The sequence below is a fragment of the Oryx dammah genome, unplaced genomic scaffold (assembly GCF_014754425.2).
Source record: "Oryx dammah isolate SB20612 unplaced genomic scaffold, SCBI_Odam_1.1 HiC_scaffold_26, whole genome shotgun sequence".
Lineage (NCBI taxonomy): Eukaryota > Metazoa > Chordata > Mammalia > Artiodactyla > Bovidae > Oryx > Oryx dammah.
In genome coordinates, this window is record NW_024070210.1 from 14,832,584 (window position 1) to 14,903,223 (window position 70,640).

Genomic DNA, 70,640 nt, shown 5'->3' on the forward strand with positions numbered 1-70,640 from the left:
ATTCCCTGTGGATCTCCCAATGGGTGTCCAGGCCCCCGCTTTCCCAGTGCCCTTGGAGTCTCTGCCCCAGGAATGGTGCTCAGCGTGGGGATCTATGTGTGGATAGTTCAGCCCAGATTCAGGGGCTCATGGTCCAGTCTGGGATGAGTGTACTATGCCTGACATTACATTTGTAAATTTGTATTTTTTTTTAAAGAGGGCCCCTGGTTTGTAAGCTCAGGCTCCGAGAACCTGCATCAGACGGTGAGGGGGCAGACTGAGGGTTCTGACCCGGGCCACTCCTGTGTTGCTGAAGCCAGCTGCATTGCTGCCTTTTTGCAGGCACCCAATAAGAATTCCCAGGTGGCTCAGTGGTGAAGAATCCACCTGCAATTCAGGAGACCTGGGTTTGATCCCTGGGTCGAAAAGATGCCCTGGAGAAGGAAACGGCAACCCACTCCAGTATTCTTGCCTGCGAAAATCCAAGGACAGGGGAGCCTGGCAGGCTACAGTTAATGGGATCTCAAAAGAGCTGGACCCGACTTAGAGACTAAACAACAGTAAGGATTTGATTTCCCTGAGCCAGTCTGGAATCCTATTTTCTTTTTCTGTTTTCCCCCAACCCTGCCTTAGAGCTGAGACCGCGGTCCCGAGTCGGAGGACTTGTGGGATTGGAGCGCCCTCTGCTGGCAAGATCGAGGTACAGCCGGGAGAGTGGTACACCCCCAGGAGCGGCTGCTTTGAAACCCTGCTGTTAGGATGCTGGCAGGCGGGTCTACGGGTTGGTACACAGGCAAGCCTTTCCTGTTGGGCGTGGACACATTCAAGTACACATACCATGCCCTGTAATTCAGATGTGTCTTTGCGTACACATCTTCCATTTCTGCTGCACCTGGGGTGACATCACCTGGGGTCTGCCGTAATGCAGTTAATGGAGTTAGCGTCAACTCCACAGGTTAAGCACTGGGTCCCCCCCACATATTACCCTCACTGTGCTTCCAGCCACAAGCGGGGTTCTCCAGGACCAGCACGTCTGACCAGCCAGAAACAAAGTAGTGTGTTCCCATGCCCCTTCAGGTCTCGTAATTCACTACCTTAAACCTCAGAACTCACTGTAAGTGCTGTTCTGTTGATGGCAGTTTCATTTATTTTATAAAGGTTACAACTCAGGAGCAGCCAGATGAAGAGGCCTGCAGGGCAAGACCTGGGGGAGAGGGTGTGGAGTTGGGGCACGTCACCTCCCAGGACGCTCCTCAGAACCCCAGTGTCCAGCGTTTTCATTGGGGTTTCATTACTTCTCACGGTGTAGGCGGGCCTGATTGAACACTGCCTAATGAGTGACTCACTCTCCAGCTCCCTGTCCTTCTACTGGCTGAACAGCCTGTCAGCTCACACCTGTGGTCTATCCAGGAAGCTATCTAGGTGGGGCCCACCCTGAGACCCCTCATTAGCATAACAAAGGCACTCCACTCACTCAGGAAATTCCAAGGGCTTTTTGAAGCACGTGCTAGGAACTAGGGAAAAGACCTGTCCTTTTCACATTATACCATAGCACATGGGTGCACGCACCAGGGCTAGTTTCATTCATCCCAGGCACATCCAGCCAGTCAGCTTCAGTTCAGTCGCTCAGTCCAGTCTGACTCTTTGCAACCCAATGAACTGCAGCACGCCAGGCCTCCCTGTCCATCACCAACTCCCAGAGTTTACTCAAAATCATGTCCATTGAGTCGGTGATGCCATCTGACCATCTCATACTCTGTCATCCCCTTCTCCTCCTGCCTTCCCAGCATCAGAATCTTTTTTTTAAGGAGTCAGTTTTTCTCATGAGGTCGCCAAAGTATTGGGGCTTCAGCTTCAGCATCGGTCCTTCCAATGAATATTCAGGACTGATTTCCTTTAGGATTGATTGGTTTGATCTCCTTGCCCTCCAAGGGACTCTCTAAGACAGACTCCCTAAGAGGTGGCAAAACAGCAGAGAGGTCTCCCAGGATCACAACACTGTCCCTCCTTAAAAGGTCCTGCTGAGCCCCAGAAGCCGCTCCCCCACCCGACCCCAACCGCCCTCGGTTTCTCTTCTTCTCCAGAATGTCTGCTTCCTGAAGGAGCACTGTTCCTTTCTTCTACTTCAAGGTCACCGTTTCCCTTTAGTTCAAGGTCAGTGTTTAGGACACAGGCTTGCCTTGCCAATCATTGTTTTCTTTTGTTTAAAAACGAAACCAAACAAAACCAATCCCAAGCCAGGTCCCCGCTTGGCAGGGCAGCCTCGTCCCCTGAGGACACTGCAGCTTGCCAGCACGGTCACACAGAGGCTGCAGCGGGCACCGCTGACCTGTGGGCGGCACTCAGAACCATCCCCTCCTCCCCACCGCAGCTCAGGGGCTCCATCCAACCGCACAGACACAGATGCCAGAGGGAGGTCTCTGTGGCCTAAGCTTCTTCGGCTGCCAGCTCCTGCATCGAGCCCAGAGTGCGCATGTCTGGTGTATGTCCAAGCTACAAGTCCCAACTGCCCCTCCCAGAGCCTGTAAGGTGGGACCCTCCCAGCCCAGGAAGGGACTTCAGATCTCAGGAACCAAGAAAAAGGCCAGATGTCCACCTCATCCCCTGTGTTGCCCACAGCACGCTCCTGGTCCCTGGCCCTTCCACCTCCCCTCAGTTCTTAAGACTCTGGACGTATTCCTTTGATTTCACTCAAGGGTTAAACCAAAGCCTGAGACTGGAATGCTTCCCATGGTCTTTCAAAGACCCAGTACTTGGGTGTTTCAAAGATGGCTGCTCGGTTTGGCCTCTAAGGTGCCTGCAGGACCTTCAGCTCCCTGCAGGACCTTCAGCTCCCTGCAAGACCTTCAGCTCCCTGCAGCCCTCCCTCGGAGGAGAGGAACTCTGCTGTGATGAAGGCATGCTTATATTAAGGACTTCCTGTGCCAGGCCTGGGGTTCAGCTTTTCACACGCAACTCTATGGGGGAGTGGGTACCATTATCATGCTATTAACAGATAAGGAGATGGAGACTCAGGGAGGTTGAGTGACCAGCTCAAGGTTACAGAGCTGACGTAGGTCTGAATCTCAGCCTTGCTTCTTACTAGAAGACTTCGGGTGAGATGCTCAACTTCTCCATGCCTGTATTCCCTCAGCTATAAAATGGGGATGACCACAGACCTCATTGCACAGGGTTCCTGAGAGGAGGCAAACAGCTAGTGCACATATGTCTGGAGAAAACCACAATTCAAAAGGATGCATGCACCCCAATGTCCATTGCAGGACTATTTCTAATAACAAAGACATGGAAGCGACCTAAATGTCCATCAACAGGGGAGTGGATATAGAAGATATGGTAAATATACACTGAAATATTACTCAACCATAAAAGTGGACAAAATAATGACATTTGCAATAACATGGATGGACCTAGAGATTGTCGTACTGAGAAAGTAAGTCAGACAAGAAAATATCATATGATATTGCTTATATGTGAAATCTTAAAAAAACTGAACAAATGAACTCATTTAAAAAACAAAGAGTAACAGATGCAGAAAACAAACTTACGGTTACCATGGGGGGGAAAAAGGAGGAAGAAAAGCTGGGAGTTTGGGACTGATATACATACAAAACTAGATAGATAGGTAGATAGATAGATAGATAACTAATAAGGACCTACAGTTTAGCACAGGAAACTCTACTCAGTACTCTGTAATGACCCATATGGGACAAGAATCTAAAAAAGAGTAGATATATGTATGTGTATAACTCATTCACTTTGCTGTACACTTGAAACTATCTCAGCAGTATAAATCAACCAAACTCCAATACAAATTAAAACAAAACAAAGAGTTAATGCACAAAGCCAAACTGAGTTGAGGAAACTGAAAAACATAAACTTAATGAAATGGGGGCACTGAATATGAAATAGAAAAAGTGATACAAACTGGATAAAAGTAAAAGATCCTCCATCTCTTTTTTGGTTGTTGTTCTTTCTCAAGCCTTTATCAAGCATGGTAGAAAGGCTTTTGTGTGCATGTATATATATAGTGTAAAGAGTCAGACACGACTGAGTGACTGAGCTGGACTGAACTGATATATATATAGTAGTGTATATAATATAAACATATATTTTAGAAAATATATTAATTTTTGCCAAGCTAAAAAAATTATGACATTTTGATTCTACTTGTTTGACTTAGTATGAATAGAATGCTCAATTGCTAATTTATATTCACTCAAAACTTTGATATAGTTCCATGTATTTTGGCATTTAGTATTACTGCTGAAAGTCTGGAAAGCTTATTATCTTAGTGATTAAAAAAAAAATTGTATGAGGCTTGAAACTTTTAATCCAGTTCTGAGAATATAAAGAAATACTATGTTGTACAAAAACAAGCCAAAACAAACAAAAAACCCAGGACATTAACCTGTGATGGGCTTCCCTGGTTGCTCAGATGGTAAAGAATCTGTCAGCAATGAGGGAGACCAGCGTTCAATCCCTGGGTTGGTAAGGTCCCTTGGAGAAGGAAATGGCAGCCCACTCCAGTATTCTTGCTTGGAGAATCCCATGGGCAGAGGAGCCTGGTAGGGTACAATCCATGGGGTCGCAAAGAGTTGGACACGACTGAGTGACTAACACACACACACACACACACACTTATTAACTAAAGCACAAATTTTGTTCAAACTTCATAAAATTTTATGCTGGTGTCCACTATTTGCTTTTTGAATATTATTCAAAATTCCACATTGTATTTAGTTGCACTGAGCAGCTTCAGCTGCATGCAACAAATTCTGGTAAATTCTCTTTTCATTTTTACAAATATTTTCTAATTTTCCTTGTTATGGTTTCTAAGATACACGCATCATTTAAAAATTGACATGCAATTTTCAAATACATGTTTTTTTAAATAGTATCTTTGATATTAATTTCTCATTTAGGTGTTTTTCTTCTCTGCAATCACCCTTGGTGGTTTTTCGGTCTTCTGACTTTCTCGAGGCTTTCAATGGATAAGTCAAAGATTTCTCTTGGTAAATGTCACATCGTACTTGAAAATATGTCTGTTATTTTCAAATATCTTTTGATATTGATTTCAAACATAATACCACAGTGATAACAGGCTGTATGATTGCAGTACCTTCAGACCATGAAGTTTTTGCACCTTGTTTCATGTCCCTGGATGTGTTCCAATGTCTCCTAGTTTATAGTCTATGGAAACTTGAATGGAATTTGTATCCTACTGTTGTGTGAAAATTGTATAAATCTTAATTATGTTGAATTGGTTCATGGTGCTTTTCAGGTCTACTATATCCTACTTTTCTATATTTTCATTCTATTAATTTTTGAGAGTTTGATATTGAAATTCCAACTAAAAATCTTAATTTATCTACTTAAAAAATAATTGTAATATATAGTGGAACTGCATGTAACTTTGTCCTGTATTTTCCAAGTCTCCAGTAAATGTATTATCATACTTTCATAATAAAAAAATAGCAAAGCTAAGTTATGCAGAGTACATCATGAGAAACCCTGGGCTGGAGGAAACACAAGCTGGAATCAAGATTTCCAGGAGAAATATCAATAACCTCAGATATGCAGATAACACCACCCTTATGGCAGAAAGTGAAGAAGAACTAAAGAGTCTCTTGATGAAAGTGAAAGAGGAGAGTGAAAAAGTTGGCTTAAAGCTCAACATTCAGCAAACGAAGATCATGGCATCCAGTCCCATCACTTCATGGCAAATAGATGGGGGAACAGTGGAAACAGTGGCTGACTTTATTTTCTTGGGCTCCAAAATCACTGCAGATGGTGACTGCAGCCATGAAATTAAAAGACGCTTACTCCTTGGAAGGAAAGTTATGACCAATCTAGACAGCATATTAAAAAGCAGAGACATTACTTTGTCAACAAAGGTCCGTCTAGTCAAGGCTATGGTTTTTCCAGTGGTCATGTATAGATGTGAGAGTTGGACTATAAAAAAGCTGAGGGCAGAAGAATTGATGTTTTTGAAGTGTGGTGTTGGAGAAGACTCTTGAGAGTCCCTGGACTGCAAGGAGATTTAACCAACCCATCCTAAAGGAGATCAGTCCTGGGTGTTCATTGGAAGGACTGATGTTGAGGCTGAAACTCCAATACTTTGGCCACCTGATGTGAAGAGCTGACTCATTGGAAAAGACCCTGATGCTGGGAAAGATTGAGGGCAGGAGGAGAAGGGGACAACAGAGGATAAGATGGTTGGATGGCATCACCGACTCAATCGACATGGGTTTGGGTGAACTCTGGGAGTTGGTGATGGACAGGGAGGCCTGGTGTGAGGTTCATGGGGTCACAAAGAGTCAGACATGACTGAGTGACTGAACTGAACTGAACCTGGTCATGGAAGAGGGGCATGCCCTGGGTCCCTGCACTTCAGCTAACCCCCTTTGTTGCCTGGCCATCTCTGACCAGCCAGCCTCTCTCACTCCTGCCTGGCCCCTCTCCTCTACACCTTGGTCCTCAGCTTCTGCTGGGGTCCTCCTGCCGGCAGCCTCCTGACATGGCAAGCTGCTAAAGCGCGAGTCAGTCCCTCGTCAGTGGGTGGGTTCCTTGCGTAGTGCTCCCTAAAGGGAGCAGGGCTCTTCTCAGGTCTTGCCCAGCTCCAAGGTGGGCTGGCTGGGGGTGGGGGCCTGAATGTTTCTGGAGCTTGTACCGAGCACCTGACTTTCTTCCTCACAACAAGGGTGCAAGACTTCCCTGTAGCTCAAATGGTAAAGAATCTGCCCACGATGCAGGAGACCAGGGTTCAATCCCTGGGTTGGGAAGTTCCTCTGGAGAAGGGAATGGCAATCCACTCCAGTATTCTTGCCTGGAGAATCCCATGGACAGAGAAGCCTGGCAGGCTATAGTCCGTGGGGTTGCAAAGAGTCGGACGTGACTGAGCGACTCTCTCACACACACACACACACACACACAAGGGTGCGTGGTCGATGTGAGTGACTTTGCTTCATCATGAGGACAGGTCCATCCAAGCATCAGGCTGCTGGACACTTTGGGGCTCTGACATCATGCCAGGCTCCTGGGGGCAGAAGTTTGGGAAGTCAGAGAAAGGGCAGAGCAAGGACCACAAAGCAAGCTGATTGAACAGGCCTTCGCTTTCACTTTTCACTTTCATGCATCGGAGAAGGCAATGGCAACCCACTCCAGTGTTCTTGCCTGGAGAATCCCAGGGACGAGGGAGCCTGGTGGGCTGCCGTCTATGGGGTCACACAGAGTCGGACACGACTGAAGCGACTTAGTAGTAGTAGCAGGTGGACTTTTGAAGCTGACCTGACACCTAGTGGCCATAAGCAGGAACTACGCCACATCTGGGCAGGTTCCAGAGTTGCTGCAGGCAGGGTTTCAGCTGGGCCTCTATGATGGGGGTGTGGGTCAAGGGGTGGGCTGGAGGGTCCCGGATGTCCATCATTCCTCCAAAACTACACACGCAGAAATAACTTTGATAAGAAAATGTGCTGCCTTTTCTCATTTAGGCGAAAGGTGAATAAAAACATTTTGAGAAAACATTGCTCTTTTCATTGATCCCTTGAGAGTCCCTTAGACTGCAAGGAGATCCAACCAGTCCAACCTAAAGGAAATCAGTCCTGAATGTTCACTGGAAGGACTGATCCTGAAGCTAAAGCTCCAGTACTTAGGCCACCTGATGCGAAGAACTGACTCATTGGAAAAGACTCTGATGCTGGGAAAGATTGAAGGTGAGAGGAGAAGGGGACGACAGAGGATGAGATGGTTGGATGGCATCACCGACTCGATGGACATGAGTTTGAGCAAACTCCGGGAGACAGTGAAGGACAGGGAAGCCTGGCAGGCTGCTGTCCATTGGGTTGCAAAGAGTTGGACATGACTGAGTGACCAAACAATGAATGAGCAACAGTCTACAGTCCGTAGCAAATTCTGATGTAATAGCCTCATAATCTTCAGGGTTCCGCCCAGACACCAGTAATTACTGGATGCTCAGTTATGAGCATGGACTTGATGGAGAATTTCAGGGGTTATAATAGTCTTAAAAGGCAAGCTCCCTGACTTCAAGAGGATCCGATTTATTTGGGGAGTCAAATATATTTATATACCCTGATGGGTGGGATAGATGTGAGTTTCAGCTCGCAAACTCCTTCTATTGCCTTATTTTCTTTTCATCATCCTAATTTTGACTCTTAGCCCATACAACAGTCTAATGAATAGAAATTCAACTTTAGGCTAAGACTCTGAATGAGGGAAGGGAGGGCAAAATAAGCTGTGGGGAGAGGGACAGAGATTTTCAGATCATGCTTTTACCTCACGTGCAGAAAGGGCTTAACATCATCTCCATTCTTGATGATGCCATTCCAGTACTTCCCTGGTGCTCCAAAGTGTTGGTCCCTGGGCACCCCCAAACTCTCCCAGCTTTCCCTCTCTTGCCCAAAACAATTGCCAAGTGCATGAGTTTTTTCATCTCACCCTCTTGTTTTTATTGAGCACCTACTATAAGCAGGCACTGTACAGGTGCAAAGGACAGTTCCTGCCCTTGTTTGTCCCAGAGGCAGCTGGCAGGCTTAATCAAAACCCCTGAAGGCACCCATTCCCCCCGCCGGCTCAACATATGCTGTTCTTGGCTACACCTGCTCTTCTTTTGCTAAGCTCCTCATGCCTCCCCAGTTTCCCAAGGAATTTTACAAAGAAATGCAGGATGGCAGATCCCTAGAACCGACGGGGGATCTTGGTTTCAGCTGTCCCACTTTTCAGGTGGAACCACGAGGCTCCAAGGTCAGGTGGCTAGGCCGTGCCAAGCTACACTGGATGCCAGCTTGCTCCGTCTCCCGCCTGGACTCCCTCCACGTGACACCCTGGCCTGTGCGTTCAGAGGCCCCGTCCTCACTTCCTGAGCACCTGCTGCCTCTGCCGCTTCCTCCCGAGTCTCAGCTATCCCCCCTAGACACAGTTTACAAGCACGGTGGGAACTGCTTGCGTGCGCTGACCTTTCCCCTACTGCTCTCATCCTGTCGCCCAGCAACCCCACCCGCTCCCAATCTGTCTCATGGCTCTTGATGAGGCCGCCAAGGACGGGCCCCCTAAAACCGGAGGGTGCTCCCAGGGGAAGGGCAGGCCACCAGCAGCCCGGAGACCCAAGCCAGACTTTATTGGCTGGCTCACAGCCCTGGCCTTGGGGTTTGTCCACCAAGGTTTCAGCCAGCTCTCCGCCTCCTCCCCTGCCACCAGCCGACGTGCCAGAAGTTCTCTGTCGCCGAGACGTCTTTCCAGACCAGACGTGTTGCTATGACCTCATCATTTTCAAGAAACTGGATTGAAAGGTAAGGGGATAACGGTGAGCACTGATACAGCCTCATGGCTGATTGCCGAGAGTGTTTAGACAGGCTCGAACCCCAGTAAGACCGCGTGTAAACCCATCTCTCGTCTTGGCAAAGCGATACCCGAGGTGAGGTTCAGCATCCGGACAGGGATGAAGGTGGGTTTACGTTGTTAGCTTTGGCAGCAGATTTAATTTTAGAATGTGGACGTGTTCATCCTGGGTCCGAGCCACCCAACCCACGTTAAACAAACAGGTGTGCAGACACGACATACGAAAGAAAGTTGGTGACTGTTAATTGTGGCAGCAAAACATTGGGAATAACCTAACAGTTGGTAAGAGTCTCTTTCTGCACTGTGATATACCATGCGGTGGTTGAAAAGGCTGAGATAGATCTAAAGATACTAACGTGGACAGTTCGCCAAACCATCCTGTAAGGCAGAGCAAGGCCAGAGGACTGTGACAACGCGGTCTGTGCATGTGTTAGACGCTCAGTCGTGTCTGACTCTGCGACCCCATGGACTGCAGCCCACCAGGCTCCCCTGTCCGTGGGATTCTCCCCGGAAGAATACTGGAGTGGGTTGCCATGTCCTTCCCCAGGGGATCTTCCTGACCCAGGGATTGAACCCGGGTCTCCTGCATTGCAGGTGGATTCTTTACCATCTGAGCCACCAGGGAGCCCTGGTATGCTTCTATTTATGATAAATAAGAAACTCTGTGTGTGTGTGTGTGTGTGTGTGAGGGTCAAATAACATATAGTAAAATACTGTGTCTACCACATGCCAGCTAGTGTTCTATGTGCTTCATAGGCTTTAACTCATTTAATCCTTGAAAGCTCCCAGGCCTATATACAGATGGGGAGACTGAGGCACCGGGAGGTTGGGTAAACTGCCCAGTTCCACAGGAGTGGAGCTGGGCTTGGAACTAAGGTGGCCCGGGCCCAGAGTCCATATTTTTAACACTTGGAGAACACACACACACACACACACACACACACACTTGATTGCAAGTATATGAGAAAAATTCCCAAAGCATGCACCTGGGCTTGCTCACAAGCGCACTCTGGCAGCGGGAGCATTGGGGGCAGGTGAGAGAGTGCCTTCATTTTCTCCCTATGGCACTTCTGTGGACTTAGACCTTTTACAAGTAGATATGATTTGTAACAAAAAATGATAATTTCAAGCAACAATAAAAAAGAAAGATGACTCTGTTCTTCAATCGGAACTAACAGAGCTGCGGTGTGTGTGACCGCAGGGGAATTCGAGGTGCCAGCTAGAGCTCCCCACTTGGGTCCCGAGGCCCCAGCTCCGCCTCTCGATGGCCACACGGCCTGATCTCCAGCCCTCTGCCTTGGGCTCCTCCCACCAGTCCCAAGGAACAGGAGGTGGCGGTTCAGAGAGGGCGGGTTGGGGTGGGGGGCTGTCGAGGTGGGGGGCACGCCTGAACCACCCTGCTGGGGCGATGCTTGCTGGATGATGGTGTCGCTCCTGACCGAGAGCATCACGTGCCAGCCCCTCATGTACATCATCTCCACTCGATTGTTCCGAAACTCTCTCGGGTGCTGTGGTTATCACCCCATTCAAAGACTTGGAGACTGAGAGCCCGGCGCACAGCCTCACCCTTACTATTAGAGCCGAATTACAGCAGTGGCAGCGGCTCCTCCAGGCATGAGGAACACGGACAGAGGCAGGGACAGAGGTCGTGGGGGAGGGCCGTGGGGCAGGGTCAGACAGGGGCCTCCTCCGGCAGTCTCCTTAGGGTTTCCTCCAGACACGCAGCTGCAGGGCCATGTGCAGACCAGCGCGTCCTGCAGCCTCAGCCCGGAGGCCTGGCACAGGGAAGCAGGTGCCCGGACCACGCAGACCTCGGTCCTAAGGCCGCAGCTGCCCCTTCCTGGCTGCGAGCCCTTGGCTCCATGCCTTCCTCCACTGAAGCTCCGTTTCATCCCTCAGAGTAGGGTGGGGGGCACACTAGTGTCCACTGGGTGCTGTGAGAATCCGGGCGCCTGTCTGCTGACTGGTGGAGTACTTGGTGCTTGGTAAGGGCTCATGGATGTTGGTCACTGTTATGACCATTGTCAAGGTCCTTGTTGGTCTCTTCAAGGAGATCTCACCTGCCTGGCTGCCTATGCTCCAGCAGAGTCGAATGACCCGCGGTTCCCCAGGGCACCTCTGTCCTCTCGTCTGTGTGTCTGACACCCCGTCCCCACCCCAGGGCCTCGCCCTCTGCTCCGTGTGTCCCCATCGCTCCAGCATGGCCCCTGGAGCCAGGGTACCTTAGACGGAACTGCGGGCCTTCCGGGGGCCAGAGGGGCAGCCCAGAGGGGTCTGGGCAGCGGGGCCAGGCTGACCTGAAGTCCACCATGTCTGTCTTCTCGCCCAGCTTCTTTATCAGCTCCCTGACTTGGTACCGGTTTATGGGGACCTTGTTCTGCTGAGGAGATGGACAGAACATGCAAGGTCAGTGGAGCTCTTGCTCCCCGCTCCCGATCTCCCCATCACACACACACACACACACACGCACACACACCACAGTGCTTCACTCACTCCCCTTGGGCCCACAGCTGGCAACTGAGAGATCTGAGGGAGCTGAACTCACACACCCTGCAGGGCGGGAAGAAGTGCCCCCCGACACCTGGGTGTCACTGCCCAGACCACCAAGCCTTTCTTTTCAATCTGGAAGGCCCTGGCGGGGAAGGAGGTGGGAGTCCAGGTGGAGTGGGCCGCGGTGACTTTGCAGCATGGGAAGTTGATCCTTACCTCCCTGGTACCGAGTCTAGCCAGCCCTGTTCACCACAGGCCCAGCTCCGAGGGTCCTATCCCCTCTCTGGACCCCCACAGAATCCTCTTCTTGCAGGGCCCATCCTTCCTAGGGGTATTCGGAAGCCAGACCTGTTCACGCTTGCATTTCAGGGGTTCCTCAGAACCTCCATCTTATCCTACACGTGCAGGTGTGGGATTTCGGCCAAGATGATACAGCCTAAGGTAAAATACTGGGGCACTGGGATGTGGTCTCTTATCCTACTCCTTTGTAAAATCTGCCCAGGAGCCAAATGCAATGGGGAGAAAGACCTTGAAGATGAAGAACGAGTATCTTTGGGCAGCATCTTGGGTCACCAGTGGCACCCAGCCATACAGTAGAGAATGACGTCAGGGGGTGATGGAGGGAGGCTTAGCTGTCCCTCTGGGTCTCGATAGAGGAGGTGGATCAGCTGGCTTCTCACAGCCAACGGGGAAGCTCTGTGAAATGCTTGTGTGTGTCTCTGTCTGTCACACACCGTGCACACACGCACACCCAGTGCCTGCGGCCACGAGGCATCCACCTACCTGTATCATGGCTTTCCGGAACTCGCCCACAGGCATCGTCATCTCTCCCCTAGGGTTCAGGCTCCTGAAGAAGTCCAGGACGGAGATTTTGTTTTGGTCTGCGTAGCTCTGGGAGAAGCAGGAGACACCAGGAGCCTTGTAACATCTGTACGAACCCCCACCCCTGTCCCCCGCCCCACCTCCAACCCCCACCTGCCCAGACCGAGGCCCGGCAGAACCGCACGTGATGCTTCCCATGTGTCTGTCCCACCCACACTGAGCAGGCTGTCCTGCCGGTGCACATCCCAAGGGTGGAAGGGTTGTTGCCGAGGCTGTTAAGCTCCCACAGCGTGGAGGGAATAGGGCGGTAATCATATACATGTACGTTATTTAGTTTCGAGGTCGCCCCTGCTAAGACTAGCGGAGACGGTGCTCTGTGGATGTGAGAGGGCTGTTGTCAGCTCAGAGACCCAGAGACCAAACCAGAACCATGTAATGGGATGGGCAGAACAGGCTCCTGGAATTCATAGGATTCTCATTATTTCATCCAAATATCCTCATATGGAGACGTACTGTGTTAGAGTATTTTTAAAATGATATGTCATTGTTTTCCATTCAAAGATAGTAGCTACCCACATTTTAAGGTAATTTTAGATAAATAGAAGAAAATGAAAAATCACCCATAGTCCAATCCCACCGCCCAGAGGTAACATCTTGATGTACATTTTTTTCATCTGCCTGCCTATCTATCTAACATCTTTCTACCGTACATACTGTTTAATAAAATGCACTGTATTAATATATTGTGAGCTCCTTTCCAGTATCATTAAATGTTCTTTTGGTTCCTTTTTAATATCTTCTGGTTTCTCTTTCCTTCTGACTCTCAAAAGCCCAAAGGCAGATGTGCCGACAGGTATTTCTGCAGACTCCCTTGCTCACAGAGGAATTCCTCGGGGATCACTCCCACGTCCCTGCTCTCCTCTCCCTGCACCTCCCTCTCTGCTGTACTCCGCTGACCCCCACCCCACCCCAGGGTGAATCCCGGACCCTCATCTCCAATTCCACATCCCCAGCAGCTGCTCGCTAGTCCATGCTGAACCCCACTGACACCTCAATCCAACACGTCTGAAGCGAGCCTGAGTCAGCTGGATTCTGTGATCCCTGCTACTGAGGGCTGCAGTAGCTACACCCACTCTAGTTCCTTCTTACCCACCTCTATAATGTGTTACAGAGGCTGGAAAACCAAAGACCGGCCTTCCCCAAGCCCCCTTGAGGCTACAGGTAGGAACGAGATGGTCTCACCAAGCCCTTTGGTGAGATGCATGTGTGACCTGAGTGCTTTGGCAGCTGGGGGGGGTGGCTTCCTAATTCCACAGGCAATTCCTGGTTGGGTGTCTTCTGGAATCTAAGCGTGGAGGCTTTTCTTCAGCCCTCTCATGTCTCTGGGGTCCCTTTCTGATAATCGATTCCTCTTTGCTTAACCTAGTGGAGTGGATTCTGTGGTCCGCAACTAAGAGCCTTGACTGGCGGATGGGCCTGTCACTTTGGGAGGTGCTTTTGGCAAGACCCAACATAGCTCCTGCCCTGGAGTTCAGTCTTGTGGTGAAAGGGTGAGGCAGAAGGCTGTGGCAGTGTGTGTCAAGGGCATTGACTCTTGACCAGGGAACCTGAGAAGGGCTGCCCGAGGAAGGGACACTCAAGTGCAGACCAAGGGAGTGTGGAGGAGAGGGTGAGACCCAGAGGGCAGGAGGAGCAGTGTTCCAGGCAGAGGGACCCAGAGCTGACTTTAAGGGATGCAAGAAGCAATGGGGAGAGATCCAGTGGGGCTGAAATGGTGGGCGGGGAGATGGGAGGGATGAAGTCAGAGTGGGAAGAGGGGGCAGGGGGCAGCTTCTTTTCCCCACTGGACTTCCCTATTGCTGGCAACATTACCATCATTCTTTTAGTCCATTGGGCTTGAAATTTGGAGTTATCTTCACCTCTCTCCTCTTCCCACAGGTCTTTCTTCTCCCAACACATACACACACACACACACATACACACAAGCACGCAGACACAACCACTCACCAAGTCCTGGAGATGCTCCGTAAGGGTATCTCCACTCCCATCGTCATTTTCACCCAAGTTACCGTTCTATATCTAGAATACTGCAAGCGCGTCCTCATTGATTTTCCCATTCTCATATTCATATTTACCTCCTTCAGTTCTTTTCTCTCCCTGTTGCCAAAAATACTCTCTCTCAGTCCTGCTGGATTCATATCACACCCTCTACTCAACAACTCTCCCTGGCTCCCTGCTCCCTGACTTCAAACCCAGCTCTGAGCCTACAGTCTGAGGACGGCCACGTCCAGCCCCAGCCTCCCTTTGCAGCCTTGGTTCCCAGGCTTCCCTGTGAGATCAGAGCCAGGTGGTTCTGTTCCCACCGCTCCAGACACACTGCAAGCGACTCCCTGTCTGCTCCCTTGCTGGTGGGAGTCCCCCTCCCTCCGCCCCTCCCTCTGGGGCTCACCTGCTCCCTTTCTGCGTGTCAGGGCCCTTGCCCCAACCCGCCTCTGCCAGGAAGCATCCTTTCCTGTTTGCCCAGTCCTGCAGTGACCTCTAGTTTGGATTGTACTGATACTTGCTACCTTGGTCGCTTGTTTATTATTTATCATCTGACATTTTCTATTGGAAATGACTGTGTCTATCCCATCTTCCCAGCCAGACTGCTGGGCCCCTGAGGGGAAGGCCTACAGCTTACATTGTATGTGTGGTTGGGTCTCTCCTCTGGGATTCCTTTTCTATATTGTTTTAAAACAAGGAGCAAGGGCACTTCGCACCAGATAACTCCATTCCCACTCTTCTTGCAAAACAAATTTCTCCTCTGTTCACCTGACATCGATTCACTCATAAAGATATAAAGATACTTGATACTGCTTTGCTTTCTAGAACTTTTCCTACAGTGAGAATTTTCATGCAAGAGCTCTCCTGTTTGGTTCTGAAATCAAGGCACAGAGGTCCAGTGGCACATGCCATGCGGAACTGCCTTTGCAGGGCACCCTCCCAGCTCCTGCTGCCCCAGGTGGTAACAGTCCGGCCCCCAGCAGCACCCCCCTTGCCTGCATGTCCAGGGCAGAGCCGGCAGTGAAAACCCCAGGCCTGGGCAGTCACTGCTCTGTGAGGTCATTGGACCAGAGGAGCTATAACATCCCTTCCAGCTCTAACACTCTGAGTTTTATTGCCCCTGTTACATCTTTTTCCTCCGACTGCCAGACACAATTTAAGACTGGAGCCAGGAGCAGGTGACCTCTAGATACAAAAGACTTACGGATTTCTCATTAGTTGAAGCTACCAAATACCCATGCTGAGCACAGGATGTCTTTGCATCCTTACCAGCTATTGGAAAGAGCCTCTGTGAATTGTGTGCTGGTCACACGCCAGGCATTGTTCTAAGTCCGTCATGTGGAGTATAGAATTTAACCTTCACAGCAGCCCTGCTGGGGTGGGTACTATTATTATGCCCATTTTACAGGTGAAGAGACTGAGGCACAGAGCACTATAGTGATTTGTCTCTGGTTGCAATGGAGGAGCCTAGCTGGCAGAAACCATCCTGTTCTACGCCCCTCCCACTTTAGCCAGTTTCAAGCACTTCCTTTCCTCTGGGAGTCAGGAAGCATTGCTGATGGATCTGAAAGCCAGAGGGCATATCCTGCAGCTGAGAAGTCCCTTGTCAGACAGGACCGCAGCTCTGGGGGAGGAGAAATTCTGGGAGCTGAGCGAAAGGTTAGCTCTCTCCAGGGGCCCCTGGGGGCTCTTAGAGGGAAGCAGGGCTCACCTGGATCAGTTTCACGGGGTTCGTCCATGTGAAGAGGGTTTTCTTGGCCGAGAGGGCTTGTACTGACTTGTATATCACGTCCAGCTGGGGGTGGATGGCGCACACACCATCCAGTATTTTCACGAACTGCTCGGACACCAGCACATTCTGCAGCAGGGAGAGAGGGGACCCGTCGGGTGGCGGGCGCTGCCGTCATGCCATCTCCCAGACCTGCGGGATCCCCCCAAGCAAAGCCGCGTGTTGTTTTTTCTGGCTCGTTCTGCAGTGTTGCCCCTAGACCGGGACGGCTCTCCTTCGCTAGAGCTGGTGGTTTGGCTTGTGAGCTTCCCACGTGATCTGGATCAGGTGTCCTAGCTGGGTGCTGGTGGCCTGTCACCTCCTGTCATCTCACTCTGCACTCAGAAGGTGAGCCTGGTGTCTGTGGGTGACAGATAGGCACAGCTGTGCGGTTACACGACTGGTCCCCAAAGGCCCCGAAAAGCCCATTTCTACCCCAGTGTTGGTCTTCAGAGCTGAAGCTACTGGAGTTACTCCGGGAGTTGGTGATGGACAGGGAGGCCTGGTGTGCTGCGATTCATGGGGTCGCAAAGAGTCGGACACGACTGAGCGACTGAACTGAACTGAACTGGTCATGGGTTGAATCATATCCTCCGCAAAAAAGATGCTGAAATCCTAAACCCCAGTACCTGTGAATATGACCTTATTGAGAAATAAGATCTTTGCAGATGATCAAGTTAAAAATGAGGTCACTAGGGTGGGCCCTAACCCCACATGACTGGTGTCCCTGTAAGAAGGGAACACTGGGATACAGAGACAGACGTGCGCACAGGGAGAGTGACATCTGAGGCTGAAGGCAGAGATCCAGGGTGAGGTTTCTACAAGCCAAGGAACAGCAAAGATTGCCTGCAAACTACCAGGAGCTAGAAGAGAAGCAGGGAGCAGATTCTTTCTCACAGTCCTCTGGAGGAACCGACCTGACCAACACCTTGACCTTGAACTTCTGGCCTCCAGGACAGTGAGACAAGACATTTCTATCACTTGAATCACTTGCTTCGTATACTTTGCCTTGGCATCCCTAGGTCATGAATACATTCTACCTACCTCCCAGAGTAGAACTAAACGAGTTGGCGCCTATAAAATGGCTTTGGGGCTTAAAAAAAAACAACAACACAGAGTATAAACTGGTCGACAAGTATAGGATATTGTTGGCAGCAGCTCCCACCTCTGGGATGATTCAGGACAGAGTACCCGCAGAGTGGAGTCACCTCCTCAAGCTTCCCGCCTCCCATCAAGTTTTTTTTTTTTTACACTCAAATACTTCTCTGATTAGAGTAGGCTGAGTCATGAAATGAAAACACAGATTTGGATGTGTTTTCATACTCAGATTCTAAAAATCCTGTGATTGTGGAAGCATTCTAAGGCCCAGAGCCATCCATCGACAAAGCTGACTGCAGACAGGTCTGTTCTGGGGTCCCCCACCTTTGATTCTGGTGTTCCTCATCTCTGCCCTCAGGCCCACTCTTGGGGGTGCAGGTCCCAGGTTCCCAAGATTGGGCAAATAATTTTATACCATGATGTTACTGACCGACTGGCTACTCCAATGGAAAGGACCCCTGGAGGAGGGCAGAATTGTATGCCAGAAGGAGTGTTTTTTTTTTTTCATCTCCTGGAGCACATAGGCCTTGAGGGCCAGAGCTGTTGGCATCTGGCGCGGTGGCCATGGTAACTGGCAGGCTCCCTGAGTGTGAGCGAACCATCAGATGACTTACAGAAATGTCAATATCCTCCATCCTGGATTTGGGGTTCCTCTTGATGGACAGGATAAGTAACACAGCGCCATCCATACTTATGGGGTTCAGGAAAAGCTGTGGGAGGAAGGGCAAGGCAGAAGGAGGCAGAGACGGGGGCAAAAAAGGCTGGTTCAGAGCACGGCTTCCATACATTCCTGTCAAACCACAGTCTATGTCTTCCAGATTTCTCTGTAAGCACCCATTTCCCTGTCTGTCTGTCATCCATCCACTTGTCCATCTCACTGCTCATCCATCCATCCATCCAACAAACATTGACTGGGGTCCTGCAACATGCCAGTCACTGGGTTAAACACAGACAAGCACGACAAGGATCTAAAATGAAAATATTTGGTCATTGTAGAAAAAATTTAAAAGCAGTAGCAAAAAATGTTAAAATCATCTATATTTCACTAACCAGAAAAAAAATCTTCGTGGCCATTTTGCTGAGGTAGCTTTTTAGTCTTTTAGAAGTCAGATTCTCTGAACTTTCCTTGGCTTCATTGGCCCCCAAGGCTGAGTCCTTGGGGGATGAGTCCGTCCTTCCTGTCTGAATCACACTCGGTGCCCATCCAGGCAGGCCAGCCTCTCAGCTTCCCCAGTCACTAGGCGGCCACCTGGATGGTCTGCCATCCCCAAGCTACTTCCACTGGTCAGAACCTGACTCCCTCTTGTCACCGCAACAGCTCTAGGGCGACTGCCCCCTCGGATGGCAGCTCGTCTTCACTGACTCCTAACTCCTGTTCTTCTTCACCAGCACTCCCATGTCTGTGGTCCCCCCGAGTCACCCACATATCTTGCGGGAGTTGGAACTGCAGTAGAAAGCCAGGCAGAGCTGACTTCCCTCTGCCTCTTGCTAGCTGACAAGTCACACAGCCTCAGTCTTCTCATCTGACAAGTGGGGCTACTGGAGCCCACTTGGTGGGGCTGGGCAAGGAATAAGGAGACAAATCACTTAAACAGAACCTGGCTCAAGGTAGGAGCCCCAGAAAGGGGACCTGTTAATATAAGGCCTCATTTCTCATCAATTGCCAACTTCCCAGGAGCTTCTCTGTTATAAATTAGCATCTATAAGCAAATTAATTTAAAATGAAATACATATTCATTCATTTACTTAATAAATATTCATTGGGCATCCCATGGACAGAGGAGCGTGGTGGGCTACAGTCCGTGGGATCACAAGAGTTGGACACGACTTAGTGAGTAAACCACCCAGGACTCTGCTAGGTACAGGGAATATAACAATGGCCAAACCCGAATACGTCTTTGTCCTCAGGAAGCTCTCATGCTAGTGGGTGACAGACAAGTCACTCAGAATGAGAATATAAAGAGGAACTCTGGGGAGTTCTGGGAGAAGGGGTAAACAGGATTTGAGGGTTCCCCGGGGGTCCCTAGGGAACTGGGGCTCCCACTGTGTTCCGAGGCAGACCAGCAACTGAGGCCAGTCTGGGGAGCACTGTGGGCTGAGGAAGTGGCGTGGGCAAGGTCCTGCAGGAAGGGAGATGAAAAAGCTCCTGCAGTCTCCCCTTGTGGTCCAGTGGTTAAGAAGTGAAAGTGAAAGTCGCTCAGGACTCTTAGCAACCCCATGGCCCATACAGTCCATGGAATTCTCCAGGCCAGACTACTGGAGTGGGTAGCCTTTCCCTTCTCCAGGGGATCTTCCCGACCCAGGGATCTAACCCAGGTCTCCCACACTGCAGGCGGTTTTTTTTACCAGCTGGGCCACCAGGGAAGCCCAAGAATACTGGAGTGGGTAGCCTATCCCTTCTCCAGGGGATCTTCCCTACCCAGGGATCGAACCAGGGTTTCCTGCATTGCGGGTGGATTCTTTACCAGCTGAGCTACCAGGGAAGCCCATGGTTAAGAAGCTGCCTGCCAAGGTAGGGGGTGCGGGTTTGATCCCTGGTCCGGGATGACCCCACATGTCATGGAGCTCCTAGACCCTTGCACCACAGCTACTGAAGCCCGTGTGCCTAGAGCCTGTGCTCTGCACCAACAGAAGCCACTGCAGTGAGAAGCCTGCGCACTGTAGTGGAGACCCAGGGCAGCCAAAAAAAAAAAAGACCCTGCGGCATTGGCTGGAGCATAGGAGTGGGGGGAGGGTAAACTTGAAGCACACTGGGGGAGAGAACCGGGTTTGAGCGAAGGAGGCCCTGGGGGATGTGGGGTTCAAGCTGGAGAAGAGTAGGTAGGGGTGGGGTTAGAAGCCAGATTTACACTCAAAAGGCACACTCTGGCTGCAGTGCGGAGAAAAACTGGAGGAGGGGATTCCCTGGCAGTCTAGCGGTTAGGACTTGGTGCTTTCACTCCCCGGGCCCGGGTTCAATCCCTGGTTGGGGAATTGAGATCCCGAAAGCCACTTGGTGAAGAAAAAAACCTGGAGGAGACCCAGATGGGAGAAAGGAAAACCAGTTAAGAGACAAACTGCTACCCTGTGCCAGGTGAGAGTGGAGGGTGTGACACTGAGTTTACAGAATAAAGCCAGCCAAGAATGTAGATTTTATTCTCCAGCAACATCCCAACCCACTCCTGCTCCCCCCCTCCCCCCCCAGATACACACGTGCATGCACACACAGAGACACAGGGACACAGACACAGACGCACACCTGCTGACGCACACACGCATGGGTGCGGACACACACAGATATGCAGTTACACACACATGGAGGCACACACATGTACACACAAGCTGTCCTGCCCCCAGCCCAGGTGAAGACTACCTTCAGAACTTTGAGGCTCTCATTCAGCTCCAGGGCTCTGCTGATTTTGGAGAGCCCGTCGTTGGTGATGTTGTTGCTGCTGAGGTCTAGGTAGGTCAGGTAGCTGTTGAGTCTGAGGACCTCCCCTAGGGCTGCAGCCCCCTCGTTCCCAAAGCTGTTCATGGAGAGGTCGAGTTTCTTCAGCGACACATTAGACTGCAGGGAGAAGGGAAAACAGCGCCAGCATCAAGGCTGCAGGCAACTCACCCAGCCAACGGGCCCCCATTGTTGACCCCGGCTGACTTCCAGACAGAGTACTCAGTGGTTCCCTGGAGAGAGATGGCCAGATCTTTCCAGATCCCTCCCAGCTGGGCTCAGGGTCTCAGAGCGCATTATCTTTGGGTGAAGGTCATCCCCTCCGCCCTGAGTTAAACTGCCCCTTTGAAGTTACCCCCAGAGGTGCGTAGGAGGCCCCAGTAGGGTGAGTTTCCCTGGGAGGGATTTGCACTAACGAAGGTCATGCGTTCAGGAGTTGTGGGAGGCAGACTGACTGTGAAGAGTGCCTGAGGAGGTCTCAGATCACCGTCCTCAATGGTGAAGGGGTTCAAGATGGTGGATGGAGGGCCTGGCCATCCTCACCCGGGCTCAACCCTGGCTCCGCTCCCGCAGGCTTACCCGGAGACCACTGCACAAGGCCACCACTCCCCGGATGTAGAGGTGGTTCCAGCTCAGATCCAGCGACTGGAGCCCTACATTGATGGCTGAGGGAGAGGAGGGCGTCATCTCAGCGTCCCCACCTCCCGGAGAACCCAGGCTCCGGCTTAGCCTGAGATCCATGAAATTGGGGGGGCTCAGTTCTCATGCAAAGCAGAACACTGGGGCAATAACTTGTCAGTTATCCATTTAAACACAAAATTACGAGGTGATTCCCAACGCCACAGCAACCTAGTAAGATACTCGTACATTGCAGGTGGCAAACACAGGATACACTCTGAACTGTCTGGTCACAGACATTTTCCTACTAAAATCTGTTTGCTCCATCTCACGGCACTATCACCCCTGAGACTCTTCCTAGGGAGACGTATAGTATGTGAGATGAGTGACACACTTGCTGATGTTTACCACGGCATCACTTACAAAAGTAAGGTTTGTGACTCACAGGGGAGGGGCAAAGCCTAACACAAACATCCACCTGGTGGAAAATTACACAGTCGTTAACACAGATAGAGACAGCATGGGAAACAGGGGTTGTTTACATAGCGAGGCTGTGCTGGGCATGGCGAGTTCTATCACGTGATATTTTCATGGAGACCTACGGGAACAGTGAGGGCCACAGAATGTCCATCCAGGAGAACTTTAGGGATACAGCCAGGTGGAAGTGGGGCGATATCAGGCTTGTCTAGAAGTTGGGTTTGGACCGAAATTGCAATTAAAAAAAAAACTTAAAGATGCTTTTGATCACAGGCTACATAGGGCTGGGAGAGCATTCTATTTAAACACATCGCCATTGTCATTTTTATCTGGGGAGGGCGGATGTGCTGGGGACACTATTGGGAAGAGACTCTAAAGTGCCTTCAGGCCCAGGAAAATGTGATTTTCTGTTTTATTTTTTTATGGACAGAGCGCTCTGTACTGATCATGTCTTTCCCTTGTGTCAACCACCAGGACAGACTTTCAGGAAAATGCACACCACCTTCTGTTGTATTGAGAACAAACTTTCCTCCTGCTTTCATTCTCTCCCTGCCTGTCTCCCTCAATCCCTTCCTACCCTTCTTTCCTCTTTTGTGCCATGTTCCCTACTTAAGTTATACCTTGCACTCCTGCTCCTCTTAAATGACCACAAAATTAAAAGTTTAATCCTGTTCTCACCACTTCCTAGCTATGTGACCTTAGACAGAAGGCAGAGATTCGCTCAGTCATGTCTGACTCTTTGTGACCCCACAGACTGTAGCCTGCCAGGCTCCTCTGTCCATGGGATTCTCCAGGCAAGAATACTGGAGTGAGTTGCCATGCCCTTCTCCAGGGGATCTTCCCGGTCTAGGGCTCAAACCTGGTTCTCCCACATTGAGGCAGATTCTTTGGCTTACTTGTCCTTCCCTTACTTCTGTTTTCTGATCTATAACATGGGAACATTAACCTTTACAAAGGTTTTTTTTTTTTTTTGTAAAGATTGATGTAAAGAGCCTAGCATGATGCCTGTCACATAGTAATCATCCAATATTTGGTGGCTTTAATACACAAAAATTTTTAAAAGCTGCATATATAGTATGGTGACAACCATATTAAAACAGAAGTTAGTTTGTCTCATTTTAAATTTGTTTTAAAATTTAATTTTAAAATGTTTGACAATTAGTTTTCAAAGGGAGACTCAAAATACCCAATAACTCATTTACACTTTGCTCTTCTGTCCTTTCAGTTCCAGCTGAAGATCTTGCCTCATTGCTTCACTGAGGCAACGGCAACCATGGGGTGAGAGAGCTTCACCCTCCTAAAGTGCTGTCTCCCAGCCCCACAGACCCCCACACCCACTCTTGGGCTCCCCCCTTTTCAGTGAATGATGGGTCCCTGCTGCTCTCAGGCCTCCCCCTCCATTTTTGTTATAGATACTATCGCCTCCTGTCTTTTCAAGGACTTCGCTCCTATAATTATCTCCTTCTCCATCATGGAGAAGGCAATGGCAGCCTGGAAAATCCCATGGACGGAGGAGCCTGGTGGGCTGCAGTCCATGAGGTTGCTAAGAGTCGGACACAACTGAGCGACTTCACTTTCACTTTTCACTTTCATGCATTGGAGAAGGAAATGGCAACCCACTCCAGTGGTCTTGCCTGGAGAATCCCGGGGATGGCGGAGCCTGGTGGGCTGCCGTCTATGGGGTCTCAGAGTCGGAGCAGCAGCAGCCTTCTCCACCATCAGTTTCTGTTTCTCTTCCTCCTGTCAGCATTTCCCACCCTTGCAAACCTTCCTGGACTCTACGTCACCCATCTCTGTTCCAGCCACATTCAGCAGAGCGCCTGGAGTTGCTTACGTGGCCATTTTCACTTCTTTGCGTCTCATCTTCAACTCAGCCCACTCCAGCTGGGTTTGCATACTCCCTCAGTAGTTATTTCCAGGCTGGCAAGTCCTGTGGTCACTTTTCCATCTTCTTACTTGACCTCTAAACAGTACTTCACCCAGCTGACCACCTCCCCCTTCTTGAAAATACTCCCCACCACGTGGCTCCTTGGTGCCTCACTTTCCCTGCTATTTGACCCATCACTCCCACTCCAGCTCCTCCTCCTCCTCTGTGACCCCTTAAAATGTTGGAGTGACCCTGGGGGCAGTAGGATGGCCCCCTACTCAACTCTGTCTGCACTCTTCGCCTGGACAACCTCATCTGGACACGTGGCCGTAGCTTTAAATACATCGCAAATATGGTTCCAGTTCTGACTTGTTCTGACCCACCTTCCTGACATCCGTGTCGGCATCGAATGGGCATTGAAAGCCCTTCCTGGCCAAAAGCAGACCCCTTGACTCCTAACTCCTGCCCCTCCATACTGGGACTCCCTGAGTTTCCCCCACTGAGTAAACACCACCTCCATCTCACGAGGAACTGAAACTAAAGAATCACGAATCTATCTTTATCTCTCCCTTTCCCTCCCTCTTCACACCAGCAAGTCCTTTTGGCTTTACTTCCGGAGCATATTCTGAATCCATTCCCTCCAGGAGCCTCCTGGCTGAGCTCACGCTGTGGTCCTGTCCTGGTCTAGAACACCACGCCTCCCTCCTCCCCTCTTGTCCTCCTCGGATGCAGGAGTCACGGAGCCGGTCTGAGCTTCCCAGCCGTCCCTCATCATTCCCACGCTCACATCCTTTGTGACACACCGTGTGTTGAATGAAACCCAGGCTCTGTGGGTGTCGTGGCTCTAACAGCCTGACGTGAGGGGCTGCCCACCACCTCAACGACCTCTCCTCCTTCCATTCTCCTCCCCTGTCCCCTGTGCCTCAGCCACACTGTCACAAGATCCTCAAACAGGCTTTCTTCCTGGAAAGCTATATAGCACGGCTGTTTCTACTTTTATATTCAGGTTTCAACAAACAGCCACCTTCCCTGGGCGGTTTCCTCTCCCCTCCCCGTCTAGATCAGCACTCTGTCCCCACTGCTAGGAGTCCTCTCTGGTTCTATTCATTTCCCCAGGAGTGAATGTTTAGTTTGTTTTTTTCCCTCCTTTTATAACACTTTTGTTATAACGAACCTCCTTGGACAGCTCTCTCTGTATGCACGAGACCTTCTCTGAGACACCTATAGAGGTGAACTGCACCATAGAATATATACATTTCCAATATATTACTGCTGCTGCTGCTAAGTCGCTTCAGTCGTGTCTGACTCTTTGCGACCCCATAGATGGCAGCCCACCAGGCTCCCCCATCCCCGGGATTCTCCAGCTAAGAACACTGGAGTGGGTTGCCATTTCCTTTTCCAATGCATGAAAGTGAAAAGTGAAAGTGAAGTGGCTCAGTCATGTCCAACTATTCGAGACCCCATGGACTGCAGCCCACCAGGCTCCTCCATCCATAGGATTTTCCAGGCAAGAGTACTGGAGTGGGGTGCCATCGCCTTCTTCGTAATATATATTACTAAATGTAGTCAAATTGTTCTCCAAAGTGCCTTTATCTAGCGGACTTGTGTCCCTAGAGGAGTGTCCCTATTTTTTTGTTCGTTTTCACTGCCATTGATATTCTCTGATGGGAAACTGTTACAGCTCTGCTAGATGACAAAGGAGATCTGTTTGCGGTTTTCTTTTGCGTGTTGTTAATTACTGAAGAGTGCGGACACTTGGTCGCTGTCCATTTGCTCTGGCCAGTTTTTTTTTTTTTTTCCCCTGGGAGTATCTATCACTGCCTAATTGAGCTAGAGGGCCTTTCGTCAGTATTCCGAACAGTAATCTTATATATTTTACAAATGTTCTACATTTCTACTCCCTAGCTAGTGCTTGCCTTCTATCACTGCCCCACAATTTCTTTTATCATCTGAAAGTTTTCAGCTTTACTGTTGTCAAATGTATGAATCGTTTTTGTTGCACTTTCTGCCCACTGGTTTGTTACAGTGTGTGCCCATTTCTGTTTAATAATCTTTAGCCTCCCTGAAGTCATCTCTCTGTATTACTTCTCATAGAAACTAGTTACTTCTATGTTATTCTAATCTAATCATTTTGAAGTTTTTTTACTTCCCACATTCAGATGTTTGCTCTGTTCAAAATGAATTTGGGGTATCGTTTACGTTGCTTTCTATAATCAGAACTTTCAGTAACATAAAGAAACAGGAGATGAGCTCTGACTAGCCATCCTACCCTCCGTCCCTCCCTTTTCCGGGCCTCTCCCTTCGCAGCGGGACTCACCTAGCATCTGCCCCAGGTACTCGCCTGCCTTATGACAGAATTGGTTGTGACTGAGATCCAGTGATTTAATTCTGTAATTGTTCTAGAGAAAGAAACAGGGCAGAGAGAGGTAATTTTTGTCTTCTCTGTCTTTGCAAATGCCTCACTTAGAACACTGTGATGGGGGCCTGTGTCTGCTGAAAATTAAGTAGGCTAGTGTTCTTAGATGGAGGACAGTTCATTTCCTGTAGAACTGTTGATGACTGCTAGGAGAATTTAGCACCATCCAAACAGTCCTACTACTTGCTGAGGCTTTTGATAGGACTGGTGTCTGAACACTCAGCAGCTCCCTACACCAGGTAAGTGGCCTCATTCCTTCCTGACGCTCAGAGCCACCCGTGTCCCCGCGGCATCGCTCACGGGGCTGGCTGCACCCGCATCCCTGGCTTCTTACCGACAAGGCTTGACAGAACAGCTCTGCAGATTCTTCCTTGAAGTTATTTCCTGCAGTGAAGGGGGGGCATTAACAACACTCTTCAGACTAAGGCTCCCTAACCCTCCATATCTAGTCCTGCCAGCTTCTTGCCTTTGGAACAACCGGGCATAGAAAAGGTGGCAAGTCCAGCAAGGACTGTGTAGCACGTGGAACTCTGCTCAGTGTTACGTGGCAGCCTGGATGGGCGGGGGGTTTGGGCAAATGCTTACAGCAGTGTTCGGGCACAGAGGAACACACAGGAAGAAAGACAGCTCATTCCCATCTCTTTGGTGCTCCTTCCCTTCTCTCTCTGCCATGACTGTGCAGGGAGTTTCAGGAGTTGGCACACCATGCCCTGTGCATCCACTGATAGCATCAACCCCTGGCCTTGTGCCTAAACTCTGTGATGTTCTAAAAAGGCTAATTCAAGTCTAAGCAGCAGAGTTGGGACTGGAGAGATGAATGAGTCACTTACCATGCGTGCAAAATCAGAGGCGCCAAAAATCTTGGTAATCGGTATGAATAACAGCTTAATAGTTTAAAATACAAATCAATGTGAAAACATCTATGATGAACCAGAGTTTAAATAAAAGCAGGATCTGACCCTGTACTTCATTCCAATCTGTCCCTGTGGGATTCTGTGGTTTATTTAAAGTGTTGATATTTTCTTCACCCATGGACTTATCTTTGTATTAATCTTGGCTTTTAAAAATGTTGCTTTAAGATGTTATTTACTTGGTTACTGAGTTTTTTGTTGCCCCTTAAGTTCTGTGGCTGAGGCGAGTGCCTTCCTTGTCTTATCCTAGCCCCGGCCCTGCTAAGGAATCCATTGATAAAACACTGGTGATTTGGGGGGAATAGATAACACAAATTCTTATCCCCAAATTTCTCCTTGAGAATTTAATAAACCATCTCTAGCACTCAAAAGCGCTTGGCACATAGCAGGTGCTCAGTGAATCCTGAATGAACGAATGAATGAAGCCACTGAAACACAAATACTTCCTTGGTTGTTTCTGGCACCAGTGCAATGAAATGAGATGAAAATCTAGTCAGTGTATAAACTTCTGTGATCTGTTACTCAAATTGTTGTCTTTATACTATTTGTTACCCGTCCTACACTGGCTGTAAGCAATCGGAAGATAGATGAAAAATACAGATTCTTAGCCTTTCCCCCTAAAGAAGTCTGACTTAGCAGCCTGGGATAGGGCTGGGAAGTTTGTATTTTTGCAAAGAACTTTCTGGATTAATGTTATATTAGAGGTCTTAGCCAATACAACCAAAAAAGTCTCCAGGAGCCATAAATATTGGAACAAAGAGACAAAAACTTCCATTGTTTGCAGACATTATCACCTACATAAATAATCCAAGAATATTAACAAAATGTCAGAACTAGTAAGATAATTCAATAAAATGATTGACAATAGGCTCAACGTACAAAAATTAATAGTTCTCATATATACCAGGAATAAAGTAATTAGAAAAAGTGGTAGAAGAAACATTCTGTTCTCATAAGAATGAAATGATAAAGACCTAGACATAAAACTAATATGAAATATGCATGACTAATAATGAAATAAAACTATAATAATTTATTGAAGAACATAATAAAAACCTGATGAAACCAAGTTCTTAAATGAAGCTATTCAATATTTTGAATATGTCCGTTCTTTCCTGAATTAACCTAGAATATTAAATATAACTCCAACCAACATCCCAATAAGTTTTTTTAATAGAACTTGACAAAGTGATTTTAAAATTCACCTGCAGGAGAAACTGTCCAGGAATAGCCAAGATTACTTTGAAAAAGGTCAAACTTTGTCCACTCAAATATTAAACGCATTATTGTTGTTGTTTAGTCGCTAAGTCATGTAGGACTCTTTTGCAGTCCCATGGACTGCAGCCTGCCAGGTTCTGTCAGTGGGATTTCCCAGGTTGGAATACTGGAGTGGCTTGCCTTTTCCTTCTCCAGGGTATGTTCTCAACCCAGGGATCAGAACCTCTGTCTCCTGCATTGCAGGTGGATTCTTGCACTGCAGAGCCACTGGGGAAGCTCAAAACACATTAAAATATCTAATATAAACATATAAGTATAAAACTAATATATTGAATATTACATACTTGATCTATTTTATAAATGTCAACTAATTATAACATATTATAATTTTAATATTTTAAACAAATACTAAAACGGTACAATGTTGACATAGAAATAGACAAATGAAGTGGGATAGAGACTCTAGAAAGGAATCTATATTTATATGGCAATTTAATATATGATGGACATCTCTGGTGGCTTAGATGGTAAAGAATCGTGGAGAAGGGAATAGCAGCCCACTCCAGTATTCTTGCCTGGAGAATCCCATGGTCACAGGAGCCTGGTGGGCTGCAGTCCATGGGGTCGCAAAGAGTCAGACATGACTGACTAACACACACTTTAATATATGTTGACATGCCATTCAAGTCAGTCAGTAAAGGATAAGTTATTCAATTAATGAAGCTGGGCACCTGGCTGTGAATTTTAGCCAGGTGAAAATAACATGTATGATTTCTACCTGGGGCCATGAACAAAAATAAATTCCAGATATACTGAAAGTCTATGTGGGAAAAATTACAAAAATATTTGAAGAAAATAAAAGAAAATACTTTAAAATCTGAAGTAGGAAACAGTTTTCAAGCAAGACTACAAAAATCAAAAGCGTACAAGACTGATGAGCTTGACAACAGTAAATACGCAAACTTTTATACCAGAAAGCGCCAGGCGTGAGCGCTAAGTGGCTTCAGTGGTGTCTGAGTCTTTGCTACCCCAGGGACTGCAGCCCACCAGGCTCCTCTGCCCATGGAGTTCTCCAGGCAAGAATACTGGAGGGGGTTGCCATTTCCTTCTCCAGGGGATCTTCCCCACTCTGGGACTGAACCTGGGTCTATTGCGTCTCCTGTATCGGCAGGCAGAGTCTTCACCACTAGTACCGCCTGGGAAGCCCTCACAGGCTCACCTGCTAGCTGAAGACTGAGGAGCGAGGAGGTGTTATTCTGGAGGAACTCAGAGAGGATTCTGGCCCCCTCCAAGCCGAGATCATTGTCGGAAACATTCTAAAAGGCAAGAGAACACTTCTGTGTGTAAAAATCCCACCAAAGGGCCCTGGTTAACAATGATGGGGGGCTGGGGGCTTACTTGAGGCCTGTCCTAAGGGCATAAGGTTAGGGTAGAGAGAGCAGGTGTCAGGTCAAAGGACTGGAAGGGTTAGGGAGATTAAAAGGAGGAGGAGGAGAAAGTGGTAGAGGAGGAGGAGAGGACCCCTGGTTTTTCTGATGTTTCAAGGTGAGGCCCTAGGCTGGTCTCAATTCTCTGAAGCTGACCTCAAAGACTCCCCCCACCCTCCCCAGTTTCGCCCTGGTATTTTAGATAAGCACATTGCACTTTTTTTTTTTTGGAAACCCAAGATAACTATTTGGAGGGTTTAGTATGAAACAATTGCAAACCAAAATTAAGAGTAAGCAATTATTGTAATTCCCTTCACTGGTTCCTGAAGCATGAATTACTGTGCTCAGAAGAAATTGGGGTATAAATGGACACAGTCCATTCAGGCTAGTGGGAGGGACTTTACATAACTTCACCATTATCTTGGTCATTTTTTCCCCTTCTTTTTTCGAGTTTTAAAACTGTAGTAAAATAGATGTAACACAACACTTGCCATCCTAACCATTTTGAAGGGTACAGCTCAGTGGGCTGAAGTACATTCACGCTGGTGTCCAGCCATCAACAATCATCTATCTCTGGATGCATGGTAGTTTATGAAATTATCTCGTGACTTGATTTTCTTTAAGAAAGTTCACGTTAAGGCAACTCTAAAGAAGTTTGTCCATTTAGGGACTTGTGAGGTCAGATGGAAATATGTTCTCAGGGCTTCCTATGCCCATGGGGAACGCAGAGTCCCTGGTCAGCCTCTTAGGTGTGGACCCTCCTCTGAGAAGTCACTTCTAGTGGGGAGGGGCCCCCAGATTGATAGCAGACAGCCTGGAGGCTGGGCTCGGGGAGGGCTCTCTGGCTTGTCTCGAGTGGGTTCTGAGGCCCTAAGTGTGGAGGTAAGAACAGGCAGGACAGGGCACAGCACCATCTCCTGCAGGTAGTAGTTTTCCTGCAGCATCTCCACCAGGCTCAGGATACCCTCCTTCATGATGCAGTTGTCCGCCAGCTCCAGTGTGAGGACAGTTGTGTTGGACTTCAGCCACCACAAGGGGAGGGAGAGAGAGAAAGATGGATGGTGATGGAGTCAGTTGCCTGCCTTTGCCCAGAACCCATCACCCCTCGTGAACGTCCTGGCTGTGTCAGAGCCAATGGAGGTGCAGGCTAGCAAGAGAATAAGCCAGGGGAACCGCCGTCCCCATGAGTTTTGTTTCCTGGTTGTTGCTTCGTCACTAAGTCATGTCTGACCCTTTGACCCCTGGCGGACCGCAGCCCACCAGGCTCCTCTGTCCCTGGGATTTCCCAGGCAAGAGTACTCGAGTGGGTTGCCATTTCCCTACTCCAGGGGATCTTCTCAACCCAGGGATCGAGCCCGTGTCTCCTGCACTGGCAGGTGGATTCTTCACCACTGACCCACCAGGGAAGTTTTGCTAGGACATGCTTCTTCTGGGCACCTCCCTCCCCAACAAGGGATTCCCAGGGGGCATTTAGAAGGGGGACAGGACAACAGAGTCCTGCAAAGGGGAAGGCGCAAGGGTGAGGGGAACAGAATTTAACCATTTAGCCTCGAGGAGAGAGACCTGTGACCTACTCCAGGATTAAGGAGAACGTGATGCTTTCCAGTTCAGTTCAGTCGCTCAGTCGTGTCCGACTCTTTGTGACCCCATGGACCATAGCATGCCAGGCCTCCCTGATACATTGAAGAACGGTATTTAAGCCTAACGCATCTCCTGTGCCATCTTGCTCAGAGGCCTCTCTTCTAGTTTAGGCTTAAGGTTTATCTGGACTCTCTGACAGGATGTTGCCTCAAGGCTATTTGGAGGGACCTGGGACTTAAATCCTTTCCTAATTAATTTTTATGGGAGTATAATTGCTTTACAATGTTGTGTTAGTTTGTGCTGTAGGGCAAACTGAATCAGCTATACCCCCTCTTTTTTGGAGTTCCTTCCCATGTAAGTCACTACTGAGCATTCAGCAGAGCTCCCTGCGCAATACAGTATGGCCTCATTAGTTATCTATTTTATACATGGTGTCAATAGTGTATATATTGCAATGCCAATCTCCCAATTCTTCCCCACGCCCATCACCTTTGGTACTGATACGTATTAGAACCTAAATCTTAAATAAATATCTACATCCAAGCTAGTCTGCATTCCCACAGAGAACAAGGCAAGTGGAAATGACTAGCATTGCAGCAAGAGGGACTGGGGTTAGCTCTAAACAGAACTTCCATCCTTCCCTTCCCCACCTCGTTCCCTGTGTAGAAAGGCAGACAGAACAGACTCGTCTTTGGATCTGAGCACTTTCGAAGTGCACAGAGCCGTGAGAGAAGTAGGATGTGGTAGGAGCTCTCGTCCCAAGCAAAGGGAGAGTGTCACAGAGTGAATTACAGCCATGCAGGGAGGTCCTCCGGGGCCTTCAGGAAGTGTCTTCTGGCCTCAGCTCTCTGCAGGGAGGGGGTGGTGGTGGCAAAGTTCAGCTGGGCTCAAAGGCAAGTGAGATGGCTCAGGGGGCCTCCCAGTCTAGGTGTCATTCAGCAGAAACTGAGACTGAAGGGCCACTTTCAGAGTCGTCCTGGGGGCCAGCACGGTTCGTGGTGTGGCGGGTGGGCCCGGTCCTTGGGGGCCAGCACAGCGCCTGGTGCGGCGGGTGGACCCGATCGCCAAGCCCATCCACGTTTATTTCACAAGGGCGAGTATCTATTTGTCACCCTCTGTGCCAGCTGCCGAGGAAACAGGGATAAACAGAAACCATCCCTCCTCTGCAGGGGGTCCACAGCCCATAAGTCCAGGGGCATGTAGATTGGCAGAGGAAGGATAGATCCCAAGAAGTATGAAAATGACCCTCCTATCAGGGCGCTCTTCATCTAAGCCAGGGGAGAGCACGACATGTGAGAAGTTCAACTGTACCGGAGATATCAGTAATAATTAAAAGTTCAGTCCATGGGAATGTCACAATGATTAATTGTCAAATGGGTGATACAGAGAATCAGAGAAGAAAAATGCCCCCTAAACAGAAACTGCTGTTCCTGAGAGTCAAGTGGCCCAAGTCCTGAGTGGATTTCATTATATTCCTTTTTTTTCCCCATGAAGCTCATGAGGTAATGGTGCATTCCCAACACTTCATTAATCAGTCTTTCAACGCTCCATAAATTTCAAGATGGCTTTGTTCTTTCTCTGCTCTTCCCTCCCTACCCTCCTCCTCCCCAGGGTCACGTTCAGTGACTTCTTAATGAGCATGCACTAAGTGCAAATGCTGTTATAGATTCAAAAATGAGTACTTAAAAAAAAAATCAAACTTTTTCTTTACTGTCCTAAGTGAACAAACAGCGTAATGCTGACATACACCTGTTACATTGTCTGTTTTCCTGAGATGGAGTCAGTTTTTCATACCATCAATTATAAATATGGAACACTATCTATTAAGTTCAAGGTCAAGTCCTTGTTCACTCATGCCAAGCTGAGCGAGAACATTATTCCTGTGGGAAAACAGGATTCACTCTGCAGTGTGATCTTGAAGAATTACACCTAATATTGGGAAAGGCAGACATGGAATGGAATGGCTCAGTAGTGAACTCATTTATCTCAAAGGTGAGATTCGGAATGGGGGCCCGGCTGATATTTCGTCTTGTGTTTTGCACTAGCATTCGGGCCCTAGCCCAGATCAGTTGCTTTTCCAGTGCCCACAGCCTTGTGCCTTTGCTTTCTGGATATGAAAGAGCACAGACTTTCAAGGTCCGGGTCTCTGGTAACCTCCTTCCTAGGAGCTAACGGGCATCCATGCCTATTGGGGAAATAGCTGATAGTGATGCAGAGTCTGGGATTCCAGGTGGCTCAGTGGTAAACAATCGGCCTGCCATGCAGGAAATGAAGGCTTGATCCCTGGATCGGGAAGATCCCCTGGAGAAGAAAGTGGCAACCCACTCCTGTATTCTTGCTGGGAAATCCCGTGGACAGAGAAGCCTGGCAGGATGAAGTCCATGGGGTCACAAATGAGTTGGAGATGACTAAGCAACTAAACAATAACATGCAGAACCTAGGGCAAGGTGGGCAAAGAGGTGGCAACTCAGTCCCACAGTAGGGCTCTCTGACTCTTGGGCCCAGCACCCTCTCAAGCCCCCACCTCTGCCAGGCTTCACGTGCCCCCACTGGCATGCTCACCACCAGGGCTATAGCAATAGCCTTGGTTCCCTTGGGGCCCAGCCCATGGTGGTTGAGGTTCACGTAGGACTCCTCCATGTTCCGGATGAAGTAGGAGACGGGCACTACACCCACCAGTTTGCAGGCCTCCAGGTACAGCTCCTTTTGTCCAGTGGTGAAAAATTTCTCGGTATCTACAAAAAAAAGATGCAAGAGGAAGAAGCGGAGTTTCTCTTCTTCCTTTGCCTTATTTTCCTGCTAACCCAGACCACATTCGATTCTGACTGGTGTCCTTTCTGCCTGAGGATCTGATCCTATGCGTGTATGTTCCTCCAACTGGAAGGTCAGCCCGTGGTGGGAGACTCTGACTCCAGAAAACCCCATGGGGACGTCTCTCTTTGGTGAGAGAGAAGGTCCCTGGCTTTAGACTCCAAACTACCTGGAAGAAATGATGTGCTTCACCCTCACCTTCCCAGGCCAACTGTGAAAGGGTGTGTAAGGGTGACCTTAAGGATGTGTGAGTCTGTCTGTGCCCACCTGGGGACACCTTTGAAAGGCCAGCCAGACAAAAAGCTGGTGGTTTGTTGACAGTTGAGGGAGTTTCCACTGCAGTTTTAGTTTCTTCTGTGACCCCATGGACTGTAGCCCACCAAGGTCCTCTGTCCATGGCATTTTCCAGGCAAGAACACTGGAGTGGGTTGCCATTTCCTCCTCCAGGGCATCGTCCCGACCCAGGGATCGAACCCAAATCTCTGTGTCTCCTGCGTCGGCAGGTGGATTCTTTACCACTAGTGCACCTGGGAAGCCTTTAGTTTCATTGCCACTGTTAAAATGTGAGCCACAAAGTTTTACAAAAGATTTAGAGAACTCCCAACTAGAAAAAGCCCAAGTAGGACGCAATGGGCTTCTGTATGTGCAAGAATGGAAAGACCCCCAAATCTATTGGAAACAAATACACTTGGGGGCTGGGGGCTCAGTTCCTTGGACTTTAGACCAGCTTGGCTAGTGGGCAGCGGGCGGCAGGCATCCCTGGATTCTGGATGCCCCACGACCAAAATAGCCTCATTGAACTAGCTCCACTGATCCAGGGCTTCCCAGGGCAAGCTGGGGTATAAGCCAGCATCTGTTTTCCCTTCACATCCCTGGGCCTTTGGCCAACCCACCCTAAACATTTCTAAGATGGACAACGAAAGCTTTGTTGGTGGAAGGACAACGTCTTTGCAAGCAAGTTGATTTTATAGGCACAGCTACAAATTGGTCTTCTTCTAAAGGTGATTGTAGACCAGGGGGTTTTTCGAGCTTCAGCACTATGGACATTTTGAATTGAATCATTCTCTTCTGTGAGGGACTGTTATGTGCAATGTAAAATATTTAGTACGATGCTTTTCTTCATACATTTCTTTTTGGCTATGCCATGCAACTTGCGGGACCTTTCCCAACCAGGGATCAAACCCTGGTCAGGGAGTGTGGAGTCTTAACCACTGGACTACCAGGGAAGTCCCTGAGCAAGATTCTTGGTCTCTACCCATGAGAGTCAAGTAGCATCTGCCCGTTCACCCCACCTCCAGTTTGCCAAATGGCCCTTGGGGTGCAAAATAGCCTGTTGTACAGGAAGAGCGGAAGTAACGTCCCTCTTCTCTCTCTTCTGTAGCCTCTCCACCAGCTTGTTATTCCTGCCCGGGCTCCTGTCTCAGGGGCCATCATGGGAGACTTCCTGCCTCATCCTCAGTATCTCAGTGCCAGCTGCTGCGGTGCTAGAAACTGGAGGAGCTGAGCCCTGAGCTTCTGTCCAACACAGAACTGTGGGGGGTTCAGTCCTTAGAGGTTCTGTTTGCCCAAGCAGGATAGGTAACCCCCAGCTTTGTCCTTGGAACTCACTCTCCTCTGTTGCAGTCTGCTGACCACTTCTAGCTGTATTCACTACAGTTATATTTTCGAGGCTGTTTGCAACAGTGTTATCACTTGCCGGCCATGGGTGTGGGGAGGGGGAAAGAGATAGAAGCTGGATACTGGGACGCAACGTCCATTGTTTCTATCTGACCCCCCTCTGACCTTGTAAAATTGGGTGTTGCAATCAGCGTCAGCAGCAACCTTGAAGTGGGAAAGAATTTAGAAAATGAACAACAGGATTCCCCCGGGGGGTGGCAGGAGGAGGTCTGTGTTGAGGGTGAGGTTGTAGGTTGACTATGAGGGAGAGGGGACTGCTCAGGGGAGCCACACAGCTGCATTCGGCAGAACAGCCTCCCTTGAGTGTCTGCAGCCACTGATCACAGTGCACCCCCCCCAGCTCCGGAACACAGGAGAAGGAGTTCAGTCTGGGGAGTCTGAGGCCAGCGCATCAGGCGGGGCCAGCATTGTTCTGGCTCTGCTTCCTGTGTCCTTTTTCCGCACCTCCTTCCTTGGGGGAACCAGGAGGGAGGAGAGGGTAGAGGTGATGTTTGCAATAACCCTCAGCCAGAGTCCCCTCCCCCTGCCCAGACACGCTTGGATTTGTTGAAGGAAAATGGGGTAACAAGAACTCTCCAGTGAGAAGAGGAAAGTCGCCAGCATGCCAGACGGGCCCCAAATCCTCCAGGGGCCCCTGGGATACGGCATACGGAGGGCGGATGGACCAGGTGGGGTGAACATGGGGTCAGCAGACGCTGGCGGACTTCTCGGCCACTCGCACAGTCTTTCTAAACCTCAGTTTCCTCCCCTGTAAAAGTCAGGTAAATAATGCCTACCTCCTGCAACTGGTACAAAGGTGATATAGAGGCCACTTGTGGAAACATTCAGAAAACCAGAAGCCCCTGCCCTTTTATTGGTCCAGCTTTCGACAAGCTGATGCAATGGGCATGGGGTAGTGGCGACCGCCACACCCAGGCTGGTCTTGAGGAGGATGAGGCATAAAGCCGAGCACAGCCACATTCCCTCCACAGCACGTCCCTCCAGGCAGAGCCTGGGTCGATGGCAGGGACTGATTTCTGCAGCTTCTGAGCAGGCAGGCAAGCCACTCCTCACCCCTCAAAGGCCTACACTCACCTTCGATCTCAAGATCTGTCTCTGAGCTCTCCTGGGCTGGTTTCTCTTTCTCAACAGCCACAGGGGCTTCAGCCTCACAGTATAGTGTTTCGTTACTGCTCTGCGGTGCAGACACACTGTCGCTGTCATCTGGAAGAAAAACTCAGCTCCTTAATTCTGGAAATGAAAGCCATCAATTGGCCTTTCCCATGGAGGCCAGCACTGGCATTCCTGCCCCTCTGTTTCGCTCATCGACTACCTGGGTCTTGGCTGCAGCCACTGACCCCAGCCTTATGTGGCTCAAGCGTGCCCTCAGCCCTGTTAGGGGGCCTTCACCCTATGAGCCCTCCCTTCGCTGACACCAAGCAGCCTCCTGTGCTAACTGCACATCATGTTTCCAGGAGGCTTGCCCCCGTCCCAGCCCCTGGGTTGGGCCAGCCTTGGACGCTGACTACTTGCTCCCTCTTTTCCTTCTTCATGGCTTGGGTGGGGTTCAGGGTCTGCTTTACTCGTTCAGAGAAAGGACATATACGAATGCGGAGGCTTCCTCGTTGGCAGGCACAGAGGGCAAGGGGCAGGGCAGGTGACTTGGGTCAAATGTAAAATAAAATGGAACAGAAGCAGTCTCAGGGAACCAGAGGGGTAACTTGATTCCTAAGGATTTGACCTAGCTTCTCTTCCTTCCAATCCAAATTTATGACCACGCAGAAGGAAGAGCTTGCAAATCTCCCTGGGGTTGAGGGGTTGAGACTAATTGCTATGATTAAATACATGAGTCCCGGGATTTCCTCACACCAGTCCCCTGCACTTGCTAAATGGAACTTTTCTGTCACTGGGCCTCTGATCTGGAACCAGCCCTGGGCTCCTTCCTACAAGCCACACACGAAGGTAGGGCTAGTCATGGCCATGTCAGCAGGATGCAAAGGTCTGGGGAAGCCAGGTTGCACCACCAGGTGGCCTGTCAGAACTCAACCAATCTACGCTTTTAGGTGGGCTGAGCATTCATGGCAGGGGTCGCAAGTTTTGACCACCCAGGTTCTAAGAGAGTGGGTTCCAAATGAGCTCAACAGAGATCTGTGTCTTTCTCAGCCCTTGTCCACAGACCCAATCTCCAACATTTATTTCCCAGTCTGTAAGTCAAGGTCTGTGCGACAAGGGGTAGAAATATTAATAGCAGTGGTCTGACACTTAGAAGACATACAGCAGCTTAGCCATCAAACATAGCCATCGAAAAGTGATGGTGTCTTAATTTCTTCATTACACAATGTTGGAATTCCATCCAACCAGTGGAATGTTGCTAACTGTTGAACTGGCTCCCCAGAAGAAAGAAAATCCTGATTTGTTGGCCAATGTAGTGATGTAAATATTCCCAACATGGCGGATTCCCAACTACCAACATGATATTAACCAGCTCACAGAATGAAAATTAAAGTCATCCAGAGTTGGTATGAGCTAGTTCTAGCCCAGCATTGCACGCAACTCTCTTACTCCCTGTTTGGCCAGCCCTGCACTCATCACACATTATCCCAAATCTATAGGATCCCAGGAGAAGAGGGAAGAGGGCTTCCGGGTCTGCACGGTCACTAGGCATTACACTTGAGGCAGCCAGAATGGCCTGAGTGGTGAGACATGGGACGCATTTTCACCTTTTGTCTCAGACTCAAGAGGTTCGTCATTGTCCATGGTTGCCAGGGCCCTCTCAGGGGCTGCTGCCAGCTTCTTGGCACCCTTCTTCTGCTTCCCTAAGAAGCTACTGGTCCATTCACCTCTGTCTCAAAATTTATGTACTCTGCCCTCACCCAGACAGATCTTAGGCAGGGAGCCTGTAGTTATCGTTCCATCCCAGCAAGCCCTGGGGAGAGTGGGGTTTGGTGGGATGTGTCTGGATTTGACCCCAACTCCGTCTGGGAGAGGGAGCTGCTTCCTAGGATCATCAGGGTATAGCTCTATTCCTGGGAGCCCTGTTGAAGGGATGCCCACGCACCTGCAACTTTATGACTTAGGACCCACTTTCATTTCATCTTCAGCATTCCATGACCTCATGCAGTCATTGTGATCCATGCGGGTAGACCCAGCAACAGCGAGCCTCCCACCCTCTTGGTGACCCTGGCAGTCATCTTTTCTCTTATGTCCACTGGGGCCAAGCCCAGGCTTGGTTGTGAGTGTGCAGGTGTTGGTGGGGGGGTGCCTCTCAGTGGAGTTCTATTTCCCTCTGAGTCAGGACCAAACCCAAGCCCCTTAAAAAGTTGACTGTGAAGAGCCACCGCCATGTTCTTCTCTCAAGGTGGTTGTGCTTCAGGTACGAAATATTTCAGTGATGGGTAAGGTCAGTTTTCTTCTTCCCAGTTCTTCTTGCTTTTTTCTTTCCCCCTTGGGAGAGTATCCTCAACCTTGGAGCAGAAGATCAAAAGCAAAGCACGACAAACATATGTTCTATCACTACAATTGGTTGCAGCCAAAGCACTGTTCAAACTGCTGGGCTGCCTAACTTGAAAGCATTCAACCATCATTCCCACGCCTGGCTGTTTTCACATGCCTTGGAGTTGAAGCCCACTTGCATTTTACTGTCAAGAGAATCTGGAGGCGTGTTTGTTCCTTCTTGATAAACTATCAGCACATCAACGGGCAGGTCAGTGACTGGAGGGCTTAGGGACATGAGAATCCCTCTTTGCCACTCAGAAGAATGATGAATATCTGGGGATGCATGTAGGGAAAACACAGTTAGAACCTTGAATCAAAAGAAATATGTAATCTGAGACATGACTCATTCCTCCAGGCATTCATTCTGAAAATTTATGGAGCATCTGTTACATATAAGGCACTAAGATAAGCACCACAATGAGGAGGGGAATGCAGACATGATTAAGACTTGGGTCTTCCAGTGCGTGTATAATACAAGATAGAAGTCGACAGGGCCACTCCTAGGTTGTGAGGGTCCTGGGCAAATACTTTTGGCAGAGCTTCTGTTCAAATAAACAATTTGAGTTATCCTAAATCAGCATGACAACATTTCTAGCAGTCCAATCTCCTGCGATTCTGTGAAAGAAACAAGGAACAGGCCAGAGGAGATGGTCACCTCCTAGGATAACTTGGTAGGCATGAGTCCTGAAGACCCTAGGCATATCTGGTCAACCCCCATACTGGTACAGAGGATAAGAAAGTGAGATATTTCTCTCTTAAAAGAGAAAAATGGTGACCAGAAAGTATTTAGATCCTGGTCTAAGTTGTGGGTGCTCTGCCTGAACGGTACCATGTGGTCTAAGGTACCACAGGTGAATTAGAAAATTTGGAGGAAAGCATCTCAAATAGCCACTGAACAGAGACACCGCTTACCTGGGTCTGAAGGTAGTACTGGCAATTTGCCAGTACTGGGGGGCATCATGCCCTCACAAAGAGTGATGCTGGAATGGAGTCAGAGGTCTACAAGTGGATTCAGGTGTTTTGCTTAATATATGTACACAGATAGATGGATATAAATATATGCATGTGTTATGCAGAGATTATTATACATACATATATTTTCTAACTTTACCCACTGAAAGGGACCAGAAGCAGAGACAATTTAGCGGTGATGAGCATGCCGGTGCCCAGATCTAGGTTTCTATTTTCCTTGGAAAGGTGGGTAATTTCTGTGGTGCCAGCAAAGAAGGAAGGGATCAAAAACAAAAATAAAAAAGAGAGGCATGTAGAAAGCGCACAGGAGCCAACCTGAATGAGCTCCCCATAGTCATAATTGGAATTTGAAGAGCAAAATAAATGACAGCATTGTGCTGTAACCCAAAGAATAAAATAAACATCTACAAGCCCATTTTATTCATGGGCTCTGAGCAAATAGAGGGTGGGGAAAAGGCAGTGGGTGAATCAAGTTGTCATTCAAAGCAGCTACATCATTTTGAATTCCCACAGGGAATATATGAGCATCAGTTGCTTCAAATTCTCACCAATACTTGATATTGCCAGTTTTGCTTGAGTGTCATTCTAATAAGTGCGTAGTGGTATTTCATGGTGGTTTTAATTTGCATTTCCTTAATGACTAATGATGTTGAGCATCCTTTCATATGTTTATTGGCCATTCCTATATCTTCTTGCTATTTGTTCAGATCTTTCGCCCATTTTAGATTGGACTGTTTATTTTCTCATTGAGTGCCGATGTGTTCTAGATATAAGTGCTTTGTCAGAAATGGGATTTGCAAATATTTTCTCTCCCAGTCTGTGGTTTAGTTTCTTACTCCTAACAGTGTCTTTCACAGAGTACAAATTTTAATTTTGATGAAGTCAAATCGTATCAAAATTATCAATTTTTTTCTTTTATGGATCATGCTTTCAGTGTCATATCTAAACTCTCTACCTAGCTCAAGGTCAAGTAGATTTTTTCCTGTTTCATGTTAGAAGTTCTATAGTTTTAGCTTTTACATTTAGGCCTATGATGCATTGATTTTTTTTATCATGATAAAATATACTAACATAAAATTTGCCATTTTAACCCTTTTAAGTGTATAATCCAGGGACATTAACTTTATTTACAATGTTTCATAACCATCACCACTATCCATTTCCAGAACTTTTTCTATGGTCCATTTTGAGTTAATCTTTAGATAAGGTGTGGAGTATGCAATATACCTATAAATGCACGTGGATGTTACATGTTCCAGCACTATTTGTTGAAAAGAGTGTGCTTTCTCCATTTATTGGAGAATTTTTTTTAACCACAAAACCCTTTTTATTTTGTATTGGCATATAGCCAATTAATAATGTAATTGTTTCAGATGGACAGCCAAGGGACTCAGTCATGCATATACATGTATCCATTCTCCCCCAAGCTCCCTTCCATCTAGGATTCCACATAACACTGAGCAGAGTTCCACGCGCTATACAGTAGGTCCTTTATCCATTTTAAATATAGCTGTGTGTACATCTCCACCCCAAACTATTCCTCCCCTCTATCCTTCCCAACCCTGGCAAGGATTTATTGTCTTTTCACCACTGTCAAAAATCAATTGACAAATCAAAACCACATAATCAGCATCTAACCAGAATGTACTTTAAGCCACTAGTTTGTGAGATAAGCCGCTATGGTGCTGGGAGGTGGGCCTAAGGCACTTAGTGGGTGGGCAGTAAACTGGCTCTACAGTCAGTCCACACAGTGTGGGGCAAAAGAGACAGTCTCTGGGGAGACGGAACTGTGATTTTGATAAAAAATGAGTCAATGAGAAAGCCACCCAGAGCAAGGTATGGCCAAATACTAAGGGAATGACTATTTTCTTCTTTATTGCCAATATTCATGTTACGATCTATTCGTTAGCGGGGATCATGGCAGAGGGACCCTTTACTATCCTATAACCATTTATACCGCCCTTATAAATGCTGGTATTGTTGTATGGTCCTCACATGTATTTCAATTTTTCACTCAGTTGGGTCCGACTCTTTGCGACCCCATGCACTATACAGTTCATGGAATTCTCCAGGCCAGAATACTGGAGTGGGTAGCCTTTCCCTTCTCCAGGGGATCTTCCTAACTCAGGGATCGAACCCAGGTCTCCCGCATTGCAGGTGGATTCTTTACCAGCTGAGCTATGAGGGAACTCCCCTTACATGTATAAACACATTCAAATTGTCTAACAGCTATTATGAGATGCTATTTTTATTCCCATTTTATAGATGAGGAAACAGCACAGAGAGGTTAAGTTACTGGCTCGAGGTCACACAGCTAGAGCTGGGATATAAGTGAATTCAGTCTGGCTGCTGCTTCTCTACACTGACCATTCATTGAACTGACCTCTTACCATTCCTTGAGCAAGACAAGGTTGTCCCCCACTCAAAGCAGCTGCTGTTCATGGTTCAGAGGAGGGTCTGTGCTCAGGTTATATATTCCAAGAGTTGGCAAATTAAAGTCTGAGGACCCAGTCTGGTCCATTGCTTGTTTTTGTAATAAAGTTCTGTTGAAGCACAGCTGTGATCACTCATTTAGGTATTTCTGTGCCTGTTTTCAAGCTACAATGCTGAAGTCAAGCAGTTGCTACAGAGATCTACGGCCGGCAAAACCAAAAACATTTTCTATCTGGTCCTTTAGGAAAAAGTTTGCTGTTGTGTTTGATGACCGTTAGCCTGGGGTAACTACTGAAGGTCCTAATATTCCGTAGGAAAGAATGGAGAGCCAAGGGTCAAGGATAGCAGGCAGAAATCATGTGAGGAGGCGGGAGGAGGAAGCAGAAGCACAGAAAGAAACAGAGCCTTCATTATTAGGTGTAATAATATCCAATTTTATGTAAGGGCTGGTTTTCTTTAAATGGCAACTGCAAATCAAATTGGATTTCAAGTATGTGGGAGACTCTGAAAGAAAGGCACTTTCAGAATTATTTTGTAAAGCAAATAAACCTTTGCAAAATACAGAGAAGTTCCCCATCACATGTCTGCTTCTGCAAGTTTGGGTTTTATTATGCTTAGTTTCCTTGGGAACCAGAGCTCTTCAGAAAGAAGGATTTCTCATTAATTAATTATTAATGAATGAATGTGTTGAATATCCTGGTACTGAATATCTGTCTGTCTTCTTTGGAGAAATGTCTGTTTAGGTCTTTTTCCCATTTTTTGATTGGGTTGTCTGTTTTTCTGGTATTGAGTTGTGTAAGCTGCTCGTATATTTTGGAAATTAATCCTTTGTCAGTGGTTTCATCTGCTATTATTTTCTTCCATGCTGAGGGTTGTCTTTTTACCTTGTTTATGGTCTCCTTTGCTGTGCAGTCTTTTTGTTCGTTTTTACCATGTTATAACTTTTTAAAAGTATTTATTTTTAATTGAAGGGTAATCGCTGGGCGATGGGGATAGAGTGGGGAACCGCGTGAAGTATACAGTATACTGAGAGATACTGATGAGTAAGCAAACAGTGACCGTATTGAACCCAGAGTAAGAGAGGATGTTTCAGAAACAAAGAAGGAGGGCTGTGATCCAGATGTGGGCAGGCATGTGTCTGTAGGTGGGTGGGTGTTAGAGACCTGGAAATGCTTTCTTGAGGAAGGAAGGTCTAGGCTGAAACTTGAAGGTCTGTTAGGCAGTAATTAGGTGAAGGCAGAGGGAAGGGTAGGCCCGGTAGAGATGGAGAGGTATATGTGGCTGAGAAAAAAGCATGTAAAAGTCTTGACAGCAAGTTACAGTCTCCAGCAAGGCTGGAGTGTGATTCTCCCTGCAGAGGAATTGTGGTGGGAAGGAAGAGCTGAGAGATGAGATGGGAGGTGAGTGGAGGGCAGTAATGAAGGGTCTTTAGTGCTATGCTATGGAGTTTGACTGTATTTTGAGGACAGTGAGGGTTTGCAAACAGTTTTTGCTTTTGGCTGTGCTGGGTAGCATGTGACATGTTAGTTCCCAGACCAGGGATTGAACTTGCACTCCCTGCACTGGAAGCACAGAGTCTTATCCACTGGATCACCAGAGAGATCCTTCAAAGAGGGTTTTTAAAAAAATTATTTATTTGCCTGCGTCGGGTCTTAGTTGCAGCCACGAGATGTTTGTTGCTGCACTCAGGATCTTTCACTGCAGCGCACAGACTCCCTAGTTGTGGCCTGAGCGCTCCAGAGGGTGCGGGTTCAGTAGTTGCAGCACGTGGACTTAGTAGCTCCATGGCAGGTGGGATCCTAGCTCCCCAACCAGAGATTGAACCCAAGTCCCCGGCATTGGAATCACGGAGTCTTTTTGTTTGTTTGACCATGTTGGACTTAAAAAAACTTCTTTATTTTTTAATTGAAGGATCATTGCTTTATAGAATTTTGTTGTTTTCTGTCAAACATCAAGATGAATCAGCCATAGGTATACATATGTCCCCTCCCTCTTGAACCTCCCTCCCATGGCCCTCCCCATCCCACTCCTCTAGGTTGATACAGAGACCCTGTTTAAGTTCCCTGAGACATACAGCAAATCCCCATTGGCTATCTATTTTACATATGGTAATATACAGGAGATCCAACCAGTTCATCCTAAAGGAGATCAGTCCTGAGTGTTCACTGGAAGGACTGATGCTGAAGCTGGAACTCCAATACTTTGGCCACCTGATGCGAAGAGCTGACTCATTGGAAAAGACCCTGATGCTGGGAGGGATTGGGGGCAGGACGAGAAGGGGACGACAGAGGATGAGATGGCTGGATGGCCTCACTGACTCGACGGACATGAGTTTGAGTGAACTCCGGGAGTTGGTGATGGACAGGGAGGCCTGGCGTGCTGTGATTCATGGGGTCGCAAAGAGTTGGACACGACTGAGTGACTTGACTTCACGTGTTGATGGGCAAGAGTTGGGGAAGGAAAGGAGAGGGATGAGCAGAAGGAACACAGTCTCTGAGGAAGCAAGAGTTGGCGGGGGGGGGCGGGGTGGGAGCCCAGGACGGTGGAGCGGTCAGCACTGTGCTAGGAGGGAAAGAGGGAAAGGTGGCGATTGATGCTGGCCGGCGTGTTGGTGCGGCAACCGGGAACAGAGTGTTCACTGAGTGGTTCTGTTTTTCCCCTCAAGTTGGTAGGGAGATGATTTTCAAAGCAGGAAGGGAAGCAACAGAACAGCAAGTCTGAAAAAAGTGGCCATTGTGGAAACAGGAGGGAGAGTGCTAGGGAAGAACATAGGATGGCTGCGGGAAGGTCACGGGCTAAAGTGAGGCTGCGGACCAGCGACCAACAGCTCCACTCTGTGCGGTTGGTAATTTTATTCCCTGGCACTCGGCAGCCTAGGTGTAAGAGCCAAGAAGGAGAATATGGTTTAACTTACCTAGGCAGGTGTTGTCAAAGAACAGAGGGTAAGACAGTGGATAGCAGGCAGAGAGTGACTTTTAAAATGGCTCATGGGTTCGATGGAGTTAAAGAACAGATGATGCGAGGGTGAAAGAGAGAGAGGCAGAAAGCCGTGAGGTGATCCACGAAAGTGGGGGGCGTGAATTTATGATTTCAGAGGTGGAGCAGTATCCAATGATGGTACATCAAGGGTGTTTGGAGCACAGTGGGAATGAGGTCACCAGGAGGTGGTGACAGTGAGCTTTTTGGATTTGGGGTGACTTATCCACATTGATGATAGGAGGACTTTGAGGTAGGGCAGACTGTGAGTCCAGGGCTAGAGTTTTTGGTGAAAGAGGAGAAGTGGGCCTGAGGTCAAGAAAAGACTGGGGTGAAGCTGGAGTAAACGTTGATGAGTGCTTAGTACATCTCTGATGAATATATCGAGTGCACAAATCAGGGAAAGAGTGAATGAATGAATGCATCAACTCAGACCGATCTGGCAAATTCTTCCAGAAGAATATTACTAGGAGTATACAGTTACTAGGGGCTTCTGTATCCTTGAACCATTCAGTGGGTGAGACAGATGTCTATCATTGCCCGCACTGTAATCACAGTTGGGAATGAATTGTGGTCCCTTGTTCCGAATATTTCTGACATGACGAGACTGCAAATGGTGTAGATGATACTTGTGATTTACCTTTGACTGGGGAGGCCTGAGGCTGCACTTTTCCCGATCAAGTCTCCTTGGATCTGCAGTTATGGTTGCTTAGCAATGCTATAGTTTGGAAGACCCTCATTTCTGCCCAGAATTATGGAAGATGACACTAACGTTAGCAGTAGCCATAGCTGTTTTTTGCCTAAGTTCAAAAAAATATATTTAATAATAAACACTGAGAACTTACCCTGTGTTGGGCAATGTGAGGAAACTGAGGCTCCACGAAGTTAGGTAATTCCTCAAACAGAGTCAGAGCCATGATCTGAATCAAGGTGGTTGCACTCCAAAGCTTATGATGCTTTCTAACACAGCTGACTATGGATCAGGAAACAAAAGAAGCCAGCCTCACTTAATTGGCTTCAGGAAAAGTCTTTGAAAGAACATAGCATCAGTTGGCCTGACACATTTTGCCCACATGTACATTGAACAGCCCAGCTGAGGGTAGGTACTTTAGCAGAGAACATGTCTTAGGATAACCTGGTGAGTGTTTAAGGGCCCCGTATCTGACCTGTTAAGTCAGAGCCCTGGGATAAGGGCTTTAGGAAGTTATATTTTAAAAATATTTGCAAGGGCTAAGGGAACCATAACTTAGTCTCCAGATATGGCTTCCCAGGTGGCTCAGTGGGAAAGAAACTGCCTGCAATGCAGGAGACCTGGGTTCTATCCGTGGGTCGGGAAGATCCCCTGGAGAAGAGAATGGCAACCCACTTCAGTATTCTTGCCTGGAGAATTCCATGGAGAGAGGAGCCTGGTGGGCTCTAGTCCATGGGGTGCAAAAAGTCGGACACGACTGAGCCACTAAATACACGCACACATACACAGAGTCTCCAGGTAAGTGCCTTGATTTAGGATCTGATTTGGAACTTCAACTTTAGGTAATCATTGGGACAAAATGGAAGGACATGCAAGGAAGGTTTATCTAAGCACATATTAAGGAAGTCAATCTGATCTGGGGGGCTCCTTAGGTAGTTATGTGCTAGTTCCTAAGAGGCTTCCCAATCTTCAGATTACCCCAGAGGCCTCTGCTTCATCTCTGGAGAAGGTAAGATAGGATTGCATGAAGGCACACACCGCCTCTAGAGCTAAGGGGCCAGGGTGGGAAGGCCACTGTACTGACTCCTCCTTCCTCCTTCCAGCCTTGCAGTGTTATGATGTACCCAGCTGGTCCTGGATCTGGTGACTCTCCAGAGGGCTTCCCGGAACAACCAAGGCACCAGTCCCAAATCGGAAATCGCTCGGCTCAGACACTGGGTACTGAAACTGGGGGTACTGAACGGTCGCTGCTCCTTTGCAGTGTGGTCGGGCAGGAGATGGAGAGTGGAAAAGGGGAAGACGGGATTAAAGAGGTCTGGGTAGCCCAGAGCTGGTGGAAGAACTGGCCTTCTTTTAGTGACATATATTTTATTCTGCCAACAAGGTTTATCTAGCCCCTACTATGTGCCTCGCATTGTCACAGACATCCGGAGGAAAATGAACCAACCAACCAGACTTGGTCTGGTTGCCTTTGTGGAGGGTTCCCACCTCCCTTTTTGGCTCCCTTACCAGTGGGACACCCCCTTTTCTTCCAAATTACGGGGGAAAGGGCCCGTTTGGAACAGGATGAGGCAGGAGACAAAATCGTATGTGCTGAAGCAAGGAATGGACTTGATGTGTGACCTAAATCTAAGCTGGGGAACAGAGTTAAGAAAAGGAGAAAAATGAAGAAGAGTTTTCTGTCTCCAATGTAAGCTGAGAAAGGCAAGATCACAGAAGTCATGCTGGGTGAGACCTTAAAGAGACAAAGTCTAGCCCCTCATTTTACAGACGTGGTAACCGATGGAAGGAATGGTTAGGTGGCGCACCCAAGGTGGACACCCAGTCAGGCGGCAGAAGTGGGAATAAAACCGTGGACTAGTAATAACACGACGGGGCCTGCAAGGAGGGGTTTAATGTTAAATGCCGGGCACCTGGTGCCGCCGCCGCTGCCGGGAGCCGGGCCCTGCAGGCTCCGCTCGGTTGCCTCCGCTCGGAACTGTCTCCCAATCTTGGCCCTGCGTGCCCAATAAAGTTGTTGTTGAAGCGCAGCGGAGTCAAGTGAGCAAGGCCGGGGAGGCGGGCGGAGCCGGGGAGGCGGGGCGCGGAGCCGGAGAGGCGGGGCGGGCCCGAGAGCGGGGCGGAGCCGGGGGCGGGGCTAGCGAAGGGAGACCGGCTCGCCGTGACGGAGAGAAGGGGCGGCGGGCGCGGGCGGCCGGCCATGATCGCGTCGTGTCTGTGTTACCTGCTGCTGCCGGCCGCGCGCCTTTTCCGCGCCCTTTCAGGTACCGGCCCCGCGTCCTGAAGGGCGGGTGCCAAGCCTCCGGGCCTGCCTTGGCGGGGCCCCCGCGGGGTCTTGGGCGGCGTGCGTTGCGCGGCCGGCCTCACGACCGGTTTATCTTGGACTCTGCGAGGCCCAGGCCTGGTCGGCGACCCTCGTGGGCGGCACCCCCCACCCACCTCCTCACGCCGGTGGCCTGGAGGCGTCGGGCCACAGTTACAACGTGGAGGCGGCTGGGGGAGGGGCGGGAGCACCCCTCTCCCCCACTTTCTGGCCCCGCGGGCGCGGAGAGGCTCCGGGGCCGGCTGAGTCACTTCTCGGGGGGTCAGGGAGGGTTGGCCCCCTTGGGGGCCGAGGCGAGTGCCCAAATTCTCCGTGGACAGGGGCCCTTCGGCCTTTAAGGGTCTGTGGACTGAAGACCTGGACTTGCTTTGTCTTCCCCTGGGTCGACTCCACAGTCGCCTTTCCCAGCTGTCTCTCTGCGGAGTCTTTGGTTGAAAAACAGCAGAATCCAGAGACACGTTGAAACCTCATCTTTGAAGCAATTTGCGCATAGACATGTCGTGGGTGGAGGCAGTGCTCAGCGGCGGCTTGGAGAAGAGTTACTGTTTAACTTTGCCGGGGTTTGCCCGGGCACCCCATTCCTGGCCTTTGACTTTTCCGAGGTTCTTAAGAGACCATCCGTTCCTCTCGGAGATCGCACAGCACTCCTGGACTTCTCTCTGGCATTTTAGGGGACAGGACAGACTAAGAAGGAGTTTTAGAATAGAATAATTTCTATTTCTTAGAAATAGGTCCAGCTGTGTGCATTCTATGCTTTTCCTTTTTGGAATTTTACATTTTGTGTGTGTAATATCTGTTACTTCATATTTCATATAAAACACTTAAAGTATGTACATGTATGTTTGTATCTGCCCACTAGAATGCAAGCTCCAGGAAGGCAGGGCTGTCTGTTCTGCTCACTGTATCTACTGCTAACATACTACCCAGACTATAGTAGGCACTCAATTCAGGAATCTGAGAATGTCTTGTGTATACATACTCTTTAGAATGAGGAACTCCACAGAAGCCATTGCTTTCAGAGAACCATCGCATATTCCTCTAACCATGTTGCTGCTATTTCTTGAGCTTTGTTAGTGTTCATAATGGCAGCCTTAGTGACCTATACTTAGTGACCTCTAGTCCAGAGGTTTCTTGACCAATAGCCAGAGTTTTGGCTGCCCTCCCACCCATAGGTGTGGGCCTCCCCCCATCCATAGGTACACACCTATTAACGTAGTCCTATTTGTGTATTTGGTTTCTACAGATTTTCTATCTTTAATAAAAATTCTGCTGAAAAACACAAACCACCACCAATCAAAACCTGCTAAATTTGAAAACTAGTAACCTCACACATATAAATCAAAGAACGTCTGCCATTTGGTATAAATAGAGGATGTTTCAAAGGGCAGTGAATTAGCGAGTCCCTGAGACTAAAACCAGCAACCCAGCACATAGGTTTAAAGCAGAATTTCCCACTCTTAGTACTATTGACATTTGATAGTTCCTTGTGGAGCTGTCTCTCATTGTAGGATGCTCACAATCTCTTTATCCTATAACCACTAGATGCCAGTAGCGTCCCCACAGTTGGGACGACCACTGTTCCTCCAGACAATGTGGAAATGTTCTTTGAGGGCAGAATCACCCCTGGTTGAAAACCACTTTGAGGTTTGAGGGACCTATGTCTTTCAACATTTGAGCCATTTGACATTTGACAGCCAACAGGCAAAAGAAAGTAGGTGGGAAAAACTCTAAAATTAGAGGCCCCCCAAATCCAAGCACAGTACTGTGGTGCAGACAAAACGTCCCCCAACCAACACACACTAAGTCATTTGTTTATATCATCCAAGTGCAGGAGACCCAGGTTCAATCCCTGGGTCAGGAAGATCCCCTGGAGGAGGGTGTGGCAACCCACTCCAGTATTCTTGCCTGGAGAATCCCATGGACAGAGGAGCCTGGCGGGCTACAGTCCATAGGGTCGCAAAGAGTCGGACATGACTGAAGCGACTGAGCATGCACGCACATGAGACTTGTATCAGAAGTTGAGAGAGGAGTGTGAGTTGAATGATGCCATCATCTTATAACGTGGTATTTTGGCTTTCTTTTTAGATGCTTTCTTCACATGTCGAAAAAATGTCTTCCTGGCGAAGAGCTCGTCCTCCCAGGTAGAAGGCGACTTTGCCATGGCCCCTCGGGGCCCCGACCAGGAGGAGTGTGAGGGCCTGCTGCAGCAGTGGCGGGAAGAAGGGTCGAGCCAGGTGCTGTCAACTGTGAACGATGGTCCCCTTGTAGATAAGGGACTCGCTGAGAGCAGCCTGGCTCTCCTGATGGATAATCCCGGAGAACAGGATGCTGCTCCTGAGGACAAGTGGTCCAGCAGGCAGCTGAGTGACCTGCGGGCAGCGGAGAACCTGGAGGAACCTTTCCCCGAGGTGCTAGGAGAGGAGGAGCTGCTGCCAGAGGTTGAGGGCCCAATGTGGGCAGCAGTGCCCATGCAACCCGGGCCCCAGTACACAGACTGTGCCGTCCTCCCCGTGGGTGCGCTGGCCACAGAGCAGTGGGATGAGGACCCCGCGATGGTGGCCTGGAGCATCGCACCGGAGCCTGTGCCCCAGGAAGAGGCTCCCGTCTGGCACTTTGAGGGTCTAGGGCAGCTGCAGCCTCCCCCAGTGGAAATCCCATATCACGGTGAGTCTTGACAGCTGGTTGAGCGAGCTGGGGCAGCGGTCGTCTTGGAGGTAGGCAAAGCTGTTGCTAAAGAGAAGGCCCTTTTGTGTGGAGCTCTGCTGCCACATTCTGGTTTTCTGAGACTTGCAGCGGCAAATCCAGAGGGGCCTTAGAGGTCATTTCATCCAGCCCTGTGGCCTTTTGAGATGAAGTCATCAAGGCTCGGAGAGGTGGCAGGACATGCCAAAAGTCACATAGCTAGGTAGTGGTAGGACTGAAAGCAGACCCTAGCTCTCATTCTCTGTGTTACTGATTGTCTGGAGGAACCTGGGGTAAGGGTGGAGAGCTCTCAGGGACTCCGCTTTCTCTGCCCCAAACAGGATAACTCCATTTTTATCTGTGTTACGTATTGGGCTTCCGTTAAAATCTGGAGAATGAGGGCTGTGCCTCACATAGATTTGCAGTCCACTCTACAGCTAGCTCCCTGCTCTAGGGGATATAGGGGACACTACATTTTCTGGTTCTGTAGGCCCTTCTAGGTGTAGAGGTCAGAAAACAGCCAAGGCTGAGATTACTCTAGAAATGTCTTTAATCTCAGATGACTGTTAGTGCATTCATCTGAGTGATTCCCCGGAGACCCATGACTTTATCAAAAGTGAGGAATTGCTGGCCATGTTTAGTGAACTTGAGTGTACTAAGTACCAGGTACTATGCCAGGTACTAGGGATACAGTGGTGAACAGGCCACTGGCTTTGTGGCACTTACTCTCTGGTCTAAGGCTGTCCTTAGAGTGTAGTTCAGATCACCACAGAAAGGGATGGATGACAGGGAAAATGAGAAAGGGAACTTTGTCACAGTATTGCTGGGCCAGGAGTAGAGACGGTGGGCCCTGTGGATAGCAGGGACTCAACCACGGACCTCTTCTTCCCAACCCCTTTGCAGAAATCTTGTGGCGAGAATGGGAGGATTTCTCCACTCAGCCAGATGTTCAGGGCCTGGAGGCAGGGGATGGCCCTCAGTTCCAGTTCACTCTGATGTCCTATAATATCCTGGCCCAGGACCTGATGCAGCAGAGCTCCGAGCTCTATTTGCATTGCCACCCAGACATCCTCAACTGGAACTATCGCTTTGCGAATCTCATGCAGGAATTCCAGCACTGGGACCCGGATGTAAGCGAAGGCGGGCAGGGAGGGTGGCATGGATGGGGGTGTGCCATCTTGCATTTGCTCCGGACACTGGCTGTTTCCCTCTGCCCTTAGAAAAATGAGTTCAGTGCCTCTCCATAGGTACACCCTCGCTAGCACCTTTAGGCAGGGAAAAAGACTTGAGGGATTCAAGGAGCAGGAAAATCGAGCTTCACTCGGGGCCTGTTCTTTGCTGGAGTGGCAATTGGGGAAGAGTCAGCCCCCAGAGGAAGTGTCAGTGTGGCCCAGCCTGAGACCTACAGCAGCTTCCCACGTGGCTTCAGCGTCCGCTCCTGGGGTGGGAGTCGCACTGCGGTGCCCTCTGTTACCCTGGAGTGACTGGTCTCTGTGTCGTTTCCCCAGATCTTGTGTCTCCAGGAAGTCCAGGAAGATCATTACTGGGAGCAGCTGGAGCCCTCTCTGAGGATGATGGGTAATGCCGCTCCCTGGCACGTGTGCCAGTCTTTTTTCCTCCCACCCTGTCTGCCCTCTATTGAACACCCCATCTCTTCCTTCATCTCAGTAAACCCTCTCACCTGTGAGCTAGCTCCCTCCTGTGGAGTAAGAAGAAAAACAAGAGTCCTGAAGTTTTAAAGTGGTTCTGACATACATTGCCATTTATTTACATCTATTTACCAACTCTCTGAGGCTGAAATTATTACACCCATTTTATAGGGAGGAGACTGAGGTTCAGAAAATTTGAGTGACTAGCTCAAAGGTCACAAAGCTATAAATAAAAAAGCTCATAGCTTGTGGAGCCTGGACTCCAACTTGTCTTACCCCGGAGTCCATGCTTTTCCTGTCAGACCCTTCTGTCCCTCCTTCCCCTTCTAGCTGCACAGCCATCTGGTTACCGCTGTAAGGGAACCTCTGCAGAACCCAGGGATGTGTCAGGGCACGGACTCCCCATGTTGAGCAGCGGGAGCAGTGCACTGGGCACACACACCTGGGCTGCTGGCATCGGCTGGAGGAATGCAGGGTTCAAGGACTCTGACCCATCTCCTTGGCGGGGTGTTCCTTGCAGGCTTTACCTGTTTCTACAAGAGGAGGACTGGGTGTAAGACAGATGGCTGTGCTGTCTGCTACAAGCCCACGAGATTCCGTCTGCTCTGTGCCAGCCCCGTGGAATACTTTCGGCCTGGCTTGGAGCTTCTCAATCGGGACAACGTGGGCTTAGTGTTGCTGCTGCAGCCACTGATCCCAGAAGGCCTGGGGCAAGTCTCGGTGGCCCCCTTATGTGTGGCAAATACCCACGTCCTGTACAACCCACGGCGGGGCGACGTCAAGCTGGCCCAGATGGCCATTCTCCTGGCTGAAGTGGACAAGGTGGCCAGGCTGTCAGATGGCAGCCACTGCCCCATCGTCCTGTGTGGGGACCTGAACTCCGTCCCTGACTCACCTCTCTACAACTTCATTAGGGACGGAGAGCTCCAGTACCATGGGATGCCAGCCTGGAAGGTGAGATGGGAGCAGCCACTGCGGGCTAGGTTTAGAGGGGGATTGGGGTGCGGCATGCAGGGCTGCTTCTGTGGCAGGGACCCAAGGGACTCCCCTGCTGCCTCCCTCCTGCTTTCTCGTGTCCGGTTGATAGCTCTGGTACCCATACCTGGAAGTTGGGAGTTCCTGAGTGCCTTTGGTATACTGGAATCCTTTCGGGTTTATCATTAATTTATGTTTAGTTTACAAGGACATAAGTAAATGCACAGATGTACACAAGTACATCTCTATAAGGATTCAAGCATTATTACATGACTCAAAGGGGAGATGTGAGAAATGGAGGTAATAAAGTGGGCTTAAGACCAAAGCCCGCTCTATTACCTGCATTTCCCACGTCTCCCCTTAGAGTCTCATAATAACTGTTCAGGGTTTGGTGGTGGTCTTCCAGGTCATTTTCTGTACAGTTGCAGTGCTACCTAAAACTGCTGTGGTGATGTAACTGTCATAGTCTCTATTTATTAATCACTTACTCTGCCAGATGCTATTTTAAGCACTTTACCTACGTTAACTCATTAGTTTCCACAAGTTCTATCATTGCTTCTATTTTATAAGTGAGAAACCTAAGGCATAGAGAAAGTTAGGTCATTTACTCTCTATAGTTTGTGCAGGTCCTTAGTGGTGGAGCCAGGATTTGTAATCAGGTGGTCTGGCCCCAGGGCTCTTGCCCTCCAGTACTGTGCTGAGACTGCTTCTAATGGCTGATATCTAATCTTTTGTATGTGTTTATAAACATGACATATTACTGTATATTTCATTTTCTAGCTTTTTTTTTTTTTACTCAACAATGTACAATGTACTATCTCATTCCTATTGACTGCTGAATCTTTATAACATAGCTGTATTACAGTTTTATTGTGGTTCATTTAGCCCTGCTGAGGAGCATTCAGCTTGTGCTGATTTCTTTATATGTCACTTAATCTCCTTGTTTCTTTCTTTTGCTCCTGCTGATCCAATTTGTTCCTTAACTTTTGGCAAGGCGCAGTGGAGAAAGGACGTAAGATGACTGAATTGTTGTCGAGCCCTTTGGGCTTTTATTTTAATGAGGTTACTTAAGTGCCAGCGATGTCCTGGTTGCCACATGCAAAGAGGAAGGCATTATCCTGCCAGGAGGCTGCTGTTGTTACCAAGGGGCTCAGGGAATGAGAAGTAGACTTGGGAATGGCCTCCCACATGGCAGCTGCCGTTAAGCAGAGTGATTCAGAGCACTCATTTGGAAGCCAGACAGTCCTGCATTCAGATCCCTGCTCTGCCACCTTGGCCAAGTTACTTCCCTTCCGTGAGCCCAGTTGGCCTCATCATACCCTGGGGAATAGGATGAGACCTACTTCTGAGGGTCTTCTTTGGTGGATTCATTAAAATAATGCACACAAAGTGTTTTCCAGTTCCTGCTTCAAAGGGAGCAGTCAGTAATTGGTAGTGGTTATTGTTGTCAAGATTCTTAGTTATCTGTGGTATTATTATCCCATTCAATAGGAGAGGATATTGAACCCAAGAGGTGTTAACTGAGTTGCCCAAAGTGACGCAGCTAGTAAATGGCCATTCAGTTGAAGGTGTTTCCTTCTGATGGCATACTGAAAGTGTTTGTCCTTTGCGGGCAGAGAGATTATCTCCCCAGCACATGGCTAGTGTCTTGGACCTAGTTGGCATTCAAATATTTGTTGTTTGTAAATGAAATAAAGGGGATTTTGCTACACGCGTTGGAGATGTGCAGATGACTGATGCTGCCGAATGTTTCCCCTACTACGTTCTGCCCGCTCCCAGGCTGCTCATGGGCTTTGACCAAGGATGGTGGCGTAGATACGGTAAAGTGCTTTGGTGCATTTCCCATTTGGTTTGACCCTGTGATTTCCCAGTAATGGGCTTTAGATGCTAGACTTCGATCCAGAAGATCCAAAGATCCAAATAAGCCTTTTCCTGTGGCAAATTAAAGTCCTTGAAAGTGGATTCTCCCTGGCAGAGTAGTGTAGATTTTTCCAAGGTGAAATTTAGGGGACCCTGTGTTCACATGGTTCTTTTCTCTTTGTTTCACAGACCTTATTCTCTTTCCCCTTATCCCTGTCTCATGGACATTTCAGTGTTTCTAATTAAAAAAAAAAAAGTTTTAACTAGTTCCTTATGTTTAACTTTACCCTGAGGGACGTGTTTTGTATGTAGTGTGACTGTGTGTGTATGTTTGCCCGTATGTCCCCAAACACGGGCTTCTTTCTTTCTCCGTCTCGGATTCCTCATTGCCGTCTGCTCTTTGCTCGTAGGTATCTGGACAGGAAGACTTCTCCCATCAGCTTTATCAGAGGAAGCTGCAGGCCCCACTGTGGCCCAGCTCCCTGGGTATCACTGACTGCTGTCAGTATGTCACCTCCTGTCATCCCAAGAGCTCAGGTGAGCACGTGCCATCGTCTCGGTTGGTGTCCCTCCCTGCCCATTTTGGAGGAAAGCTGGCACCTCATTGCCAAGAGAAAGCATAATTCCCTCAGTTCTCTGAGCACATTTATACGTTTCGTCGTCCTCCTCGTGGTCCCCCAGTGAAATGGACAACTGTCCATCATAGCCTTTGGAAAATCTCCTCGTCTTCAGGGCCAGACTTGCTCTGTTTCCTTGCACTGGAAGCTTCTTGGGATTGAGAAGTCCCAGCACGTGGCTCCTCTTCCTTCCTTTCACTGTATGGCTTTCCCTGGTTTACAGAGAGACGCCAGTATAGCCGAGACTTCCTGCTGCGTTTCCGCTTCTGCAGCATCGCCTGCCGGCGACCTGTGGGACTAGTTCTTCTGGAAGGAGTGACAGACGCTAAGCCAGGTAACGGGAGCTCAGCTTGTTCCCTGACTTGTCCAACTAAGTCAGCTTGGTCTTCTTTCCTCTTCACTTCTAATGTTTGTCAGTTATGTGGATTTTTAGTCTTTTATAGGTGTAATTCTTAGATATCAGCTTCTGGTAAAAAATACACTTAAGGGGAAGGTCAGTGAGGTTCACTGGCCATGTGCAGTGTATTGAGAACATGGACTAGGAATCAAGAGACTTGGGTTCTAACCAGCTTTGAGACTTTGAGTATGCCAGAAGCTTTGTAAGCTAAAGTTGCTAATACATACTTAGCATGTGTACGGAGAAGGCAATGGCACCCCACTCCAGTACTCTTGCCTGGAAAATCCCATGGATGGAGGAGCCTGGAAGGCTGCAGTCCATGGGGTCGCTGAGGGTCGGACACAACTGAGCGACTTCACTTTCACTTTTCACTTTCATGCATTGGAGAAGGAAATGGCAACCCACTCCAGTGTTCTTGCCTGGAGAATCCCAGGGACGGGGGAGCCTGGTGGGCTGCGGTCCATGGGATCGCACAGAGTCGGACACGACTGAAGTGACTCAGCAGCAGCAGCAGCAGCAGCAGCAGCAGCAGCAGCATGTGTACGGCATATATAAGAGAGAAAACAGACGTGAAAATCGTAAGGTGACAGTACTCCTGGTTTTAGTAAAAAGTTACTCCTACTGAGAACTTTCACATGGTACATAGCAGAATACATGCAGAGAGACTCGTCTGTGGGGCCGTGTGTGAATCTCAAGAAGGACCGGCAGGGTGCATTTCCTCATGGTGAGGCACGAACCTTGAGGCACAAAATCAGAATCTCTTGTTTCATCAACAAGAATAGGATGGCACAGGTTGTGAAATGAAATTGCCTGAACCCTTTTTGTCCAGAGAGGCACTGGAGGAAAGACTGATCAAGGAATCAAGCCATCTTTGTATGAAGCAGTCTGTTTAAGTGGCAGGGTGGAGATGAAATGCTTACGGAGCTACACATTTTTTTTTGGCTGGGAGACGTAAAGGTTAAAAGGACTCACACAACCCTGTGTCATAAGGAAAATGCCCATTACTTGGAATGCAGATCCAGAGGATGAAATTTAAGCTGCTGAGCTCAGGAAAGAAGTGGAATAAAAAGTGAAAAAAATCACTTAAAATGAAGCCAAAATTAGATGCAGCACAAGAGAGAAGAGGCATTGCTGAAAACAAGACGCAGAGGCCAGGAGAAATAGAAAGTGCCAGAGAGAATATGACAGGAGTGGAAGTTACGGAGATTGAATATGTACATACTTGGCGTTTACAAAGAAGAAAGCCAATATCATGGTACAAAAGGAATATTTAAAGGTAGGATATAAGGAAGATTTTCCCAAGATGAAGAGATCTGAATCTTTGGATTGAGAAGGATATACGACATCTCAGGGAAAACTGAGGAGAATCAACAGTAAGACCTCCAAATGAAGTTAACAGAAGTCAAAGATGAAAGCATCTTTTGGACAAAAAGAGTGGGATACCTTTTTTTTTTTTTTTTAAATCGGGCTACCTTTAAAGGTAAAAATAATTAGGTAGGCTTCAGATTTCTTAAAGTTAACATTCAACTCTAGAACACTGGAGAGTAAAGTTTCCGGGGAAGAAGATATGTCTCAAGAGTTTTATACTCAACCCAAACTCTTTCTTGAAGAAAATGCTAGAAGAATAACTTAAGATGACCAAGCAGTGACTGAAAAAACTGTAGTATTAACAAAAGGACTGGTGGTAAGCAATGAATTCATTGTTTTCTTGAAGGAATTTAACTTGCATTGGCATTTTACACAAAGAAGGGAGCATTTCAATGGCTTGGGTTTTTTTTTTTAATTGCAAAGCTAATGTATTATTACAGCAGTGGTGATAGCAATAATAACTGTGTGCAGAGCGACTGGCGTGTGCCAGGAACTGGGGTAAGTGCTTGTGTCAGTTGGACTCAGGCAGGGAAGCTGTGGATGAGTGTTTTAAGAATTCAGAATCCTCAAGTTAAACTGTAGTATGATCCCACATAGGTAATTCCATGTTAAGAATAGATTGTTTTTAAAAAATCAGTACTGTACTTGAAACATAAAATAAACATTTTGATTTAATAACAAGAAAAGAACTTTAAATACATACTGACAATCACTTTGTAAGTAGAATCATTATGTAGGGGGAAAATATCCAGTTCACTAACAGTGCCCAATAATAGCAGTATTTTCAAAATTGAGATTAAATTTGAGTAAACACACCCATCCTCCACAAACCGTGAACGTGCCTTTCTGTTTGTTCAGTACCCCCATCCAGGGCTGAACAGGCTCCTGAGTCTAAAAAGCTACCATCACTTTTAGGAGACCATGAGTAGAAAGATGAGTTCAGTACCAGGAGATCGTTGTGTGTCGTCTTTTTTTCTGGAGGACTTGTTTAGATGTGCTATCAAATAATATTTCCAATCTGGCGCCAGAGTCATCCAGCCCGGCTGTGCACAGTAAAACTTGCCAACTTGACTGTGATACTGACTTTAATGGGAAGCATCTCAGTTGCAAGAGGAGCTCAGTGGTAGGCAGTGACGGTCTGACTTTCCCACAAGTTGACATTGCATGGTGCTAGTGTGTTCTACATAACACGTATGAAAAAAAAGAAAGAAACATTGTGATTCTCACGCTCCCTCATTCTCTCTTTTTGAGGGAATACTTCATAAGATGGGAATCTAAATTTTAAGTCCCCCTCTTATAAATATTTTAAATTATTAGTGGTTTCTTCTTTCCAGTATGGTTCTTAAAGACACCGAAAGGGGTTACTATGTTTTCTTTTTCATGAGCACTTGCATATTTCCATTTATTTACAGAGCTTTGGGTCTTTTAACATGCAAGAATAAAGCGTAAGCCTAGTTAAAGGCATTCTAGGAAAAAAACCAGTTGCTAATAGATGACTTTTGTAAGACAGTGGATTAACTACTGTTTACTGGAGAAGGCAATGGCAACTCACTCTAGTATTCTTGTCTGGAAAATCCCATGAACAGAGGAGGCTGGGAGGGTGCAGTCCATGAGGTCGCTAAGAGTCGGACATGACTGAGCGACTTCACTTTCACTTTTCACTTTCATGCATTGGAGAAGGAAATGGCAACCCACTCAATGTTCTCACCTGGAGAATCCCAGGGACGGGGGAGCCTGGTGGGCTGCCATCTATGGGGTCGCATAGAGTTGGACACGACTGAAGTGACTTAGCAGCAGCAACTACTATTTACAAACTGGCCAGATGGCCACAGAGCAAAGGCTATCTGATCAGGTTTTGAACCAGGAAAATTCAGAATCCAGCTTTTGGACTGGCTTATTTCTGCACAACTTACTATCCTTTTCGCAGGTATTTGCAGACCTTACTTTCTCTGCTGCTACCAGTGCTGAATGGTCCAGGAAGCTGTCTTAATTCAGATGGGGGCAGTTGGGGCCGGTGTGCTCATGAGGCCTGGTAGGGCAGGCAGAGGTCTGGGTCCCATGTAACTGCCAGAGCGGTGCTGTGTGTACACAGAGCTGCAGGGGGAGAACTTGCTCCTGAGAGAACCAGTTTTCCTTTCTCTTTGGTTTTCTTTTCATGTGCTAACAAAAACAAAAACACTTGAATTTTTTTTTTTTTCTTCTGTTTTTTGTTCTCACACTTGTATGAGGTTTTGGTAAGAGTAGAGGTCTAGTTTGGAAATTAATTTAGTCCATTGTCTTGCAGGCTCCAGTATTGCTAATGAGAAGTCTGCTTCTATTTTGATTCTTGATCCTTTCTTTGTATGTCATGTATTTTGCCTCCCTGAGACTCTGGTCATTGTCTCTAATCCCTTGGTTTCTGAAATTTCATGATGGTTTGCTGGTAATTTCTTCAATAATTTTCTACTTTCTGCTTCCTTTTTTTGGATTTCCTTTTAATTGGATATGGGCTTCCCTTGTGGCTCAGCTGGTAAAGAATCCGCCTGCAATGTGGGAGACCTGGGTTCGATCCCTGGGTTGGGAGGATCCCCTGGAGAAGGGAAAGGCTACCACTCCAGTATTCTGGCCTGGAGAAGTTCATGGACTATGTAGTCCATGGGTTCGCAAAGAGTTGGACACAACTGAGCAACTTTCACTTAATTGGATATGGTTGTTGTTTAGTCGCTAAGTTGTATCCAACTCTTTGCAACCCCATGGACTGCAGGATGCCAGGCTTTCCTGTCCTTTGTTATCTCCCAGAGTTTGCTCAAACTCATGTCCATTGAGTGAGTGATGTTATCTAACCATCTCATCCTCTGTTGGCCTCTTCTCCTCCTGCCCTCAGTCTTTTACAGCGTTAGGCTCTTTTCCAATGAGTCTACTCTTTGCATCAGGTGGCCAAAGTGTTGGAGCTTCAGCTTCAGCATCAGTCCTTCCAATGAATATTCAGGGTTGATTTCCTTTAGGCTTGACTGGTTTGATCTCCTTGCAGTCCAAAGGACTCTCAAGAGTCTTTTCCAGCACCACAATTCAAAAGCATAAATTCTTCAGTGCTCAGCCTTCTTTATGGTCCAACTTCACATCCATACATGACTACTGGAAAAACCATAACCTTGACCATAGGGACCTTTGTTGGTAAAGTGATGTCTCTGCTTTTTAATACAGTGTCTAGGTTTGTCATAGCTTTCCTTCCAAAGAGCAAGTGTCTTTTAAATCTCATTACTGCACTTAATGTCCACAGTGATTTTGGAGCCTAAGAAAATAAAATCTGTCACTGCTCCCATTTTTCCCTCTTGTATTTGTCATGAAACAGATGCCATGATTTTAGTTTTTTGAATGTTGAGTTTTAAATCAGTTTTTCACTCTCCTTTACCCTCATCAAGAGGCTCTTTAGTTCCTCTTTACTTTCTGCCGTTAGAGTGGTATCATCTGCATGTCTAAGTCTGTTGATATTTCTCCTGGCAGTCTTGATTCCAGCTTGTGATTCATCCAGCCTGGCATTTCACATGATGTACTCTGCATAGAAATTAAATAAGCAGGGTGACAGTATACAGCCTTGTTGTACTCCTTTCCCAATTTTGAACCAGTCCATTGTTCCATGTCTGGTTCTAACTGTTGCTTTTTAACCCACATACATGTTTCTCAGGAGACAAGTCAGGTGGTCTGGCATTCCCATCTCTTTAAGAATTTTCCACAGTTTGTTGTGATCCACACAAAGGTTTTCATGTAGTCAGTGAAACAGAAGTAGATGTTTTTCTGGAATTCTCTAGCTTCTTCTATGATCCAACGAATGTTGGCAATTTGATGTCTGGTTCCTCTGCCTTTTCTAAGTCAGACTTGTACATCTGGAAGTTTTTGCTTCATGTACTGTGGAAGCCTAACTTGAAGGATTTTGAGTATTACCTTGCTAGCATGTGAAATGAGTGCAGAAGCAGAAGATATTAAGAAGAGGTGGCAAGAATACACTGAAGAGCTATACAAAAAAGATCTTCATGACCCAGGTAACCATCATGGTGTGATCACTCACTTAGAACCAGATATCCTGGAATGTGAAGTCAAGTGGGCCTTAAGAAGCATCACTATGAACAAAGCTAGTGGAGGTGATGGAATTCCAATTGAGCTATTTCAAATCCTAAAAGATGATGCTGTGAAAGTGCTGCACTCAATATGCCAGCAAATTTGGAAAACTCAGCAGTGGCCACAGGACTGGAAAAGGTCAGTTTTCATTCCAATCCCAAAGAAAGGCAATGCCAAAGAATGCTCAAACTACTGCACAATTACACTCATCTCACACGCTAGTAAAGTAATGCTCAAAATTCTCCAAGCCATGCTTCAATAGTACATGAACTTCCAGATGTTCAAGCTGGATTTAGAAAAGGCAGAGGAACCAGAGATCAAATTGCCAACATCTGTTGAATACTTGAAAAAGCAAGAGTTCCTGAAAAACATCTGTTTTATAGACTACACCAAAGCCTTTGACTGTGTGGATCACAGCAAACTGTGGAAAATTCTTCAAGAGATAGGACTACCAGACCACCTGACCTCCCTCCTGAGAAATCTGTATGCAGGTCAAGAAGCAACAGTTAGAACTGGACATGAAATAACAGACTGGTTCTAAATCCAGAAAGGAGTATGTTAAGGCTGTATATGTCACCCTGCTTATTTAACTTGTATGCAGAGTACATCATGAGAAATGCTAGGCTGGAGGAAGCACAAGCTGGAATCAAGATTGCCGGGAGAATATCAATAACCTCAGATATGCAGATGACACCACCCTTATGGCAGAAAGTGAAGAGGAACTAAAGAGCCTCTTGATGAAAGTGAAAGAGGAGAGAGAAAATATTGGCTTAAAACTCAACATTCATAAAATGAAGATCATGGCATCTGGTCCCATCACTTCATGGAAAATAATGGGGAAACAATGGAAACAGTGAGAGACTTTATTTTGGGGGGCTCCAAAATCACTGCAAGATGGTGACTGCAGCCATGAAATTAAAAGACGCTTGCTCCTTGGAAAAAAGCTATGACCAACCTAGACAGCATATTAAAGAGCAGAGACATTATTTTGCTGACAAAGGTCCATCTAGTCAAAACTATGGTTTTTCCAGTAGTTATAGATGGATGTGAGTTGGACTATCAAGAAAGCTGAGCGCTGAAGAATTGATGCTTTTGAGCTGTGGTGTTGGAGAAGACTGTTGAGAGTCCCATGGACTGCAAGGAGATCCAACCAGTCCATCCTAAAGGAGATCAGTCCTGAGTGTTCATTGGAAGGACTGATGTTGAAGCTGAAGCTCCAATACTTTGGCCACCTGATGTGAAGAACTGACTCATTGGAAAAGACCCTGATTGAAGGTGGGAGGAGAAGGGGACAACAGACAACGAGATGGTTGGATGTCATCACCAACTTGATGGACTTGAGCTTGAGTAAACTCCAGGAGTCGGTGATAGACAAAGAAGGCTGGCATGCTGCAGTCCATGGGGTTGCAAAGAGTCAGACATGACTGAGCGACTGAACTGAAGTAACATGTTGTATGGTAAATCTCGATACATGTTAAACTCTGAACTTTAAAGGCAGAGCAAAGACAAGTTTTAAAATATCCACAGGGAATTCCTGAGACTTGGCCATATATCAAACTACCAGTAGTTGTGACACGTGGGCTTAGTTGCTCCGAGGCACGTGGGACCCTCCCGGACCAGAGATTGAACCCATGTCTCCTGCATTGGCAGGCGGACCCTGTACTACTAAGCCACCAGGGAAGCCCTGTTCCTAGTTTTGTTTAGTGTTGTGAGTTTTGTTTTGCTTTTAGTTTGGGTTTTTAATTTCTTTTTTGGTCATAAAGGAGTGTTGAATTATGTCGAAGGTTTTTTCTGTCTATTCAGATGATCATGGTTTTTGTTCGTCAACATTCTATTAATTGATTTTCAGATGTTAAACCATTACATTTCTAGGATAAAAATACTTGGTCATAGTATAAAACAATTGCTAATTCAGATTTTCTTCTTTTTCTTGAATAAGTTTATGTAGTTTTTGTCTTTTTAGGAATTTTTCCATTTTACCTAAGTCATCTAGCTTGTTGGTATACAGTTTTTAACTGTATCCTTATAATTTTTAAATTTCTGTAAGGTTGGTAGTGATGGCCCTCTCTTTTAATCCTGGTTTTAGTAATTTGAGTCTTCTCTTTTTCTCTTGGTCAGTCTGTCTTAAGTATTGGTCAATTTTGTTGATCCTTGTTATTCTATTTTCTTAGTTTGGGTTGTTATAACAAAATACTATAGATGAGTGGGTTATGAACAACAGAAGTTTATTTTTCACTGTTCAGGAGTCTGGAAGTTCAGGGCCCAGGTGCCAGCATGGTCTGATTCTGGTGAAGACTCTCCTCTGCTTGCTAACTGCCAACTTGTTGCAGCTACACACAGCAGAAAAAGGATGAGACAGCTCTCTGGGATTCCTTTTAAAAGGGCATCAATCCTATTCATGAAGGCTTTACCCTCAATGCCAGGTTACCTCCTGAAGGCCCTACTTCCTAAATGCTATCCCATTGAGGATTAGGATTTCAACATATTTTGAAGAGACACAAATATTCAGTCCATAACACTTACTAATGTCGGTTGTTGTTGTTTAGTCGCTAAGTCATGTCTGATTCTTTATGACGCCAGGAACTGTAGCACGCCCAGTGGGACCTGTAATAATATTCCCTCTTTCTCTCCTGATAATGGTAATGTATGTGTTCTTCTCTTTGAGTATGTGTGTGTGTATATATAGGTATGTGTAAGTATGGATGCATATATGTGTGTAAGGGTGTGCATACATATGTATATGCATACATATTGAGATATGTGTAAATACACAATGGATTGTCTGGGATAAAAGATTCTAGAGGAATACACCAGGGATTTGGTAATGTTGGTTGCCCCTGGGGAGAGGAATTGAGTGGCAAGGGCCCAGAGTAGGAAGACTTTTTCACTGAGGTTTTTCTCTACATTTTTTTTGTAACCATGTGACTGTTATTACCTATTCTAAAACTTAAAATGTAAATTTTTTAAAAAGTTGCTGAACGAGGGAAGAGATGTCTGTGTTAGAGGCCCCTGTGGGTCTGTTCCCTGAGGTTCCTGACTCCGGTCCATTGTTTTCTTCTCCCTTCCTGTTTTCTCTTTCCCTTTTCCCTTCTGGAACGATCCAGTCAAGGATCTGACCCTCCTTCCCTGTCTTTGAATGATAAAATTCCTCTCTCCGGTCTTCTACAGAGCGACCTGCTGGCTGGGCTGAGTCTGTCATTGAGGAAGACACATCTGAGTCTGAGCCAGACGTCCCCGGGTAATTTTCTTCCAGTTCCCTCTGCTTGGATCCTAGCCCCATTGAGGTGTATTAGAGAGGCTCCTTTTGGCTTTCCTGCGCCTGATTTGGGGGAATGCTTTGCTGAGCTTTCTCTTCCCCCTAATACATGATAAGGTTATGGAGGAACATACAGGTGTGCAGAGGCCAGAGGCGACCCACCCAGGTTCTTAAAAATGAAAACCCCGTGCACGTTTCCTTAGGGAGTAAGGCCTCACAGAAGAGCCTGCTGACCCACAGACAGAGGCACGTGAGGTATATATACTTCACCAGGTAGCAAGAGGAGGGTGGGGGATAAGGAACATCAACAGGGCTGAATATAAATGTGTCTGTTTCTAGGCTGATTTTAGCTAAGACTCTCCGTCTCTGGTTAGCATGGGAAGGAACTTGCTGAGGTTATTTGGGCTCATCCATTAAAAAGCTTTATAAAATCCACAGAGAAGTGACCTTGGGAGAAGATCAGTAGTGTTTGCTGACTGGTTATTGCCCCCTCTACTCCTGTAGGACTGTGGGCACCATCCAGCACTGCCTACACCTGACCTCGGTGTATACTCATTTCCTGCCCCAGCACGGCCGCCCGGAGGTCACCACAATGCCCCTGGGTCTGGGAACGACAGTGGATTACATCTTCTTCTCAGCCGAGTCCTGCGAGAATGGGAACAGAACTGGTAAGCCTAGTGGATCCTGGATTCCCAGACGCCACCCCCAAGAGTCTCTGGGAGCTAATGGTAGGTCAGGCATCTGATCACATGACTTGGGCTGCTGCGACCTGCCTGGCAAAGGAGCAGATCTCATACCTGCCTGATGCTGGTCATCCTCATCGTACTTCCCTTAGGCCCTTTGCCTGGCTTCTCTTTTTATCTTTGTAGCAGAACAAGCCATCCCTCCTTTCTCAAAATAGAGCACCTGGAGGTGATTGGATTTGTTCGGTGGCAGCTGGCTAGTGAGGGTCTTGGACAAGCCATCCCTCCTTTATCAGAATAGAGCACCCGGAGGTGATTGGATTTGTTCAGTGGCAGCTGGCTAGTGAGGGTCTTGGTGAGGTTAGAAATCCAGCTTCTTGTCTTCTTGCCCCTCACTGTAGTCACAGTGTGGCAGTCTGTCAGCCCACCTATTTTCTTTAAAGCACGTCTCTTACAGTGTTTGGATTTTATGTTTAAAAATCAGATTTTGCAAAGAAACTCTGGGTTTCCGACTTCTCTCGGAAAGTTGGAAGGTCTTATAATGCTGGGCTTGGAGGGGCATTCTCTAGTTTGCTACAGCCCCCGGACACACTCGCTCCCTTCACTGACATTATGGAGCATCCAAGAGGCCGCAGGAGGTGAGAGGGAGGGTGGGCGGCCGAGAAGATGCAGCGTCTTGAAGGTGAAGCTCCTGCAGACCCCCTCCTGCCCCGGGACATGTGGTGGTGGCCGCATCGCCCACCGGCCTCTGCTCTGTGCTCCAGATCGCAGGCTGTATCAGGATGGAACCCTCAAGCTCCTGGGCCGGCTCTCGCTCCTCTCTGAAGAGATCCTCTGGGCTGCCAACGGCTTACCCAACCCCTTCTGCTCTTCAGACCACCTCTGCCTACTGGCCAGCTTCGGGATGGAAGTCACCGCCCCATGACGGGCTCCCAGGGGAAGAGCGCGTCTTCTCTTCCAGAAGAGCTCACCGGATCAGAGACTGTGGAAATATCCCACGCTTCTGGAAACTTAGATCCAAGAAACTTAACGTCCCCTCCCTGCCCCCTCCTCGTTCCCTTCTCCCCCACGGTTAGATTTTCTCCAGGCCTGTCCACATTCTCTGCCTGTGGTCCCTGCCCTGCCCCAGCCTCTTCCTAATCCTGTGCCACATGAGGGGGTGGCCCCGGGAGAGGCACAAGCGGGGGGTCCCCCCTTCCTTCCATGTATCCAGCGCTCCCCACTGATTTTTTATTACCAGGGTTGCGGGAGCTACTGATCTCCTTGATTATTTGTTTTCAGGCCATTTCTTGGTGGTGCCTTCTGACCCAACTCTCTCCCTGCCTGAGACCCGTGGGCACAGCCCTCCTGCAGACACACACATATTGAGACGCGCTCTTCTGTGCGGTCATGCCTGTCTCTGACCAACCCCCTTGCCACACTGGGGCCGTGGGTCATGGGCCCTGCTCTCCCTTTATCTTCTGTTTCATTAGGCTTTCATCTGGCCAGCCAGGGGGTCCTCTTCATCAGGGCTCTGGAACAAGTGGGCCCCGCAGACTTGGGTGCACTTCCGGTCTTTGCAGCCTCTGAGCCTCCTGCCCAGAGTGCCCCACCAGCCTGCGTGCTTCCCCCAGGGCTTGTCCTTTTCCCCAGGCTGCCCTGTGGCGGGTGGAGGGTCAGTGGGCAGAGAGAGTGATTTGAGGTTCAGAGCGCTTCAAGGCTGAGGAGAAAGAACTGTCAGGAAACTCTGGTCTCCCTGGAGGACCAGGGTGAGGGTGGGAGTCCCGGGGCGGGAGAGCAGGCAGCGGACTCGAGACCTCAGGGACTTGCCCCCTTGCCTCACACACCTCAGCTGCAGCTTTCTGTTCCTCTCCTCCCCCTGCTTTTTACTGTTTGCTGCCTACCACATTCCCTTCCCTTTTTTTGCCCCTAGAAAAAAGCCCGAGATTGAGCCCAGGCCAAGCCTTCTCAGTAGAAAGGTGGCCTTGGGCACAAGTGGCCTGAGACCCGGACGTGGCGGTGCCTGAGGGTTTGCTCCAGCTGGCCCGGCCTCTGCTGCTCGTTGTCTCTGCTTTCCCTCTCTCTGGCCCATTCAGGGGGCTCCCTCGCCCACACGAGTCATCTGCAGACCTCAACCTTTCATTGCTGGGCATGGCCTGGGGTGTTCCTGGCCAGCTCCCTCCTCACACCTCCCGTCACTCAGAGTAGCTGAGTGACCCTGCAAATGTGGCCCCCAGAGAGGGACTGGAGGATATAGCAGAGAGAGGCTAAAGTTGGGGACAGTTAGCTGAGGTTCACATTTTCTCCTTTGTTTTTTTTGAGAGCCAAAGACCCAGCTTGGATTCTGCTGCTGCATTCATGGTTATAAGCTTTCCATACCTCAGTTCTGGGGAATTTATCTCTGCGTGTATATTTTTAAGCATTGTTTCCTGGGTACTGGGCATGTGCCTGTCTGAGCCCCAGGCCCATCTGTCCATACCCCACCATCCATTCTGGCTGTCTCTTCCTGGACATCTGAGGCGGTCTCCTTGGTTCCTAGAACTAGGGCCCGTCAGCTCTTCTCTTCTGCCAGGCAGTGTAGTTTAAAAATGGCTAAAGATGGCAGAGGGCAGGAGCTTGATAGATAATCTTCTCCTTGTTTTCTTACTTGTTTCTGTTTTGGAAATGAAAGGGGGGTTTAAATGGTCATTGGAATTCTCTTTTCCAAATAAAGGTTTACCTTTCCCCCCCAACTGTTGGTTATTTTATTAGGATCCCGAAGGGCATGGGGGAAGGGAAGGCCTGGAGAATGAGCTGGGCAGAGAGCAAGAGATTGATCTGGGGTGGGGCCTCTAACCCTACATCTAGACCACAGAAAAGGGTTGTCATCTCCCCCAGGTAACTGAGTGGATGCCCACTGCTCTGAGGCCTGTGGGAGGAACAGGGCCTGCGTGCAGCCTCCTGCCCTGACCTTCAAAGGGTGCAGCTCTCCATCCTCTCCCAGCTCGAGGAGAGTGGTCCATTCAGCTGCTTTCATTCTTATTCCATCTGCTGCCCTTGTCCCTCCCGCCTAGTCCGAGCAGAGGAGGGTCTGTGGCAAAAAGCAGGACGAGAGACGTGGTTTCCCTGGTCAAAGCTGTGGCAGCTGCATGAGGCGTGATGCGCATGGCCGATGCCTCTCACGGCGTTTCTATTTCTGATCATCATCTCTTCCCTTTTCTGGAGCCAGGCCTGAGCTGCGGGCCATCTGTTGCCGGAAAGCTGTCCCTCCTTTACCAGGCCCTGCTCCTCTGGGACTTCTGTCTTACCCCCGCCTCCTCACGCAGCCCTTGTGCCTGCGGGGAGAAGCCCTGAGGCCAGGTGGGGTTTAACGCCTCACCTGAACAGAAGCCCAGGCTCCACACCTTTGAATCAGTACCTGAGAATCTGTTACTTAAAGCTCCCCGGGCACCAGTGGAAACACCTGGGTTACGATTCAGCAGAAAGAGAATTTAGCCAGGGATTAGGAGCACCGCCTGTCGTCTTGGCCTGGTCGCTCAGTGGTTGTGGGTAAGTTAACCCCTCCCTGTGTTTCAGATATCTTGGTGAAATGGAAATTAAAGTAGTATTGCTTTCCACTCATCAGGAATTTTCAGATCTGAAGTTACATTGTTTGAAAGGATGCTAGGAATCCCAGAGTATTATTGGTAATTACAGTAATTGGTAATTATGGGTAACAGCTGGGAGTTAAGGGCGGCCAGTTTCCCCTAGGCAGTCTGGACAGCGCACAGGCTCAGAATTATTTTATAGCTCCTAAGCTCTGAGGCGTGTCCCCAGGACTCCTTTCCTGGCCTGCAGGGCTTCCCCGCGGTGACCTGGATTTACACAGCCTCTGCATGGCGCGTTGATTCAGGGGTTTCAGGGCGCTTCCCTTTCCACCATCAGCAGACAGCACTGCAAGGTGGCAGTTCAGGTGCGCAAGTCTTACCTTTACATCTGAGGAAGCAGAGATTGCAAAGAGGGAAACTGAGACTCTCCTTTGCTTGATTTCTTGCCACCCAGCTCCTCAGAACACAGCCTCTTCTGGGAGTAGGAGGGCCAGGTTGTCTCGTAAGGCAGACATGGGGCTGGGTCTTGGAGAAGGGAAGCGACCAACCAGTCCACTGCTGGCTTGTCTTAAACCCTGTTTTTTCTCTCTCGTTCTTCCCCAGGTGTAGCGACTCCCCAGAGGGTTGTTTCTTGATTGGTTACTTAAGGCAAAGTGGCTT

The 70,640-nt window shown here is 48.3% G+C and overlaps 2 protein-coding genes across 2 annotated transcripts; one reads left to right on the top strand and one right to left on the bottom strand.

The window, feature by feature from the left end:
* Positions 1 to 10,907: 10,907 nt before the first annotated feature.
* On the bottom strand, positions 10,908 to 38,720 carry LRRC74A (leucine rich repeat containing 74A). The gene is made up of 14 exons (XM_040227576.1): positions 38,684 to 38,720; positions 37,059 to 37,187; positions 34,059 to 34,231; positions 30,827 to 30,934; positions 29,708 to 29,804; positions 26,694 to 26,743; positions 26,261 to 26,342; positions 21,561 to 21,646; positions 20,907 to 21,101; positions 18,169 to 18,264; positions 16,400 to 16,546; positions 12,607 to 12,714; positions 11,556 to 11,713; positions 10,908 to 11,208 (listed from the first exon to the last, which is right to left on the bottom strand). Exons 1-14 carry the CDS (start codon positions 38,718 to 38,720, stop codon positions 10,908 to 10,910), a joined length of 1,767 nt encoding a protein of 588 aa, XP_040083510.1.
* Positions 38,721 to 48,680: 9,960 nt separating this feature from the next.
* On the top strand, positions 48,681 to 69,146 carry ANGEL1 (angel homolog 1). The gene is made up of 10 exons (XM_040226014.1): positions 48,681 to 48,794; positions 50,939 to 51,517; positions 52,439 to 52,665; positions 53,044 to 53,113; positions 53,705 to 54,138; positions 56,430 to 56,556; positions 56,860 to 56,970; positions 65,665 to 65,734; positions 66,257 to 66,420; positions 67,200 to 69,146. The coding sequence occupies exons 1-10, from the start codon at positions 48,731 to 48,733 to the stop codon at positions 67,358 to 67,360; spliced, it is 2,007 nt and encodes a 668-aa protein (XP_040081948.1). The 5' UTR covers positions 48,681 to 48,730; the 3' UTR covers positions 67,361 to 69,146.
* The last annotated feature ends 1,494 nt before the right edge of the window (positions 69,147 to 70,640 follow it).

Bases quoted from the DNA above. Each gene is read 5' to 3' on its own strand.
- LRRC74A (XM_040227576.1), bottom strand. From the start codon at position 38,720: ATGGACAATGACGAACCTCTTGAGTCTGAGACAAAAG. The intron at 21,647-26,260 runs GTGAGTCCCGCT...CCTCTCCCTCAG, and splicing joins GTACCTGGGGCAGATGCTAG to CCATCAATGTAGGGCTCCAG. The intron at 16,547-18,168 runs GTAAGTCATCTG...TCCCTGCTGCAG, and splicing joins TGGAGGATATTGACATTTCT to AATGTGCTGGTGTCCGAGCA.
- ANGEL1 (XM_040226014.1), top strand. From the start codon at position 48,731: ATGATCGCGTCGTGTCTGTGTTACCTGCTGCTGCCGGCCGCGCGCCTT. The intron at 56,971-65,664 runs GTAACGGGAGCT...GGTCTTCTACAG, and splicing joins AGTGACAGACGCTAAGCCAG to AGCGACCTGCTGGCTGGGCT. The intron at 65,735-66,256 runs GTAATTTTCTTC...CTACTCCTGTAG, and splicing joins TCTGAGCCAGACGTCCCCGG to GACTGTGGGCACCATCCAGC.